General features: G+C 39.9%; 1 protein-coding gene and 1 long non-coding RNA gene across 3 annotated transcripts; both read left to right on the top strand.

The window, feature by feature from the left end:
• The first annotated feature begins 3,296 nt into the window (after positions 1 to 3,296).
• LOC140209928 (troponin T, cardiac muscle-like) lies at positions 3,297 to 38,877 on the top strand. 2 transcript variants are annotated; one of them, XM_072278600.1, is made up of 14 exons: positions 3,297 to 3,319; positions 5,788 to 5,808; positions 9,388 to 9,408; positions 10,187 to 10,213; positions 12,867 to 12,893; positions 18,678 to 18,696; positions 21,290 to 21,350; positions 21,868 to 21,984; positions 23,359 to 23,436; positions 23,522 to 23,635; positions 29,458 to 29,570; positions 30,702 to 30,792; positions 37,171 to 37,211; positions 38,600 to 38,877. In XM_072278600.1, the coding sequence occupies exons 8-14, from the start codon at positions 21,886 to 21,888 to the stop codon at positions 38,646 to 38,648; spliced, it is 585 nt and encodes a 194-aa protein (XP_072134701.1). In that variant the 5' UTR covers positions 3,297 to 3,319; positions 5,788 to 5,808; positions 9,388 to 9,408; positions 10,187 to 10,213; positions 12,867 to 12,893; positions 18,678 to 18,696; positions 21,290 to 21,350; positions 21,868 to 21,885; the 3' UTR covers positions 38,649 to 38,877. The 2 variants fall into 2 exon arrangements, with proteins under 2 accessions (XP_072134701.1, XP_072134702.1); XM_072278601.1 differs by lacking the exons at positions 3,297 to 3,319; positions 12,867 to 12,893 and having other exon boundaries at positions 5,789 to 5,808.
• A 2,635-nt stretch (positions 38,878 to 41,512) lies between these two features.
• LOC140209503 (uncharacterized) lies at positions 41,513 to 48,424 on the top strand. The gene is made up of 2 exons (XR_011889005.1): positions 41,513 to 41,798; positions 48,035 to 48,424. It is a non-coding gene; the product is annotated as an uncharacterized lncRNA (long non-coding RNA).
• Positions 48,425 to 62,478: the final 14,054 nt, after the last annotated feature.

The following is a 62,478-nucleotide window of genomic DNA, read 5'->3' on the forward strand; positions in this document are numbered from 1 at the left end:
AATCTGCTTTTCACTGAAGAGACTTCATAAATCCTAAGCGCATTCTAATTTCTTATGCATTTAAGGCCATGAAAGAGATTAGAACCTATTATTAGGTAGTTCTTATCTAAAATGATTATATTCTTTAATAAATACTTCTTTAAAAGGACAGAGAATTGGAATAATTTCAGCTATGCAGGAGGGTAAGTGGGCCACTTGACACAGTTGTAAGCGAGGCTCACGGTAGTCATTTGGAAACATCTGAAGACTCCATCTAAATATGCTTCTGTAATTCTCTATCCCAATGGGATCAATCTCTGAATAAATTCTGAATGGTTTTGAAAAGCAATCTTTACATTATCTATAATACTTCCTTTTCAAGTGGTAAAAGTAGTATCCATGTTGACAAGTAAAAGCAATTAATATTTGGAAATGTTAGGATGCCCTAAAATGTTAGCAATAAATGTGAAGCATTTTTAAAATTAGAAAATAAAATAATCCTGGAATCAATTGAAGAATTTAGCTTTTCATGCTTCTTAAATAAGTAGCTTACCTGAATAACTACTGAAAATAGTGATAGGCTGATTGAATTTTTGTTTTATAAATTGAACTAAAATGGAACATTACCGCCAGATCTTTGGAGAAAAATAAATCATGATTTTGTAAATTCATCTGGTAACTGTCCAACAGTGGCAATGGAAACTGGCTGATGCCTAAATTAATCTGAAATGTTTTCTACTTTTACATTGATTTTGTGCAAGATCACACATTATGATTAGCACAGATTAAAATATGTTGTAAAAACCCAAATAATTATTTTATAATTTTATAAGTAGTTGAATAGATTTTTGATGTTTTGATTAATAAACAACATATTGCTAACATAGCCCCTTAGAAAATAGGCCATTCTGCCTGTGCTGTTATGGGTGCCCATATACAAATATACATATTAAAGTTAGACCGTAATACCATACTTAGATATTAATGTCACTCCTGAGTATCAACAACAGCATTGCATATGGTCATCTACGCATCTGCATACAATGAGTGACTAAGGTAATTAAATACATTTTAAAACCGGAAAAGTTCTTAAATAGCCTAACATTTTTTTTCAAACTGCAATTTGAATCCATGTTTTAACCAACTTCTCACTTCTTCTATCTATACATTAAGATGGTCAGATGATTAGTGCGACTTGGTCTTCCAACAAATTTTCAAACAGTAAGTTTGTCAGTAGGAATTCTCCTTGGATTAAGAAAAGGGCATCCATGAAGGATGAGTTAAGTGTAACATGCCATTAGATGCAATTCTTATCTGCCAGTATTCATTCACTCTTGCCTACTGGCTGAGTTACATTAGCAATACCAGGACAATCATGGCCATATATGTGCTTATGCTTTTCTCTCCACTCACTGCGAGCAAGGTATACTCTGTCTTTAGGAGTAAACAGGACTCACTACTTTCAATTAATTCATTCTGCGCATCTCTTTTCCAGAGATATATCTGCAGGCTTGTTTTACAATTCCATTGCTTAGACAAGGATTTACATCCTGCCATTCATTTATAGTGAGAGACAGTAGACTATACTAACCAATATTCTTATTCAAATATTATTTACTAAGGATGATGCTGGAAGTATGAAGCATCAAGACTAGTACTACCAGACAGGGTAACAGTTTCTTCCCCTAGGCTATAAGACTAATGAATATCCTGCCACTGCTGAGGTCTTGTCACTAGGACAGCAAGCTTTTACTGGTTACTGTACTGTTCACTTGTGCTGTGAACTTCACATACATTTTAAATTATATCTTATTGATATATTTGTAGTAATATTTTATTTCATGTGCTGTATGTGGTATACTGTATGTATTGTGAGTGCAGCCTGGTGCAAAGGAGTGTTGTTTCATTTAGTTGTATATGCACACAGTTAGATGACAATAAACTTGAACTTTTCATGTTGTCCTCCTTTACACTCATGTACTGAAGAATGACGATAAACAATCTTGAATCTTTCTGAATGATTTTGATAAGCTTATTTCCAGGTCTGTCACTGACTTGCTTCAATGTGTTACATCTCTTTAAGTTAACCTGGAGCTGCCAATAAAATAATTTGTAACACTAAGCACAATGTACCTAACACACTATGGTGCCTTTAGGATTCTTTTTCAAAATAACAATTTCAGATAAACCCCCTTTTCTTCTTTGTATCCAAATTGTGTTAGTTGAGATACCTAGGTATCCAATTGCAACATTAATTCAGATGTTCTCTAACAAAGTGCACTGTCCAATCTATTGGGCAATTTTGGCATTACCCATCAGCTTCCAGTGTCAGCCATAGCTATGACCTACATTTCACAGCTTTAACTTGTCCCTTTATTTATTCTCTCTCTCTCTCAAATTACCTTTACAAATTTATTGAACAAATAGCTCCATAAATATTAGCATCACCCCATCATTAGTATTCCCCTCCCCTAATCTCAATTTGCTTTCACATTTTCAAATTCCTAATGAGGGATTTTTGATCTGAAACTTTGCCTTCCCACAGACTCTGTCTAACCTGCTGACTATTTTCAGTATTCTCCTGTTTTATTTCAAAACTCCAGCATCTATTTTTGTTTTAAATGCAAGTAATTCAAGGAGTTCTGTAGAATCATTTTCAAAAATTACTGGACTACAGATAATTTTGAGTTTTATCTTTTTAACTCCAAGAACTTATTTTGAACATGTCAGACACTGAAGAGGTTGTAGAAGAATTTGAGGAAGTTGAGTAAGTATAGTACTTATTACAATATATATTTTAAATTATTTTTTTCAGTTCTGACTTCAGATGTGGTCTGTGTGAGTCTTGGAATATTCTCCTTGTGAATGTGTAATTTTTCTCCAGTAGTTTTGTTTTCATCCCACGTAACTAAGACAATGTGGTAGGTTAACTGGTCACTAGCCTACGGTGAACGTGACTGGTGGAATCTGGGAACCAATTTCCTTTTTGCTTTGAATCCATGCATTGAATCCATTTCATTAGAATATTCATCAAAAATAGGAAAATTGGTCTAACCTTTCCTCCTTAATTTCAAGATTTGTGTCATCACCTAACTCGACATAACCCATATTGTGAATGTTAGACTCAACTATTTTGTAGAGATCAGCTATTTTGAAGATGTGCTGAGCTTTTGCCAAACTTGATGATTATTATGCTTTTCCCTCCAGGGAACAGGAAGGTAAGACAATGGAAAACATCATCTTGCAGTTCCATTTTTTGTCGAAGGAGCATTCACTGACCTCTATAAAATATTTTTTCTTGTGTTTTATTTGCCTGCTATAACAGAAGAAGTTGTTGAAGGTGTGCAATATTCTTTCTGATTATTCTTATAAATTAAGATTAGTTATGTCTGTTTTGGCAATTTTTTGATAAATAGAAGGGGAAGATGCTGTTTTATGCTTTCAGATAAACTTTGCATGGATAATTATGGCTAGCAACTTGACAAGCAATTTAACTCTTGATTGAAGAATATTGCTAGTCCACCTTAAAGATGTGCCGAATATTCTTTATAAATAAACATCAGTGGTTATCACAAACAGGCTCAGAAATTATGCCTTGTTGTGTACTGCTGTCTTGATGATTTATCATTTATGTGTTGACTGGATTATGATGTGTTTGTCGACTACTTGCATGAATAGATGTCCTGAGTTTGCAATTCTCAAATGCTATGAAACTAAATTTTTTATGACAATTTGTTAATTTCATACTTATCATTATCGATATTAAGCTTTTAAAATAAATTTAGATGATTAAATACTCAAAGTTACTGCCAAGACAGATTTGAACTCATGTCTCTGATATTTATTGAGATGACCTGCTCAGTAACACAACTATTGTGCTGATAGTTTGAGTCATTTTATTATACAGCTGAAACTAAAAGAATAAACCTGGTCAAAATTAGATTAAGTTTGTCTGCATACTTAATCCAATACATTTGGTATCACTCTCTGATGCCCATGTTCAATTTGTCTTCTCAACAAGCTTCCAAAATGTTTGAATTCCCTTCCAGAGAGAATATTATTGGAGTTATTTCTACCATCCCTCAGTGTATTCACTTCCTTAGATTTTGACCTGCCGTGAATTTTAGAGCTCACACAATTTATATCTTAAATTATATTCAGTTATTGTAGTAAACATATTGTGGCTAGATATTCGATCAAATGCCAAAATACCTGACTAGCGAATTACATGACCTGGCACAGGGACTTGCGGCCTGCTCCAGCACATTTTGAGGTGTGTTGCAGTTAATGTAAATGATGCATTTCACTTTATGTTTCAATGTACACATGATAAATAAATTGGAATCTGATCTGAATCAGAAATGAGATAGCATAATAAGAAGTACTTTATTGATCCTGAAGGGAAATTCTTTCATTACAGCAGCAACACTTAAAACCACATTTAGCAGTGTGCAGACTTCACTAGTAATAAAGTACAGAATAATAACATACACAATAATAATGTGCAATAAATGTGTGAAATAATAAAGCAGAGACTATTGTGTTATGATGTGCGTTCTCCTGTCTCATAGAGATGAACTGTTGTATATGCCTATTGCACTTGGTTGGAAAGATTTTCTGTAATGATCCTTGTGATTGAGTCTGTTCGAAAGGGTGTTCCACTGTTTATTCAGTAGATCATGGAGAAGATGTGTCAGATTGTCCATAATGGAGAATGTTTGTTTAATGAGTTCCTCTCCACCAGTAACTCAAGAGAGTCTGGGTTGCAGTCCCAGACGAATCTGACCTGTTTTAGAGATACAGAATAATGCAATTTCCACAAAGCTTAAAATATCAAATTAAAAAGATCGAATTCCTTCAATCAGCCACTTATCCTGTTCTTTATACCTATCTATGCATTTAGTAATGCATTCCACAGCTTGTCAAACTTCTTATGTGAAATCTATAACTTCATGCACTAGCTTCTTCAGTAATTACAGAAGTAAATTTGGCATGGTGCAATACCTGGCAGTGCTCTTATTCTTGTTATTTTTAGTGTCTACTTGCTCTGCCTCTATATTACATAATTTTAGACAGCTCCCTGACAGCATCTGATAATCTTGTTTGTTCAAATACACGACACCATTGTGAGAAACTACTCCTACTATGTCTATAATTAACCATAAGAATGTTGATCAATTAATTATACAAGACAGCAAATAGTATTACTTAAAAGTTTATAAAAATAAAAAAAGCAAGATAAACTGCCCCAATGCCCATGTAACCACATCAGTTTCAGTCCGAACCAGAATTAATTTTCTATTAAAACTGCTCAGACAGATATTCTTCCATCCTTTGTTTATAGATTACGCAACTGCAAGGGGTACTCTTAAACATAATTTTCCAGAAAGGTATTCCAATCCATAGCAGAAAGGTGCTGCAAAGTACTGGGACCACATTTGACAGCCTTACAGAATTCTCTTCATTGGAAATTAATTTTGGAAATAACCAATATCTCAAATGTTATTGTTCAGTTGGAAATTGTATACTGATGTTTCTTATAAGAGAAAACAAATAGTGTTTCATGCTGGTGTGCATTATTAAATATTTGTTTTAGCATAAAGAAAGCAGGCACTAATTACCCTATGGAGGTGAACAGTTTCCAAATTTTTGTGAAGTATTGGCAAATTTTATAATTACAATATAGTAATTTGTTCTTAAACTTTTACTGTTTCTTTTACTTTTGTGTGGGTATGCAACTAATTTATGAAAGTTTTGTTGTTTAACTATATTGATTTTTTAAAAATTACAACATTGCTTCTATTACAGAAGATGTACCCGAAGAAAATGGTAAATAGAATTTTAATTCTTATTCACTCAAATTTCTTAATACTTAAAATTGAGTAGAGTTCATGCAAGAATTATTGTTGTTTAGATGCACACCCACTGTATTACTCTGAGGCTCTCCACTGGCCGGGATCGACCATGGATGTTGCATGCCAGCTGACTATGTGACATGCAAGCCAGTAGGCAAACCAACCAGGGAGAGCAAGCTGTTGCCCGTGCAGCACAGCTGATGAATCCAAAGGCAGGAGCAGCCAGTCATTGTTGAACTCAACGTAGGACTGCCTTAGGGTCTCCAGCACCAGATTTTTCCTCAAGGTTTACTCCCAAAGACTTCCCCTGAGCTTTCCTTCTCCTAGATAAGCTTCTAACCACGGCTGATGAGCCCCTTCTGCCCAAAGCAACGGGTCTTAAGGCACCTTTGCCCCTTCTCCTGTCAGTAGAAACAGTCCTGCCAGGGTTAGTAGCTAAACCAGACGTGAAGGCCAGGAGTTGGATATGGTGATCAGAGGCTATTTGAGGCACACACCATTGGGAGCATTTAATGGATACTGGAAGCTTATGCCACCACCTCCCCCAGGTATGACAATCTTAAAGAACTAACAACTGTATTAACTCAACTGGTTAAACCAAGAATTAATTGATATGTGTTGACTTGGAATATTTTGGTTCTCTAATCCTGGTTTGCAATAGCTCATTTTAGGGTTATAAAAGGTGTAATTATAATTAACCATCTGAGGCCAGAAATAAGGAAAAAATAACATTGTTGCTTAATCTCTGGTGAAGATAACCTGCAAAAATAAACATTAGAGCTTTTAAATTAAATGAATATTCTTACTGTAGTGTACTGATAAATTCACTTAATTGTGAAGAGAAAATTTTCCCTTTCATTGAAGAGTGCAAAGGTCAATTCATGCTCTTGAATGGTCACTTGCTTTGTATAGACCAGCTTTTCTCAACCTTTTTGTCCTGGTGGAACCCTTGAGATATTTCTCGCATAAAATTATTATATCTGCAGCTCATGTACGTTAGCATGATCAGTAATTTGTAGATGTAATAATCCAAAAATAATTGTCAATGCTCTGTTGAGTAGAGGTTGAATTTTTAGCTTACCTTTTTTGAAATTATTTTCTTTCTTTCCCTTCCAAAAATTTTAAAAACTCATAAGGCAAACATAATAAATTTCTCAATTCTGGGTCAAACTTGAGATAAGCACACATGGATTTCACCTTCAGCTGAAATGAGTCAATTTCTATCCTTGCTCCTGATGCTTGATAAACAAGAAAAAGCTTTCTCACACATGTAAGAAGTTGAAAACTGCAGAAAAATGTTCATTGCTTTCCTATGAATGTCAAAGTACTCTTCTTTCACAGGGGCAGGTCAGTAAATTTCATCTTGAGTACATGATCAGAGTTCAGCTCACGAAGTTCCTCCTCTTCTCTCAAAGTCAGGTTCTCAGGCTGAGCAGAAGATTCAGAGAAAAGGTCCCTCACCCCCATTCATAAACTTGTGTTGAAAGGGAGGAAAAATACTCTCCAGGTGGTTTGTATTGCATAAGACTCGAGACTTCCTAATATTCTTCCTTGCTGTCAAGCCCAAGTAGCAAAGGAAACATTTTAAGATTTCCTTTTGCAAAATGAATTTTCCAAAGATTCAATTTCCTTTTAAAACCAGGAATCTTGTCACTTGAAGTCAAAACATTTTCTCCAGGGCCTTGCAGAGAATTGTTCGACTGGTTCATGTGATGAAAACTGTCTGTTAAGCAGGCTAGTTTCTGCAGCCATTCACAAAATCTGGCCTACTATTTTCTGGAAAGTAATCCTGCAATTTACCTTCAGCTCAAACACCCTGTTGAGAACTGTTCTTTTGCTAAGCCACTGGATTTCTATATGGAGCAGGAGTTTGGTGTGCTCTTTGTTCAGGTTTTCTCATAGTTTTTGAAACATTCTGTGATGAACTGGTCTTAAAGCTATTAAATAATATGCTTCCTATGCTTTTTTACAACTGTGACTTTATTTTCAAGAGCTTTAATCTGTTTGCTTTGAGATTCCAATAGTCGTTTAAAGTAATCAATACTTGTATGTGTCATATGGCTGTGACTTGTAGTTAAGTGTCTTTTCAATTTTGTGGCACCATTGCTACTTTTGTAAGTTCGCACAATGGAATAGGATACCTTGGATCACCAGTCCATATATAACCTGTACATCTATAAGCAGCTTTTATTGTGAAGACAGACTTTTTGTGTCCATTGTTGCACTAGCGCAGTGAAGTGACTAAGAAAATAGTATTTCTTCATCATTAACCTTATTAGAATTGTCCGTAGGCCTAGGCCTAGAAACCTCCTCTTCCGTCTCACACCTCCTCTTCAAAAATCACCACATTGGACTGTCTTTAGAATGAAACTTTCCCTCCAGTTTTCTACTACACTGGTAGGTTGCTGTTAAAATTGAACAGAACCTTGCAGTAGAATTTAGGATCCCCATAGTGCTGATTACCCAATACCTAGAGTAGGATTCATTCCAACATCTGCAATTAATACCTGCAAGCAAAGCTGAAGCATTAATCATCCTGACAAATTCTTCAGACAGCATAACGAGAAGTTAAAGTCTCAATAAAAACAAACACACAATGTCGAAAATAAAATGTTGAAGTGCTCGATTAAAAATACCTACTTAAAACATTTCAGTAAAATGGAATTTTGAAATAATAGTCTTGAAAGGCCAAGATCATAACTGATTTTTTTTAGTTTCAGAGAGATTTCACCAGGAATTATACTTTATTGTACTGTTTAAGAGCTTAGGTAAATGCAAATTCATAGATTTTGAGTTACAGAAACAAACCTTTCAGGCCAATGCATCCAGACCAACTAAGGTGTCCATCAATCAGCACTACTCCCATTAAATCTTTCCTTTACACCTACTAATCCAAATGTTTTTTACTGCATGCAGCACAACATTTTATATTCAATGGTGCTGAGTTTTATAGTGAAAATAGTGCAGTGCATGATAAGATCTTACTATTTTAGTGAATTCAAGAGGTATTTCAGTTTGAGAGAATTCCAACAGCTGTGAAGTAGATATCACTCTGAGAAGCTTCTAAAATTTGCTTTCAATTTAACTTACATTTTAGAACTCAGTGTAATATTTACTGACGGTTTTGACAGCATTACAATTGTAAATTACATGCCATTAAATACAGAGTACATTTCCGTCACTATTGCTTGGAAGTTATTGAGAAAGGATAATAAACTATTTCCATGCCAGCCTGTCTTTCCCTCCAAATCTAACAGCTGGCTATTTTCAGATCTTTAGTTGTTTTGAAACACAGCGGGATCTTATTGTCAATTGCTACCATTGTAAATGCCAAACGCAGTCAACAATCCACATAATCATTGAGACCCAGGTTTGTATTCCAGAATTTAGATTTAGCTCTTTTTTGTGATGAGGCAGTTTTGTTAGTCAAAAGAAAAGAGAGATAAATTAAGTAATAATACATTTCTTTCTCAATGACGACTGAACTAAATCAAATGCCACTGGATTAGTTTTAGATCATTAATCATTGTGTTTTCTACTCTCAATGTTGTAGACGAAGTGGAAAAGGAACAAGGTAAATTATTTCAAATTTGCCATTATATATTATCTGTAAACAAAAGCCATAAAAGAATGAATCGTTTAAGCTTTGCACTAATTTGGCTGGAAATTTGGGAGTACTTGACTGTTAAATGATGATTAATAACTTTGTTTTGGCATTCTGAAGTTCAACAATTTACCATTTTCTTTCAGTGGAGGAATTTGCTGTTGAAGCATTTGATAATATATTTAAGATATTACCTTGGACTACCAACACTGAAAATTCAAATTCTTAGTGAGTGGGAGGGAAGCATTGAAACTGTGACTTTCACAACACACTGGAGAACTCGGCAGGTTGGGCTGCAGCCGTGGAAACAATCAGTCAATGTTTCGGGCCGGAACCCGAAATGTTGACTGATCGTTTCCGTGGATGCTGCCCGACCTGCTGAGTTCCTCCAGCATGTTGCGAGTGTTGCTTTGACCCCAGAATCTGCAGAGTATTTTGTGTTTACGAAACTGTGACTTTGCCTGTCAGAGATGAGATTTTACAAGTTCATTGAGACATCTAAAATGGAGGGGAATATATGACATTGTAAGTAGTTTCATTCCGTTCAATAATATATTTTAGCTTACTTGTTATGTGACATCTCACTACTTTTTTATGACCTAATGCAGTTCCTTTGTTGACTCATTTAATTTAACACCTCCACTGTCAGTAGAATAGAAATAGTGCTTTGTTACTGTATTAAGTATATTGTCGCACTGACTTTCCAAAATTTGTTTCAACGACCTGTGATCTTGAATGCTTATTTCAGCTGAGGAAAATGAAGATGATGAAGAAGGTAAGATTTGTAAACTACACCTAGCGCTGCCTTTATTAAAAATGTTTCTCTGCATGCGCCAAATTTTGCATTCCAAATGTTTAAATAAAAGTAATTAAGGTGACAAAAACATTATTCCATTCCTCTCTCCCTCTTTCTGCCATACTGTAGCACATTACGACTCTCAAAGTTCAAAATAAACTTATCAAAGTACTTAAATTTCACCAAATACAACCCTGAGGTTCATTTTCTTGCAGGCATTCACAGTAAATACAAGAAATACAAAAAAAAAGTCAATGATAGACCACACCTAACAGGACGGAAGAACAACCATGTGCAAAAGACAATGAACTGTGCAAATAAAATAGAATTAATCACTTAATTAATTAATTAATTAATAAGCAACACATATCAAGTACATGAGATGAAGTGTCCTTGAAAGTGAGGTCATAGGTTATGGGAACAGTCTAGTGATGGGGCGAGTGAAGTTGAGTGAATTTATCCCCTCTGGTTCAAGAGCCTGAGGTTTGAGGGGTTTTGTTTTGGATGAAGTTTTAGGTGACGTGCTAAATCTTTACAAACTTCTTAGGAAGTAGAAGCACCACTGTGCTTTCTTCTAAATTGCACTTATGTGCTGGACCCAGAGCAGATCCTTTGAAATGATGACACCAAGGAATTTAAAGTTGCTGACCCTCTTCACCTCTGATTCCCCGATGTGGACTGTCATGGACCTCTGGCTTCCTCCTCCTGAAGTCAATAATCAGTGCTTTTGTCTTGCTGAGTGAGAGGTTGTTGTTATTGCACCAATCGGCCAGATTTTCAATCTCTCTTCTATATGCTGATTTGTTATCAGCATTGATTTGGCCAACAACATCAGTGTGTTAGCAAACTTAAATATGGCACTGGAGCTGTGCTCAGCCTCATAGTCATAAATATAAAGCAAGTATAGCAGGGTGTTAAGCATACAGCCTTGTGGTGTACCCGTGCTGACGGTGATTGTGGAGGAGATGTTGCCAAATGCCAATCCAAACCGACTGGCATCTGCGAGATAGGAAATCAAGGATCCAGTTGCACGAGGAGGTATTGAAGCCAAGGTCTTGAAGCTTATTGATTAGTTTCGAGGAGAGCAAGTCTTAATAAATATTTAGCTGTAAAATTACTCGCTGGAGAATAAATATTTAGCTGTAAAATTACTTGCTGGAGATTCCTGCCAAAGAATTGATCTAGATAAAGGATCAACTGTATTCGCTGTATAGATTTACATGTATTAGGAAATTGCCGTGGTGTGTTGGTGCTACATGCAACAAAAATTACAATATTCAATAACTAAATTACAATACTCAAGAATTACATGAAAATAAAGTTAGAAGTACTGCTATATTTGGAATAAAATATGCATAAATAGGAGCATGCAACTATCTACCTCAAGTGATTGTCTTATCAATATCAAATGGTCAAAGTTAAATAGAAATGGTATCAATTAGCTTATGAAATGTTGATGAGTCAGTCTTCAAATAACTTGTCAAAGTATGCAGGGAAAGCAATTAGGATTCGGCGAAGCACGAGGGTGTAATAAACATCCTGTGTCATCTTTGGTTAAGAAATTATGAAGAGAAAAATGTAGCCAAATATTTACATTCAAAAATTTATACCACCAGTGCCAAATATTCCCTTTCACTTTCATCCTTCTTATCAGTTAGGGACCCAGAAACTCCAGGTAATAACTTACCTGTACTACTTTCAATTTAGTGAGCTGCATTCAGAGTTCGTTATGTTGGCTACTATACACAGGGGAAACCAAACACAGATTGCTTGATCACACCTCCATATGGTAATAAGGGTGAACCGGAACTTCCAGTTACTTATCACTTTAATTCTCCATCCTACCCTCACTCAGAACTCTGTCTTCCACCTCCTTTAAAATTCCAATGAAGCTTAGTCTAATCTTGAGGAGCAGCTCCTCACCTCCCATTTTAGCACAGAGCAGCCTTTTGAACTCAACATTGAATTGACCAATTTTAGAAGTTTGCCTCTTCCAGTCACATTTCCAAAATTTATTTTATTTCTTTCTCCTTTCTGATATTTTCCAATGTCCTTAATTACCTCCTATTTATTACCAACTGCAGAGATACGTTGACCATCCTTTTTCAGTTGACGAGTACTTGTCTGCTGGTTTCTTTATCTTATCACGAACCCTCGCTTCATTCTACCGACTTCTTCCCCCTCTCTTTGAAACCCAAAACAGATTCCATTTCTACTTTTCCAAATCTAGATGAAACATCAGCTGTTTCTCTCTCTGCAGATATTACCTGACCTGCTGAGTGTTTCCTGCTTTTCCTATTTTTACTTCTCTACAGTTTCAATTTTGTAGCAGTAATTGAAAATGTTTTTCATTTTATATCATTTGGGTTGTTTCCTTTTCATTATCAATGTGAAGCAATCTCTTTCCAGCTGTTGATGTTGAGAGATGAAGAGAATCAAAAAAGTACCATCAGATTTAATAAAGTGAGAAAGTTCAATTAACAAAAAATTTAGAAACTTGAAACAATTCTGTTATGCATATCATAAAGGTGATACACATTTTATTTTTAAAACCACAGCACATTTAATTATGAAAATTACTGAATATAATTTCAAATAATCATAAAACTTCATTTATCATTTTAAATCCTAGAAGATAAAACTACTGAAGATGCCCAAGGTAGGAAATATATAAACATTCATATTTTTCTCAGTAATTAGCTATTTTTCTAACCTCTTCTGATTTTGTTTGTAAACTGGAAATGTCCATTGGCTCTCAAGCTACACATGGATGATAATATTCAGTAATCATCCCAAATATAATGCATTCCCTGAGCTATTCTCTCATTAATGCCTGCTTTTAGTAGCCTTGCTGTAAGGCATTCTCCCAAAGGCCTTCAAGCAGCAAATTGGCCTCAGGACATACAGAAGATCTCAAAGTTTGGCATGCAATATACTGATGATTGAAACATTTGTACGAAAAAAGGAATAAAAGTTTAAAGATAGAAAATTAATTAAGAAATTGTTTAAAGACACAATTTCACAATTATATTGTAAGGACAGATTGGATAGGCTAAGTCTGTATTTTCAATGACAATGGAGATTGAGAGGTGACATGACAGAGGCATGGAAAATTATTAGGATAGATAGATTAGAGAGACAGAGTCTGTCTCCCATGGTAGGGAAAAGTTGAAGGCATAGGTTTAAGGTGAGAGGCAGGAGGTTTAATTTTAGCTCATGGGATAGGTTTCTCCAGAAAAAGAACATAGAAACATAGAAAATAGGTGCAGGAGTAGGCCATTCGGCCATTCGAGCCTGCACCGCCATTCAGTATGATCATGGCTGATCATCCAACTCAGAATCCTGTACCAGCCTTCCCCCTATACCCCCTGATCCCTTTAGCCACAAGGGCCATATCTAACTCCCTCTTAAATATAGCCAATGAACTGGCCTCAACTGCTTCCTGTGGCAGAGAATTCCACAGATTTACCACTCTCTGTGTGAAGAAGTTTTTCCTAATCTCGGTCCTAAAAGGCTTCCCCTTTATCCTCAAACTATGACCCCTCATTCTGGACTTCCCCAACATCGGGAACAATCTTCCTGCATCTAGCCTGTCCAATCCCTTTAGGATTTTATATGTTTCAATAAGATACTCCCTCAATCTTCTAAATTCCAATGAGTATAAGCCTATTCGATCCAGTCTTTCATCATATGAAAGTCCTGCCATCTCAGGAATCAATCTGGTGAACCTTCTTTGTACTCCTTCTATGGCAAGGATGTCTTTTCTCAGATTAGGGGAACAAAACTGCACACAATACTCCAGGTGTGGTCTCACCAAGACCTTGTACAACTGCAGTAGTACCTCCCTGCTCCTGTACTCAAATCCTCTTGCTATGAATGGCAGCATACCATTCGCCTTTTTCACCACCTCCTGTACCTGAATGCCCACTTTCAATGACTGGTGTATAATGACACCCAGGTCTCATTGCACCTCCCCTTTTCCTAATTGGCCACCATTCAGATAATAATCTGTTTTCCTGTTTTTGCCACCAAAGTGGATAATCTCACATTTATCCACATTAAATTGCATCTGCCATGAATTTGCCCACTCACCTAACCTATCCAAGTCACCCTGCATCCTCTTAGCATCCTCCTCACAGCTAACACTGCCGCCCAGCTTCGTGTCATCCGCAAACTTGGAGATGCCGCATTTAATTCCCTCATCTAAGTCATTAATATATATTGTAAACAACTGGGGTCCCAGCACTGAGCCTTGCGGTACCCCACTAGTCACTGTCTGCCATTCTGAACATGTCCCGTTTATTCCCACTCTTTGCTTCCTGTCTGCCAACCAATTCTCTATCCACATCAATACCTTACACCCAATACCGTGTACTTTAAGTTTGCACACTAATCTCCTGTGTGGGACCTTGTCAAAAGCCTTTTGAAAATCCAAATATACCACATCCATTGGTTCTCCCCTATCCACTCTACTAGTTACATCCTCAAAAAATTCTATGAGATTCGTTAGACATGATTTTCCTCTCACAAATCCATGCTGACTTTGTCCGATGATTTCACCGCTTTCCAAATGTGCTGTTATCACATCTTTGATAACTGACTCTAGCATTTTCCCCACCACTGATGTTAGGCTAACCGGTCTATAATTCCCTGGTTTCTCCCTCCCTCCTTTTTAAAAAGGTGGGGTTATATTAGCCACCCTCCAATCCTCAGGAACTAGTCCAGAATCTAAAGAGTTTTGAAAAATTATCACTAATGCATCTACTATTTCTTGGGCTACTTCCTTAAGCACTCTGGGATGCAGACCATCTGCCTTTAATCCCTTCAATTTACCTAACACCACTTCCCTACTAACATGTATTTCCCTCAGTTCCTCCATGTCGCTGGACCCTCTGTCCCCTACTATTTCCGGAAGATTATTTATGTCCTCCTTAGTGAAGACAGAACCAAAGTAATTATTCAATTGGTCTGCCATGTCCTTGCTCCCCATAATCAATTCACCTGTTTCTGTCTGTAGGGGACCTACATTTGTCTTAACCAATCTTTTTCTTTTCGCATATTTATAAAAGCTTTTACAGTCAGTTTTTATGTTCCCTGCAAGTTGGCTCTCATAATCTTTTTTCCCTTTCCTAATTAAGCCCTTTGTCCTCCTCTGCTGGACTCAGAATTTCTCTCAGTCCTCAGATGAGCCACTTTTTCTGGCTAATTTGTATGCTTCTTCTTTGGAATTGATACTATCCCTAATTTCCCTTGTCAGTCACGGGTGCACTACCTTCCTTGGTTTATTCTTTTGCCAAACTGGGATGAACAATTGTTGTAGTTCATCCATGCGATCTTTAAATGCTTGCCATTGCATATCCACAGTCAACCCTTTAAGTGTCATTTGCCAGTCTATCTTAGCTAATTCACATCTCATACCTTCAAAGTTACCCTTCTTTAAGTTCAGAACCTTTGTTTCTGAATTAACTATGTCACTCTCCATCTTAATGAAGAATTCCACCATATTATGGTCACTCTTACTCAAGGGGCCTCTCACGACAAGTTTGCTAATTAACCCTTCCTCATTGCTCAATACCCAGTCTAGAATAGCCTGCTCTCTAGTTGGTTCCTCGACATGTTGGTTCAAAAAACCATCCCGCATATATTCCAAGAAATCCCCTTCCTCAGCACCCTTACCAATTTGGTTCACCCAATCTATATGTTAATGGTGGGAGCAATTGGGATCTGGAATAAACTGCCACAAGAGGTGGTGGAGCAGGAAAAGTAACATCTAGGAAGCATCTGAATGGCTAATTGAATGATCATGACCAAGTGGGATGTAAAAGGAACCCAGGTAAGTGTGATTAGTCTAGACAGGCACAATGATCAGAAAAAAGTTCTGATGTATGCTGCATAGCTCTATGGTAAAAGTTCATTTAAAAGATTTGAATGAATACTTAATTTATGTAAAATAATGTAAACAGCCACTCTTCAGGGCTACATTACACATCCACACCTCCCTGGAGTAAAGCTGAAGGGCCAGATGTAAAATGCATTACCCTCTCAGTTCAGGGTATTTGTGCTTTGTCCCTGGATAACAAGTGTTATATTTCTGCAGTTTTATCCAGCCAATCACATATACAAGTGAAAATAAAACCATGTTTGATCAATTTAATCCTGAGGAGTAAAACACTCTCAAACAAAGAGCTATACTTTACAAAGTTTCTCTTTCAGTCTAACAGAAGATGAACATTTAGTGAAAAGGTTAATCAAACACTGACTGCCTGATAGCTTCTGAATTAAGTAGAATTAATGCAGTTAATACATTACAGCTAAAATATTTTTAATAATTAACAATGAGAGATGTTTCAAAAAGGAAAACTCAAGAGAAGGAGGTGTAATGTGGAATTGTGTTTTTTTCCCCTTGTTCCTGCGAAGACTAACTTGGGCCAAATACTTCATCATTACATTTGATCATGAAACAGTGTCTAATGGCCTTAAAATTTAGATTCATATCAATGATTACTTTTCAGTGATCCATGTTTGAAAATTACTTCTTGGAAGGGAACACCATTAACGTCAGTTCTGTGTCAAACTTTACCACTCTGGCTTGATAGTTCCAGGGACAATTTTCTATTTTCACATTGAGGAAGAGCATGTAAGAAATCAGAAAATTTTATTGCAATGAATGACATTGTTCAACATTCCTGAGTGTCTATTCATAGCAGTTTAAAAGAAAGAAGAAGAATCTTGGAGTGGCAACACAGAGAACCCAACCCAGGAAGACCTTTTCATAAACAAGAGAAAATCTTCAGAGGCTGGAAATCCAAGCAACACACACAAAACGCTGGAGGAACTCAGCAGGCCAGGCAGCATCTATGGAAAAGAGTAAGCTGTTGACATCTCGGGCCGAGACTCTTCATGATTCCTGCTTGCTCTTTTCCATAGTTGCTGCCTGGCCTGCTGAGATCTTTCATGTTTCATTCACCTTTCATTCCTCCACAATTGCTAGGCTAACTGTGCAAAGTTCTAATTTGTTCTGGCCACCTGTACTCCAACTCCAGTATGGTAACTCCCACCTGCCACTAAGACCTAGTCATTAGGTGACACTTCCTAACAAGCAGCACTATTTGGCCAATATTACCACCTACCCTGGTTTTTGTTTCCAGCGGTCACCTTTATCCCTGGGCTCCATTTAGACTATCAATTCCCTTCACTGCTCCCTCAGTCCAGATCTGAGCCTGTGTGAGGTTTCTACACAGAACTTTCACTGCTTAACTATACTACTAATCTGCATAAAGAAACATCATCATTGGTACTGCAACAATAGGAAAGCAAGGTAGGTCAACACATTATTTTGGTTGCTGACTGACTTTATTATCCCATAACCCAATTCAAAATGTGCAACGGCAGAAAATGTGATTGAAATTGGCAAATCTTTGATTGTCACAGCAAAGATACAAGTTGTTGTTTGTATATAAGTTGACAATTTTATTTTAATAAAATAATAACTTTTATTAAATAGTGTATTTTTATATTTTACAAACACTAATGCAAAGGATGGAGGTTAAGAAAATAGTCACTTACACTTCTAAAATTTCCCAAGAGTTATTGTGTCTAATCATACAATTAAGTAAAAAACAGCTTTTGAATTACTGCCAAAGTACCATTTGGCCTAGTCTAATTTGAAAAATGGGACAAATGGCTAATGTCACAATCTATACTTCCACTTTCACCCGACCACTTCAGTAACACAGATTCAAACTGACACTTCAATAATCACTTACATAATTTATTGAATTGATTGTCAAAAAGCCAATGGAATAAAAACTACCTTACTGTCCAAATGGCTACAGATTTATCATGGATAGCCAACACTAACTTTGTCATTTTCTTCATACCTCTATATATAAATATATCACAATCATTCTTTTAAATGCCTATGTCATTTTTAAATAATTCTAACCTGAGGAACATTGCACTTGGAATTGTTGGCACCTTACCTGCAATGGAACAGATTTTCTTTAGAGATGGTTATCAACAGAAAGTGATTCAACAGTCGGTTAGGCCAACAAGCCTACACTTTAATGTAATACGGATAATTTATAAACAATGTAGCTGTTGAGTTGTTTTTCACAATGAAACCTAAGCGCATTTCCATGTTGGATGGGCATAGCATTTAAGGCCCAGTACCTGAAGAGATGAAGTAAGAATCTAAAAAGCTGTGCTAGCTTGCCAGTAGTTTTCACAGCAAGGTGTGTTATTGATGAAAAAAGATATTAACAAGTTAGTTAACAAAAATAGCTTCATGGACAGGCACAGGTGAATAAATCTAGAGTTTTGTAATTTGATTATTTAATTCATTGAACAGATTTTCCTCACTACTTGGCAATGAAAATTAATTATTTACTTTAAAATCGTTGAATAACAAACATTTCACTTCTTTTTATATTCCATATCAAAGAAGAAAAACCCAAACCAAGGTAAGTACAACTTGAAAGATTAATCTCTTTCATTATTTTGAATCATTTCTTTCGTTATTCAAATATTTATGAAGCTCAGTAAATAACATACCAGTATGAGTTGTGATCTTTATTGTGACATGTACTTCAGTTCAGCAACAGAGGAATGTTTTGGAATAAAACAGAGACCCTATAAAAGATCTCACAATCCTATTCCAAGAAGAAAGTTCTTCCTGACTGCCACTCCAATGCTTACCCACACCCAGCAATCCTTTTCTTAAACAAAACCTAATCATAAAACTTTGCCATTTATGGGCTCCTGTTATGCACAATTATGCTGCTGAATATAGAAGTTTTTAAAAAACCTGCTGGAGAAATTCAGCAGGCCAGACAGCATCTGTGGCGGGAAATAGAAAGTGAATATCTTGTGTTGAGGCCCCTCATATGACCTGAAGAGTACAGGGGAGATAGCAAGTATAACGTGGGGTAAGGGGAAGGGGTGGAGAAACATCTGACAAGTGATAGGTGAATCCAGGTGAGGTGAGTGACGTGCTGTTTAATGCATAGGTGCTGCCAACTAAGGTTAACAGATGAATTTCTCTATATTACAAATGAAATGACACTTCGTGACACATGGGCTCAGATGTCAGATTGGAGTCTCTTACTATGGTCCAGGGATGCAATTTGGATCAGAAATGGTGAGTCCCAGCAAACAGGAATGAGTGAAATCAGGGACAAGAGAAAATCTACAGATGCTGGAAATCCAAGTCACACACAGAAAATGCTGGAGGAACTCAGCAGACCAGGCAGCATCTGTGGAAAGGAATACATTTGATGTTTCTGGCTGAGACCCTTCAGCAGGACTGGAGAAAAAGAGATGGGGCATCAGAGTTAAAGTGTGGTGGGAGAGGATTGAGAAACACAGCATGAGTGAAGAGTGAAATAAAAGAGTTGGGAAGTTGATCAGTGAAAGAGACACTGGGCTGGAGGGGGAATATGATAAGAGAGGACAGAAGGCCATGGAAGAAAGAGCAACGGGGAGGAGCACCAGAGGGAGGCAATGAACAGGCAAGGAGACAAGGTGACAGAGGGACAAGGGGATGGGGAATAGAGAAGGGGGGCATTACCGGAACCTCAAGAAATCGATGTTCATGCCGATGTTCATGCCATCAGGATCATCATCATCATCAGGTGTCATGCCCAGTTTGAGCTTTGACTGCCATGGCCCACACACTCCTGTTTTGAGTCAAGTGGATCAATTCATTGGTATTCATTTCCAGTTCTCTGGCTGCTGTCTCCATCATCATTTGTCTTTGTCTTCCTCTTGCTTTCTTCCCTTCAATCTTTCCCATAATTACCATGCATTCTAACTCCTCTTTCCTAATCACATGTCCAGTGACGTTACCCGATGGAATATAAGGTGTTGCTCCTCTAACCTGAGTGTGGCCTCATTGAAGTAGGAAGTTGGAGGAGCAACACCTCGTATTCCGTCTGGGTAGCCAGATGGCATGAACATCAATTTGTCAAACTTCTGGTAATAGCCCCCCTCTTCTCTATTCCCCATCCCCTTTTCCCTCTCTCTTCTTGTTTCCTTGCCTGCCCATTGCCTCCCTCTGCTGCTCCTCCTTATTTCTCTTTCTTCCATGGCCTTCTGTCCTCTCCTATTAGATTCCCCCTTCTGCAGCCCAGTACCTCTTTTAACAATCAACTTCCTGCTCTTTACCTCACTCTTCCCACCCTCCCGGTTTCACCTATCACCTTCTGTTTCTCCCTTCCTTCATTCCTCCCGCCCCCCCCAACTTTGACTCCTCATAGTTTTTCCTCCAGTCCTGCTGAAGGGTCTTAGCCTGATACATCAACTGTACTCTTTTCATTAGATGCTGCTTGGTCTGCTGAGTTCTTCCAGCATTTTGTGTGTGTTTCTTGTGTGAAATCAGGGATCAAATATCATTGTCCTTTTTCTGCCACAATTACAGAAGGAAATGAGAAGCAAAGCCTGCTACCTCAACCTACTGTCTGATGAACTGAAGGAAGATGATCTGCTTTTTCTAGTTGCTGAAACACAATTTTTAACCTTATTGTTGCTACATATTATTATGTATTTGTTTGATGCCGGCATCACTGGAAAGCCAACATTTATTGTTCAAGCGTTTTACCCTGAGAGTTGTTTGGAAATTACTTCAAGGGCCAGTTGTGATTCAAGCACACTGCTGCAACTGCGGGCTCAATGTAACATATAGTTCAGACTGGGAAAGTGTAATAGATTCCTTCCCTAAGCAGTTCCTTTTTCACAAAAGTCCACTAATTTCACAGTCATTAATTAGTTTTAGTGCCATGGTGAGACTGGAATGTGTGGATTAATGGTCCAGGCATCCAATTGTTTGCCCAGTTATAAATCCATAATGCTGCCATAACCAGCAAAATTACTTCTGGGCAGGTGAAATCAATTAAATTGAAGACCCCTGGAAGTAATCTGTGATACAAAGAAAATACCTTGATTAGTATCTTAGAAGCATAGTAGATAATTTATTCCTTTTAAAGTGCGACGTGCCAAGTGAGCTTGGGAGCAACAAACATGATGTAACACAGTTTAATTATTTTTTTGATTCTGTAGACTCTTTTTGCCCAACCTTGTGCCACCTAAGATTCCAGATGGAGAAAGGGTCGACTTCGATGTAAGCATGTTTTCCTTCTTTGTTTTGTTTATTGCTCATTGAGCAGTTTTTTTTTCTTGTCACTTATTTCATATTCTGTCATTCACTCCCATACCTCTAGATGGCTTTCACTGATCTTTATGTGGGAACAATCTTCCTGATTACACCTCCTTCTCATTTTAAGATTATGATCTTTACTCCAGTTCCCATACTAAAGGAAATGGTCCCTTGTGTCTACCATATCATCTACAATGTTTTGATATGGTTGAAGCACATACGAAGCCAAAATTTTGCATTTCCTGTAGATCAATGAAAAACCTTCTGCAGTGTGTTGGTCCTGCACTCATGATGCTCTAAAGCCCACTATGTTATGCTCAATATAGTCATAGATGAGATTAGATGCATCAACAATTTATCCTAGATCTACCCGTTTTTTTCCCTAAGGATAAATCATGATACTATACTAACCTCTTGTTTTTAAGGATTTGCGAGACTGTTAAATGAGATGGAGCTCATGTACATGGTTTCTATTTTGCAGGACATCCACCGTAAACGTATGGAGAAGGATCTCTTAGAGCTGCAGACTTTAATTGAAGTTCATTTTGAGAACAGGAAGAAAGATGAAGAGGAAATAATTGCTTTGAAGGAAAGAATTGTGAGTTTAAAAATGCGGACACGAGGAAATCTGCAGATGCTGAAAATGCAGGTTGACTCTGTACGACATCTTGAGGAAGCTCTGTGATCTGCCATCTGGTCACTTGCAGTGTCTGGAGAGAAGAGTGGGCATTGCAGTTCGATGTGCTTATGGCAGAAACTGCTATCACCAAGGACATCCTGTACTTAGAGTTCAAAATCATTAAAAGCAATCTGAGTTGATCTACGAATGGCTTTTATGGAATTTACATGTTATTGTGCCATGAACTGTAATCAGGTGTGCGAGAGCTTTGGACTGAAATACGAGCTTTACTTTGTACTCCTGACGGTGTTATTTTACAGAACCAGGATTTGGTCCCCCATTCTTTAAAGACGTAAACAATTGACCAGATTTTAAGGCCATTTGGCCCATTATTGTCTTGCTTAGACCAGTGCAAGAGGAATTTAAAATTAAGATAACTGAATGCAATCAACTAAGTTTGCATTTTGCCCAATTTAACTAAATAAATATCCTTGTTAATATTAATGACTAAATCAATTGGGGGATAAACAATAACTTATAAGATAACAAGTAAATGAGAAGGCTTCAAAGGGAAGGATAGTAGCAATAGTTCCCAACCTGAGGTCAACAGACCCCTTGCTTAATGGTGTAAAGTGGGTTGGAACTCCTGTGTTAGAGGATGCAGGCTAGCTGGGAGGAACGTCACCTACATGTAGCAGGTGGATGCACAACTCAAACTGTTGTCGGTTCTACCATGTTGCAAGTTCAGGTGCCCACCTGGCACTTGCTAAGGGCACTGCTGCAATATCATCATCGAGAGCTTACCAATACAACCAATGATAAATCAATGCACAAGACAAGAATGGCTCTGAGCTGCCTCCACGTCTTCTGTGGTAGTGCTGGAGCAGCTCAGCGGAGAGCCACCATCAGTGGAAAGGAATAAACTGTCAAACTCAGTGTCCTGCTGAGGTTTCTTGGCCTGAAAGGTTGACTGTTCGTTCTTTTCCATGAATGATGCCCGACCTATGGTGTTCCTCCAGCATTTTGTACGTATTACTCTGGATTTCCAGCATCTGTAGAATCACTTGTGCCCATGTCTTCTCTCCTTCCCAAAAGGGTCAACTTGCATTTCTCTTGAACCCCATTTGACTGAATCATCACATAATAGTCAGAATTAGTTTTAAATTCATTCGCAAGACCAAGCAAGCTTAGTGATGGCTAAAGTCTCTAAAGTGTTCTAAAATCAATGACTGCCTTTAGATGAAATATTTACTAAGTTTGTATTTTACTTGAACCATAGTTCAAATGGTGGATTCTCTCCAAAAAGACACAGATTAACTTATCTGATGAAATACACATGAATTTCCAATGCAGGAAAAACGTCGAGCAGAAAGAGCAGAGCAGCATAGGATTCAAGCGGAGAGAGAGAAGGAACGCCAGTCAAGGATCGCGGTAAGCAATGATGCTTGAGCTACCTTTCATTGCAGAATTAGAGAAAAGCAAGCAGTCGGGTAATTGTCTATTTATTTTATAATAGGAGGAAAGAGCCAGGAAGGAAGAGGAAGAGTTGAGAAAGAGAGCAGAGGAAGAAGAAAAGAAGAAAAAAACCATGTCGCATATGTCCTTGCACTTCGGAGGCTACATGCAAAAGGTAACCATTAATACAACATCATTATTTGGAACACTGATTCAAAATGCCTTACTTCCTTTATTACTGGCTGTAGTTAGACAAATTCAGATGAGAATTTTTTAAAAAATTATCTACATTTCCCATTCCTTATATTAGCAGTTATTGCTGGATAATTATTTGCACTAGTAAATGGAAAAATTGTGTAAAATATTTGCCCAATAATAAAAATCCTGTAAAAGTAAGTTTGTAGAATTGAACTGGACCATTTTAAACTGATACAGATTAATTCTCTGATTTCTTTGATTAACCTATTATATTTTCAATCCACAGAAGGAAGAGTATTAAAGTTTGCTTTTGCTTCATAGATAAATCTGTAACTCTGACTTTTACCACCTTAGGCCAATAACCTTCATGGTAATTATACAAGAGGTTTATCACAGCCAATTCCTTTTAACCATTTAAACCTTTTATGTTAGCACTCCTGCAGGACAATTTGATGAATGCATATACAGATTGACCACAGATTTTCCAGAAAGTGATGGTTAAGCAACTCTTTTAATTCGGATGAAATTACAAGACCAAGTAGTGCTCACTTGTCATGAAATGCCTGTTAGATGAGGTGGATCCTGGCAATTCTGTGCAGACATTTATAAAGATTTTATCATGAAGGACGTTCTTTTTTGTTTTGCTGTGTGCCTGTGTGCGTGTGTGCATGCATCAGTGATGATGTTTTCTTCATGGCTTCTTACAAGGCGTGGAGCGAGAGAGAGACTGTGTGGCGCGCCACTCCTCACACAGACATTTTCGCAGTATTTTTCCTTTCATTTTATGAGGTCGCGTTGCGATCTCGACACTTAACCCAGCACGGATGGATAGCATACTCGGGAGCAGACCCGACTGGTTTTGAACCCCAGAACCTCCGCTCCTGGGTCCAGCGCCGATGTCATTGCGCCACCAGCAGGCGCATGAAGGATGTTCTTTGGTTCATTGCTTGAGAATGGGAGAAGGTAGAACCTTCAACACTAAAGAATAACTGGCATAATTTGTAGCTTGTCTTGATGTTTGATAATGTGCCTGCAGAAAAGCTTGGCAATGATTTTACAGGATTTCGTGTACCCAAAGGAGAAAGTTGTTGTTCCTGATTTGCTTGCATATGCATGAAGTGTTACCGGACCTCCTTCACCTATATATAGCAAACATATAGCAAGTAGTCTTAATGAAGAAAATCTACCTGAGTGGATGATTGTCAACGACGAAACACCTTATGGACTTGGAAATTATAGACAGTGTTCTGAATGCTGATAAAAACACACTGAATTTTGAAGATGGCAGCAACGATAATGAAACTGAAAGATTCACTACTGACAAGTTAAGTGAGTTGTTGGATGATTTAATCAAAGCATGAGAGAAATGTACCTTCGTGACAGGCACGAACTAATGAACTTTTATTTGATGCAAGAAAAATTGCACTGAGAGAGATCAAAACACGTGAAACAACTTCACTTGGATGAAATGTTTAAAAAGATAACTGGGAAACAATATTCTTTGTAAGCACAGTAATTAATAAAATTACATTTTATTTTTTGTTTAATTAATAATCCTTTTTAAGCTTCTGCAGTCCATTTTTGCTGTTATTATTGTGAGACCTCTTTTTATCCAACAAAAACATTAATCTGGCAAGGCTCAGGAACCAAGGGTGATGGAAAATCGGTGGTCAACCTGTACTTGCTCTAATTCAGCGGCTGGAGCAGAGGCCTCCGCAACCGTGTCTCGGTTTACAGACTTGTTTCAGCCAGGAGCCCGGCCATCCGGGATTAAGTGTTAGCTTTGGGACCCCATCTAATTGACAGCCTGGGCCCCCAGCAGCTGGAAGTGGCAGCGGAGCCTCCCCCGTTACTCGGCCCGATCCGGAGCATCCGATGACGCAACCCGCTAATCGATCCCCGCGGGACACATCTCCCTACCTCAAAGAGCTGACAACAACACACTGCATTGATGGAAACCTGGGAAGATGCACTATTTACCGAGGAAGCGTGGGTCCCTTAACATCTGTATGACGATGCTGAGGATGTTCTACGAGTCTGTGCTGGCCAGTGCTATCATGTTTGCTGTTGTGAGCTGGGGCAGCAGGCTGAGGGTGTCAGACACCAACAGAATCAACAAACTCATTCATAAGGCCAGTGATGTTGTGGGGATGGAACTGGACTCTCTGATGGTGGTGTCTGAAAAGAGAATGCTGTCCAAGTTGCACGCCATCTTGGACAATGTCTCCCATCCACTACATAATGTACTGGTTGGGCACAGGAGTACATTCAGCCAGAGACTCATTCCACCGAGATGCAACACTGAGCGTCATAGGAAGTCAATCCTGCCTGTGGCCATCAAACTTTAACAACTTCTCCCTTGGAGGGTCAGACACCCTGAGCCAATAGGATGGTCCTGGACTTATTTCCTGGCATTTACATATTACTATTTAATTATTTATGGTTTTATATTGCTTTATTTATACTCTATTCTTGGTTGGTGCAACTGTAATGAACACCAATTTCCCTCGGGATCAATAAAGTATGACTATGACTATGAATATGACTATGACTATGATTATGAAAGGAGCTGGGCTGCTGGTCAGATTGAAGCTGAGGGGCTTCAGGGTCCCTATGCCCACCATCCTACTAGCTAATGTACAAGCCATCGAGAACAAGATAGATGATCTTAAAGGGAGGCTCACCTACTGCAGGGAGATGCAGAACTGCTGTGTATTCAGTTTCACCGAGACCTGGCTCTCCCCTGCCACCCCGACTGTGCCATCCGACCAGAGGGATTTTCGATCCATTGGATGGACCACACAGCGTCTTCGGGCAAGACGAGGGGAGGTGGTGTCTGCCTACTGATCAACACTGGGTGATGCTCGGACACAGTGGCACTGAGAAGCTCCTGCAGCCCGGACCTGGAACACCTGTTGGTGAAGAGTCGTCCCTACTATCTGCCACGGGATTTCACCTCAGTCATACTGACAGCGGCCTACATCTCCCCCCAGGCGGACGTGGAGTGCTCTCTGAACATACTGTATGCCAACATCAGTGAATTTGAGACCAGGTATCCAGAGGCTTTGCTCATTACAACCGGGGACTTTAACCAGCCCAACCTCAGAAAGACACTGCCAAAGTTATACCAACAAGTCTCCTGCCCCACTAGAGGCCCGAATATACTTGACCACTGTTACAAAGCAGTCAAGGATGCCTACCGTACCGTCCCACGACCTCACTTGGGAAAATTGGATCATCAGGCCGTACTCGTCCTCCCGGCTTACAAACAGAAACTGAAGCAGGAGGTCACGGTGTCAAAAGTAGTGTCGCTTTGTACGGAGGAAACAGATGAGGTCCTCTGTAACTGCTTTGAATCAGTGGACTGGTTAGTATTCAAGGACTCGGCAGCTAATCTCAATGAGTATGCCTCAGCTGTCACGGACTTTATTTGGAAATGCACGGAGGACTGTGTGTCTCGCAAGATGATCTGGGTATTCCCCAACCGGAAACCTTGGATGAATTATGAGGTCAAGTCCCTTTTAAAGGCTAGAACTATGGCCTTTAGGTCCAGGGATACCAGTCACTACACGGAATCCAGGCGTGAACTCCGGAAAGCCATTAAGGGCGCCAAGAGGCAATATTGAGCCAAGTTGGAAGCCCAGGCTAACCAGAGGGATGCGAGTAGACTATGGCAGGGTCTAAATGAGATCACTGGGTGCAAAGAAAAGGCTGGGAATATCAATAACTGTGGCGCTTCTCTTCCTGACGAACTTCACGTATTCTACGCAAGATTCGACAGAAGAGGAGTTTCTCGCTCCCTCCAGATGAACCAGACCTGGTGGCATCGAGGTTCATCATCATCGAGGAGGACGTTAGAAGGACCTTCCTGAAAATAGATCCAAGGAAGGCGATGGGCCCAGATGGCATCCCAGGATGGGTTCTCCGGGTCTGTACAAGCGAGCTAGCTGGAGTGTTTGCTGACATCTTCAAATGCTCCTTGCTTCAGTCTAAGATCCCCTCGTGTTTTAAGAAGGCAACGATAATCCCAGTGCCGAAGAAGAGCAAGGTGGCATGCCTGAATGACTACCGACCTGTGGCTCTAACATCAATTGCTAAGAAGTGCTTCGAGAGATTGGTTATGGCACGCATCAACCACAGCCTACCGGTCAACCTCGATGCTTTGCAATTCGCCTACCGGAGCACAGGTCAATGGCAGATGCCATCTCTCTGGCCCTACATTCCTCCTTAGAACACCTGTAGAATAAAGACGCATACGTAGGGCTCCTTTTCATTGACTACAGTTCTGCCTTTAATACCATCATTCCAAATAAACTGATTCCTAAGCTCTGGAACCTGGGCCTTAGCACTCAGATCTGCAGCTGGATCTTCAACTTCCTCACAGACAGGACCCAGGCTGTAAAGATAGGGGACAAGCTCTCCTCTACAATCACTCTGAGCACCGGTGCTCCACAAGGCTGTGTACTCAGCCCCCTGCTGTACTCACTGTACACCCATGGTTGTGTAGCCAAGTTTCCATCAAACTCAATATATAAGTTTGCTGATGACACAACAATTGTAGGCCCTATCTTGGGTAATGATGAGTTTGAGGACAGAGAGGAAATTAAGAACCGGGTGGCATGGTGTGAAGACAATAACCTATCCCTCAACATCAGCAAGATGAAAGAATTGGTTGTTGACTTCAGAAGGAGTAACAGGCCAGACGACCCAATTTACATCGGTGGTGCGCAAGTGAAACAGGTCAAAAGCTTTAAGTTCCTAGGGGTCAATATCACAAATGACCTGACTTGGTCCAACCCAAGCAGAGTTCACTGCCAAGAAGGCCCACCAGCGCCTTTACTTCCTGAGAAAACTAAAGAAATTTGTCCTGTCCCCTAAAACACTCACTAATTTTTATAGATGCACCGTAGAAAGCATTCTTCTAGGGTGTATCACAACCTGGTATGGAAGTTGTCCTGTCCAAGACTGAAAGAAGATGCAGAAGATCATGAACACAGCGCAGCACATCACACAAACCAATCTTCCGTCCGTAGACTCACTTTACACCGCACGCTGTCGGAGCAGTGCTGCCAGGATAATCAAGGACACGACCCACCCAGCCAACACACATTTTGTCCCTCTTCCCTCCAGGAGAAGGCTCAGGAGCTTGAAGACTCATACGGTCAGATTTGGGAAAAGTTTCTTTCCCACTGGGATAAGACTGCTGAACAGATCCTGACCGGATCTGGGCCGTACCCTCCAAATATCCGGACCTGCCTCTCAGTTTTTTTGCAGTACCTTACTTTCCATTTTTCTATTTTCTATTTATGATTTATAATTTAAAATTTTATATTTACTAATTTTTACTATTTGTAATATTTTTAGTATTTAATATTTGTAATCCATGGAGCGGGAAGTGCAGAATCAAATATCGCTGTGATGATTGTACATTCAAGTATCAATTGTTTGGCGTCAATAAAGTATATAGTTAAGTTAAGTTAAGTTAAAGTTAAGTTGTAGTTTCCTCTCTTAGATCATTTAAGTCAGCAGACCCCAATATCAAATGGTGACTTTCTTAAAAGTATGTTTCACTTCCACCTTGTGAATGTTATTTCCAACACCACCGAGAGAAGACTTACCTTTATTTCTTTCCGGAACGAGATAGCAAATGATTTGGTTCCCCTGTAACTTATGCCTCCCCTACCATCATAACCACCAAAAAAGCACATTAAGTTCCATTTCTCCACTGATATCTCCAGTTTAATTGAATTACACAATGAATTGTGGAGTGTTGTCATGTTATAAACTTATTTCCATTAGACTGACAGCCGTAGAGGTGGAAAGAAGCAAACTGAGAGGGAAAAGAAAAAGAAGATCCTGTCGGAAAGACGCAAATCTCTGGACATTGATAATCTGAATGAGAATGAACTGAAGTAAGGATAAACATTCTTCTTGTCTGCCTAGGTTCTGGTCACCGAATTATAGGAAAAATGTCAACAAAATTGAGACAGTACAGAGAAGATTTACCAGAATATTACCTGGGTTTCATCTCCTAAGTTACAGAGAAAGGTTGAACAAGTTGGGGCTTTATTCTTTGGAGCGCAGAAGGTTGAGGGGGGACTTGATAGAGGTGCTTAAAATTATGAGGGGGTTAGATAGAGTTGACATGGATAGGCTTCTTCCATTGAGAGTGGGGGAGATTCAAACAAGAGGACGTGAGTTGGGAGTTAAAGGGCAAAAGTTTAGGGGTAACACGAGGGGGAGCTTCTTTACTCAGAGAGTGGTAGCTGTGTGGAACGAGTTTCCAGCAGAAGTGGTTGAGGCAGGATTGATGTTGTCATTTACAGTTAAATTGGATAGCTATAGGGACAGGAAAGGAATGGAAGGTTATGGGCTGAGTGCAGGTAGATGGGACTAGGTGAAAGTAAGAGTTCGGCATGGACTAGAAGAGCCGAGATGGCCTGTTTCCGTGCTGTAATTTTTATATGGTTATATGGTTATATATGGCCTATTAGTAGTTTATGTTCAATCTCCTGAGAGTGCATCCATCTCATCGAGCAGGGGATAAGGCACTGGATCCTATGGACACTTCGCAAATGTTTTTGTTAAGTTATGCCACCAAGAGAAATGCTTCGAATATGCAGGGACATATAGTTTTTCCTTAATTACTTTGGTGAACAGGTGAATGCAGCTTCTGAAAAGTCCAGGTATGAAGCACTAATTGACTGGATGCAGAATCAGTTTGCTAAAGGACATGACCCTGAAATTTCATGAGAATTCAATTGATCTCCTTGCTATAACTCCAAAAGGAGACTGGCAAAATTCTTGAGTGCTAATAGCACTTTCAGTTTTGCTGACTATTTATACAAAGGCCCAGTAGAATTGGAATGGAAGAACACAGGAGTACTTAAGCTCAAAGCCCAAGCCAGTCATAGCTACAACTATATAATGTTACAATCGTGGATACTCCACACGACTTAATTTAGAACTGTTTTCAAACCATCGTTGCCAGTCATTGGATCCATATTTCAACCAATTCAGCAAACATTTTCTTGTATGAACAGGGAGAAGAGCAAAGAGCTGTGGCAATGGATGTACCAACTAGAAGCAGAAAAATTTGACCTACAGGAAAAAATGAAACAGCAGAAATATGAAGTAAGCAGATATGTGAATATTAGTGTGTCTTTTTATAATTCCCTTGCTACGTATATCATATTTCATCTTTTTGGCAAATTTGCCATACACCATGATGCTGGATTCATTGGTGAGAAATCAGAACACTAATTCATTTGGTTGTGCATTAAGCATCCCACATAGTACTTTTGCTATTTTGCTTCAAGAATTTTAAAATTGCAGCACACTCCACCACCTCACAAATATTTGAATTCAATGAGAAGCAAACCTAAAGTAGACTTTTAAACTTATTCCACTTCGTCCCCTTGTATTCCTGGACAAACCAGATGATTCATAATTTCTCTCTCAGCATTAACTTACAATTGGCTTGTATATTATTGACTATGGTTCCATTCAGGACCACTGGACAAGCACAGCCAAGTCTTACTGGAGAATTGTTGCTCAATTCTGCCAAGGTGTGTATTTTTTTTCAGCATCTTTGATTTTAGTTTTAGATTTGAGTCTTTCTTTTTGCATCAAGAACTTTCAGAAGGTATAAGGCAAAATGGGTACACGGCCATGCCAGATGTCAAGAACTTTCTACCTGTCAGGACCATCAACATCATTGCATCACATCCTGTAAGATCCTGTCAGGTTGCAGAGCACCTCTGTTGAGGACCTGGAATTAAAAAGTGTAAGACTGAAGGTTTATGTAAGTCAGTTATATTCGCAGACATCTCCCTGTTGTCAACTAATTTTCATCATGCTGTAAATTGTCCTTGGTAGCCTATGGGGAACAGACTAACAACCTGGAAAAGAGCTGTTCATTTATTTTCTCTGCTTGCTTTCATTCAATAAATCTGCTCTCCATACTATTGTGCTCACCCCCAGATAAGAGAGCCATTATGTTAAGTAAGCTCTTTTGTCTGGTAGATTATCACACGCCATGCATGTAAGATTTCCTCTTTTAGCCTTTTAATCAAGTCTGCTAAAAACAAAACAACACTCACAAAACGCTGGTGAACACAGCAGGCCAGGCAGCATCTATAGGAAGAGGTAAGTCGACGTTTCGGGCCAAGACACTTCGTCAGGACTAACTGAAAGAAGAGATAGTAAGGGATTTGAAAGTGGGAGGGGGAGTGGAGATCCAAAATGATAGGAGAAGACAGGAGGGGAAGGGATGAAGCTAAGAGCTGAAAAGTTGATTGGCAAAAGGGATACAGAGCTGGAGAAGGGAGAAGATCATGGGACAGGAGGCCTGGGGAGAAAGAAAGGGGGAGGGGAGCACCAGGGGAAGATGGAGAGCAGGCAAAGAGTTATTGTGAGAGGGACAGAGAGAGAAAAAAGAAAGAGAAAATAAATAAGTAAATAAATAAATAAATAAATAAGGGATGGGATAAGAAGGGGAGGAGGGGCATTAATGGAAGTTAGAGAAATCAATGTTCAAATCATCAGGTTGAAGTGTGGTTCCTCCAACCTGAGTGTGGCTTCATCTTGACAGTAGAGGAGGCCATGGATGGACATATCAGAATGGGAATGGGACGTGGAAATAAAATATGTGGCCATTAGGAGATCCTGCTTCCTCTGGCAGACAGAGTGCAGGGAGTGTTCCCCCGCACCCCCCCCCCCCCCCGGCACTTATCCTTCAGAACAAGTGCTGCACATGCCCTTACACTTCCTCCCTCACCACCATTCAGGGCCACAGACAGTCCTTCCAACTGAGATGACACTTCACCTGTGAGTCAGCTGGGCTGATATACTGTGTCCGGTGCTCCCGGTGCAGCCTTCTATATATTGGTGAGACCCAACGCAGACTGGGAACTGAACACCTGCGCTCTGTCCGCCAGAGAAAGCAGGACACCTTATGTTCTGTCTGGGTAGCCTCCAACCTGATGGCATGAAGACTGATTTCTCTAACTTCTGTTAATGCCCCTTCTCCCCTTCTTACCCCATCCCTTATTTATTTATTTATTTATTTAGTTGTTTGTTTGTTTGTTTATTTACCTCTTTCTCTCTCTCTCTCTCTTTGGGATACTAAGACCCTTGCCAAGGCTATGTTTAAAAAGTAATTTCAGTTGTTTTCTTTGAATTACCAATAATGTTCGTGCATTTTATTGAGCACACGATTCAACAGTGATTTCCACGATAAAAAAAAAGCCTGCAATTCAAGGAGTGTAAGTAGATTTATTATCAAAGTATGTATGCAGTACACAACTCTGAAATTCGTCTTCTCCACAGACAGCCACCAAACAAAAGAGAACCATGGAGCCCATTCAAAGAAAATAAAACATCAAACCACTCCTCCCCCCAACATGCAAAAAAAAAACAAATTGCATAAACAGCAACAAAAAAAAAAGCAAAAGCACAGGATATAAAACTCAAAGCTAAAAGGTATATTTCAGTTCAGCCCAGTGCTTATTATGGACCAATGTAGTAAATTTTCCCAAGATAGTTGACAAGAATATTTTTGAATATAGCTGGACATCGGCCAACAATAAGGACAAACATTTTAAGGCATTGTCCCTCATTTTCCATAAATTTCCTTTATTTTCCTAAATGTGAGGGTGGGTTATAGCTTTCCTTTGGTTTCAGTGACTTAAACGAAGAAACCAAAAGTTGCTGCTGGTGTATACCCGGAGCACGTGAGGAGGATGCAAAGGGCCTTTAATGGTTATTGAAAGTTGGGTAATAGATAAGGGCATGGCAGAGTGGAAAATAGAAAAGGTCTCAGCATTTTAATCCTTGACTGTAAATATTTAAATGTTCCTGCAGCAATGCTGATCTTTATTCTACATTTAAGTAGCTAATGAAGAGGGAGCTTCAACTAAATAAGGTAAATAAGTATTGAAACTAAAGGGGATCTAATCCCAGTGCCACAGATGAGATGTTCTTGCTAAACATACTGAATAGACCTGCTACCAGAGAAACAATCTGCTGGAGGATCTGGGAAATCAGTGGGTCCAGCAGCATCTGTGGAGTGGGGGTGTGGGGAGATGTTGGGGAGGAGGAATTCTTAATGTTTCAGCTCCAGTCTGATTGTATCACAGCTTGGTATGGAAACACCAATGACCAGGAATGGAAAAGTCTACAAAAAGAGGGGGATGTAACCCAGTCCATCATGTGCAAAGCCTCCCTCATCACGGAGCACATCTATGAGTAGACCTGCCACAAAAAAGTAGCATCCCTTATCAAGGACAACCACCATCCAGACCATGCTCTCTTCTTACTTCTACCATTGTGGAGGAGGTACTGAAATCCCACACCACCAGGTTCTGGAACAGTTATTACCCTAGAGCCATCAGGCTTCTGAACCAGTGTGGAAAACTACAGTACACTCACCTCAACACTGAACTGACTCCACAACCCACAGACTCACTTTCAAGGACTCTACAATTTAGATTCTTAGTGTTATTTATTTACTTTTTTATTTATTATTTGCACAATTTGTCCTCTTTTGCAGATCGAATGTTTGTCAGTCTTTTTTATGTTTAGATTTTTAATAGATTCTTTGTATTTCATTATTTTCCTGTAAATTTCTGCAAGAAAATGAACCTCAAGGTGGTATATGGTGATATATTCTGTACTTATTTTGATAATAAATTTAATTTTAACTTCATAGAAGTGGCAGATGGAGCTCAACCCAGATAAGTGTGATTTGTGGTAGGTCAAATATGATGACAGAATATAGTATTAATGGTAAGACTCTTGGCAGTGTGGAGGATCAGAGGGATCTTGGGATCCGAGTCCATAGGACACTCAAAGCTGCTACGCAGGTTGACTCTGTGGTTAAGAAAACATATGGTGCATTGACCTTCATCAACCATGGGACTGAGCAGAAGAGCCAAGAGGTAATGTTGAAACTGGTCAGACCCCACCTGGAGTATTGTGCTCAGTTCTGGTTGCCTCACTATAGGAAGGATGTGGAAACCATAGAAATAGTGCAGAGGAGATTTACAAGGATGTTGCCTGGATTGGGGAGCATGCGTTATAAGAATAGATTGAGTGAACTCGGACTTTTATCCTTGGAGCAACGGAGGATGAGAGGTGACCTGATAGAGGTGTATAAGATGATGAGAGGCATTGATCATGTGGATAGTCAGAAGCTTTTTCCTGGGGGTGAAATGGCTAGTATGAGAGAGCACAGTTTTAAGTGCTTAGAAGTACGGGTGTCCCAAGTTTTTCGAACGTTCGCTTTACGAAACCTCACTGTTACGAAAGACCTACATTAGTTCCCTGTTTTTGCTAACAGAAAGTGTTTTCACTGTTACAAAAAAAACGTGCGAAAAAAAAGGCAGCGTACACCCCGAGCAGCCGCTCTCCCCCGGATTCCAAACGGCATTCTAGCTGGCATTGCTTAAACAGGTGCCTGTGAGCAGCCATTTGCAAGATGAGTTCTAAGATATCAGAAAAAGCTAAAAGAGCTCGTAAGGGTGTTACACTTAGCATAAAACTAGACATAATTAAACATTTCGATCGTGGTGAACGAAGTAAGAACAAAGTGAATTTGGCTTGTGGAAGTTGACGAAGATGATGTTGAAGAGGTTTTGGCATCCCATGACCAAGAACTGATAGATGAAGAGCTGATGCAATTGGAAGAGGAAAGGATAACAATCGAAACCTCAGTGTCCCACCACCCCAAATCCCGGGCTGCGGACAGATACCGATTCACGGAGAGTGCAGCGGTAGCCGGGAGGCACACAGCACATCTTTAAGAAAAAAGTCGAAATAAACAAGCTAATTAATTAGGTGCCGCCCAGCATGTAAATGTTGGCCCAGATCAGAGACAATTGCTGATTGCGGTCGCCTCTGATCTGGGCTGACATTTACGTGCCGGGCGGCACCTAATTAATTAGCTTGTTTATTTCAGCTTTTTTCTTAAAGATGTGCTGGATGCGTCTTGGCTACTGCTGTACCCCTGCATGCTTCGCGGATCGGTATCGGTTCTCTGCCCAGAGGGTGGGGGCCACTGCACCACCCAAACTCCGACGACTCAGCCTAACACACTATCATCAGTGTGCTCAGTGCTGTCCCAATTCCGGTAAGTGATACTACACTGTACATACATTATTTCTACTTTATATAGGCTGTGTATTTTTATGTGTTACTTGGTAAGATTTGGCAGCTTCATAGCTTAAAGGTTACTGGAAAGCGCTTGCGCCGTGTTTCTGCCAAGAGCGCTTGCGTGAGATTTTCGCTATGGAGAACATTTCAGGCAATGATTGTGGAAAAGTATTTCTAATTTATATAGGCTGTGTATTTATCATATCGTTCCTGCATTTACTATATGTTACTGTTATTTTAGGTTTTATGTGTTATTTGGCATGATTTGGTAAGTTATTTTTGGGTCTGCAAATGCTCACAATTTTTTCCCATATAAATAAATGGTAATTGCTTCTTCGCTTTATGACATTCCGGCTTATGAACCGTTTCATAGGAACGCTCTACCTTCAGATGGCGGGGGAAACCTGTAGGTATAGAAGAGATATCAGGGGTGAGTTTTTTACATAGAGTGTGGCGAGTGCATGGAATGGGCTACCGACGACAGTGGTGGAAGCTGATACGATAGGGTCTTTTAAGAGATTCTTGGATAGGTACATGGAGCTCAGGAAAACAGAGTGCTATGGGTAACCCTAGGTAATTTCCAAGGTAAGGACATGTTCGGCACAGCTTTGTGGGCCGAAGGGCCTGTATTGTGCTGCAGGTTTTCTGTGTTTCTATGTCTCATTCCAAGCCCTGCATCAGGATGGAGAGGAAAGGGGAAGTGGCCACTATAAAGAGGAGATGGGGAGTGGTGAAGCAGGAGTCTGAGGTAACTGGTGGACTGAGGAGGGATGAAAGATGATAAACACATTTTGATAATTCCTTTACCGTCACAGATGTTGTCTGACCTGTTAAGCTTCTCCAACCGACTGATTGTTGCTGCAGATTCCAACGTCTGTAGCCTTTTGTCTCTGCCAGCACAGAAGGAATGTATTTATTTTCAAAAATATTTTCCAGGCTCTAGACTTAATTTCTGATGATCAACCTTGATACAGGGAGCTCCGGGGTACAGCCTTGTGTGAGATAGCGTTTTGAAGGAGAGTTAAGGGGTTGGAATATATTTACAGAGTGAAAAGAGGTTATCTGGAACTCGCTGTCAGAGGAGGAAGTTGAATCAGAAACAGTTACTATGCTTTCAGAGCTGTTTGGGCAGGTACTTAAATAAGTGAGCCTATGGACAGAAACTGGCCCAATGGGATTATTGAGGAGGATCAAAATGCAGTGTTGATCTGGTGGCCCAAAGGATCCATTTATGTGCTACAAAACTTTGATTCTATGATTTATTTTTATTTCATTTATCCTGACCAGTATACTACAGCCAGTCAAGGGAACTTCCTTATTGCAGTCTTGGGGTCTAAGTGCTCTTTTACTGTTTTTCAGATAAACGTACTGCGAAATCGAGTTAGCGATCATCAGAGCATGTACGTATCTAAACCTAACATAACCATTGAAATCATACACCAATCCATTGCAGTTATGACATTCTATTATTTTGCTTTTGTATGCTACTTTAAATTATGCTAATTAGTTTCATAGCTTATCTGCCTGTCAAAGCGTTTTGGTTCCTTAAGGTCGTCATAGCTGGGGGATGAGGTGTAGTGGGGATAAGCTCCTACTAACTATTAAATGCTTCCAGTGATGTGTGTCTCAAATAACCTCTGAAAACAAAAGTCCAGCTCCAAGCCTCCCACTACTATACCTAGCAGAACCATTCCCACTGAAGGGGTAAAGGCGGGTTACTGGTGCCTTAAAGCCTCATCAGCCATGGTTGGCAGCTCATCTAGGAGAAGGAAAACTTTGATCTCAAACCTCCTCTGTCTTGCAGCTATACCCATTGATGGGGAAGAGGTAGGGTATAAACCTTGAGGAAAACTCCAGAGCAGGTGTCCCTGAGGCAGTCCTACATTCGAGTTCAATGCTGACTGACAACTCTTGGTGCCAAACTATGTCAATCGCTGCCATTCCTTTGGATTCATCAGCTGTGCAGAGATGGGGTGCCTGCTGCAGGGGCAACAGCTTGCTCTCTGTATCGTACTGCCCTGGCTTGCAGATCAAAACAACATGACCAGTGGAGGGCCTCACAGAGCATACTTCAAAATAGTAGTAGTCAATTCATATTTTTTGAATGAAGTCCAGGATGACATGATAGTATAGTATCATGTGCAGTTAGAGATTTTGTTTTTAAATAACATTTAAAATTGAAGCCCTGACTGCTCTTCAGGTGACATTACATATCTCAACAGAACATTTCAAAGCTTTGCAGAGTGTTTTCCGAATTGTCTTGGCTAATATCGATTCCTCATTCCACATCACAGAGATGAAATACTTGTTCATTACCTTGTGTTGCTTGTGGGCCCTTGCTATGTGTAATTTGACTGCAAAGTTTTCTACAACCGTGCTCAAAATGCTTTTACATAACTAGAAATCTGTTACATAAGTATAGGGCTTCTTTTCTTTCCATGTGATTTCATGTTTTTTTAAAGCACTAGATTGCTTCATAAATTGTGTTAAATCATTAACACATGGACTATATTTCCAAATTTATTACTGATTATCTCACCTTCTTCATCCTCTTCACTTCCTTTCTAGGAAGATATAATTGAATGATTGAAATCTGAACACTGACAGGAAAATAGGATAAATGCATTTAAGGGGAAGAAGGATAGCGTGATGGAAAAGAGGAAGTAGACTGAAAGCAAGTTATTGCAGAGAATAATTACAGACATAGATTAGTTGGCCAAATTGTCTGTTTGTTATTTTAAGTGAGAAAAAAATTGAACAATAACCTGTTATGATTTCCCCACTTTAGTTCTAAGGGTCTCCGCGGCAAGGGGAAGGTCTCGGGCAGATGGAAGTAGGCGAAGCATTAAAACACCATGGACTGTTGAAGTGAGGAGAACCTGTGTCATATGTCTGATAAATCATCTTATAATTTCATAATCTACTGTAATATCATCAGTTAACCTGTTAATCTCCCATTTTTAGCTTGTCTAAACTCTCACCAAAGAATATTCCGCTGCTTTTTGTATTTATCATAACTTTTGATGCTTTAGTGTAATTGTAACAATAAAAGCTTTTATTCAGGAAGTTTATCTTGGTTATCAGAAAAGAACACTTTACAAATATGCTGCTTCTTTGTCGTGAATATAATCAGGTGGGAAATGCAAAGTTTTTCAGAGAAAGAAGATGTATTACATCAGTGCTACACTTAGGGAAGCTCTTTCACAACTACACTATGATGATTTGTGTTGTGATGAAGGGGGAGTTAATAACTAAAGATTAATATCACTTCCTAATTTTCAAAGAGCTCATATATACGAGGGGTGATTGATAAGTTTGTGGCCTAAGCTGGAAGGAGTCAATTTTAGAAAACTTAGCATATTTATTTTTCAACATAGTCCCCTCCTATATTTACACACTTAATTCAGTGGTCATGGAGCATACGGATCTTGGACCTCCAGAAAGTGTCCACAGCAGGGGTGATTGATAAGTTCATGGCCTAAGGTAGAAGGAGATGTGTTATACAGATCTCGTTGCATGCACATGCAGTTCAACTCTTTGAGTGATTATGCAGAAAGTTTGAAGTTAATAACTCATCTCCTTCTCCCTTAGGCGATGAACCTATCAATCACCCCGATGCGTTATCAACTGATGAGTTATTAATAGGGCTTCTTATAATGTCAAGAACTAAACCAAGATGAAAGAAATATATGAATTCCAGAGCTCCACATAAATATAGTGATAGTTAAGACATTAACAAGAGTATAGCCTATCACTACATTTCAGTGCATAACTGGTACAATAAAACATATAATACTTAATTTAATAATATGACAAAGTATTGCATGGTTGCACTCACTAATGATCATAAAATATAATTATCAAGCAAGTAAAGAAAAAGATGGTAATCATGTAATTTACCAATTTAAAAGTAATTGCCTACTTACCAAATGCCACCAATGAGAAGTTTCACAATAATTTCCACAAAGGATCAGGCGTAATATGTGTTCGGGGTCTGAAGCAATGCTTGTCCTGGTGTCATCTGCTGATCTGTGGTACCGCAGCCATGATGTGACATACGGCTCAGGATTCCACTGAACTAAAGGAGGTCTGTGTAGTTTAACAAACATAAGTGTTGATACATGATTTATGAGAATTCTTGAGCATGTTGTTGTTATTATCAAGTTCATGTGACTGAACCCTCTCTCACACTCAGCAGTACTAATAGGTATAATTTGTGAACAGCTCAGTAATGGGCGTAAATCTTGGGGGATGCGGCGTCCACGATCCTCCACATAATCTCTGAAGGCATTTGTTACAGCGGAAGAAGAAAGCTTAAGTCTCTTACAGAGAGATGATTTTGCAGCTATTCCATAATTAGGCAGTATTTCAGCAGGCCAGTTATCTTTAACAAGGACACATATTTCATTTGGCAGGGATTTATACATACTTTGAGCAAATAAGTCTTTTACACTTTTAGCCCCCTAAATTGGAACCAAGTAATCAAGTATGAAAAAAGAATGTCTAATGAACTATTGCTAAAGCCACGAATATTGCTGAATATTAGTATCAAAAGCGGTAGGTTGGCAACTCTGCCTCGCACCGTTTCTTTCGCAGTAATGGTTGGACAGGAAGTGTACCTGTGATAGTCGATACTCACAAAATCCTCACATGTCGGGTATTACATGGTTGGATGAATACAGATCCTATTTAGTCTTTAAATATATAAAAAGTTAAAGAAGCTTGAATCTTTACATAAATTATTATCATATCTAAACAAATTAAAGGTTTGGAAATGCATTTCATCTTGTTCATTGCCTCACTAAATTACTCTTCTTCCTATCAACACAAAGAGAAAAAGAGCCTCTTTCCAATCAACTATAATTGGTGGAGCTCGGCCAAGGGGTTGATCCACTATTAATGAGAGGTGAAATAACATAAAACTAGCTTATCACCTAGAAATGCTTTTTCCATTTGGCTTGTAAAAATAACTAAATTTATGCAGGTATAGAAGAGGATTTTGGATGATTACCCTGAATATTTCATCAAAATCAAGCCGAAGATAAGCAAGCAGTGAATTTTTCTTTCATTATTTTTGACTTTTAACCTTAGGTTTCGAAATTCATTCCTTGTTTAATGTAACTCCCTCTCGGAATCCAATGGTACCCATTGGAAAGAGCAGAAAAATGCTCACACTTGTGTACAATCATCCCTTGGTATCCGCGGGGGATTGGTTCCAGGACCCCCCGTGGATACCAAAATCCGCTGATGCTCAGGTCCCTTATATAAAATGGTGTAGTATTTGCATATAAACTACGCACATCCTCCGGTACACTTTAAGTCATCTCTAGATTACTTACAATACCTAATACAATGTAAATGCTATGTACATAGTTGTTATACTGTATTGTTTAGGGAATAATGACAGCAGTTTCTTGAACTCTTCTGGGAACGCTAATGCTGCTTCAGCATCAGCCGATGCCCATTCTCCCGTGCACTTAAGTTCTTGAGCCTGTAGCGCTTTACATAGCTAGCCAGCCATCCCTTACTAGCCTTAAACTGCTTCCTATCGCTCTACTCAACCCCCTCACAGTAGTGCTCATAGAGGCTAAGTGTTTATTCATGCATAATTTTGCCATCAACAGCGATATGCTTCTGTGATATGTCCTCCAGACACACACTTAATGCTTTCTCAGTCTTTGCAAGCACTCTATCACGAACCAGAGAGACCATTTTTGCCATTATAGGGGTAGCACTAACACTTCCACGAATTTCAGCTTCTTTCTGCTTTATTGTGCGAATGCTTGGATCGTTCTTACCGACTTTATGGCCCACTTCGGCAAGCGACATGCCACTTTTCAAAAGATCTAAGATTTTTATTTTTTCAGTGAACAATGCTCAAATAGCGAGTGCTGGAGAGAGACTGAAGATCTGTGAAATGGCAGGAGGCTACAGCAGGGTACGCTGGGACAACAGGGTCGAGCGAGAAGGAATTTCACAAATACCTGGTGAGCTCCGGCAGCACTGCACTCCTGACATGTATACCTTCAAATGAGACAACGCCTCTCTGGATCAGCGTGTAAAGCATGTGTAAACCTACACGTGTAGGTTTTCTCAAATAAAACAGCGGAGGCATTTTATGTTTCAGAAAAGCTCATTTATTGAATACTAAAAAAAAACTGAACCCAAAGCATGCTAAAAATTCTTTACGTCATTACATCATCACGTCAGACCAGCCTCTTAAACTGAAACCCCAACTCAATGTTGGTGGTTATGAATTATGTACATCTCCTCCAATTATGTTACCTCACACAGGTCCCCCCAGAATTCACTAAAACCGGCACTGTGAGCTTGTCCAGAGCTCAGAGGAGCTGCCCAGCTTGGGTCCTATGTTCCATGGGTGGAGGGACCACAGGTGGCTCTGGCTCGTCCAGAGGTGAGTTGACATGTTCATGGTCATGTCATGATGGCAGGGGCATGGTTGTAGAATCCTCCAACCCTTGGTGGGTTAGTTTAAGGCAATCTACCAAAATATGTTCAGGTTTACTCCTCTTATCTAGGATAATAGTCTTTTCTCCCAGTTCCAAGATGCAGAACGGGCCTTCATAAGGGGACCTAAGGGGATGTTCGTGTGCGTCAGGATAGACAAAAACAATTAGACAGAGTGTAGGTCAACAGGAACCCAAGAGTGCAGGACACTATGATGGGAGGTAGGAATTGTGCACGGTGTGACTAATGTCCTAAGCTGCCTAAATTTCATTGTGAGAAGCATCGTAGGAAAGGCGGATAACAGTCCTGAGGGTTAGGTTGCTGGTTTAGAAACAGAGGCAAGGTGTAGGAAGGAGAGGCTGTTGATAGGGGAAAACTGAAGCCAACAGGATGGACTGTTACATAAAAGGCAGACAAAATCATGAAAGGTGATTAGGGGACTGAAGGTGTTGTATCTGAATGGACGCAGCATATGGAATAAGGTCGATTAATTTGTAGCGCAATTGCAGATTGGCAGTTATGATGCTGTAGGCATCACTGAATCATGCCTGCAAGACTATAGCTGGGAGCTTATGTCCAAGGAGAAACATTGTATCAAAAGAATAGGTAGAAGACAGAGGGGTCAGCGTTGCGCTGTCATTAAGAAATGAAATCAAATTGTTAGAAAGAGGTGACATAGGGTCAGAAGGTGTTGAATCATTGTGGATAGAGCTAAGGAACTGCAAGGGTAAAAAGATCCCGATGGGAGTTGTGTGCAGACTCCCAAACAGTAGTAGGGATGTGGCCTACAAATTACAATGGAATATAGAAAATGGGTGCTAAAAGGGCAATGTTATGATAGACATGGAGGACTTCAATATGCAGGTAGATTTAGAAAATCAGATTGGTGCTGGATTACAGGAAGGGGAACTTCTAGATTGCCTTCAAGATGGCTTTTTAGAGCAGCTTGTGGTTGAATCCATTAGAGTTTCAGCTATTCTGGGTTGGATGTTGTGTAATGAGCCAGAATTGATTGGAGACCTTAAGGTAAAGGAACCCTAGGGGAAAGTGATCATAATATAATCAAATTCACCCAGAAATTTGAGAAGGAGAAGCTAAAGTCAGATGTCTCAGTAATACAGTGGAGTAAATGGGATTACAGAGGCATGAGAGAGGTGTTTGCCAGAATTGATTGGAAAAGGTCACCAGCAAGGATGATGGCAGAACAGAAATGGCTGGAATTTCTGGAAGCAATTCAGAAGGAACAGAATATATACCTCCCAAAGAGGAAGAAGTATTCTAAAGGAAAGATGACACAACCGTGGCTAACAAGAAAGGTCAAAGCCAACATAAAAGCCAAAGCAAGGGCATATAATAGAGCAAAAATTTTGGGGGCAGTTAGAGGATTGGGAAGCTTTCAAGTACCAGCACAAGGCAACTAAAAAGTCATCAATAATGTGAAAAGGGATCACGAAAATAAGCCAGCCAGTAATATTAAACAGGATACCAAAAGTTTCTTCAGATACATAAACAGTAAAAGAGAGTTGAGAGTGGATATCAAACAGCTGGAAAATGATGCTGAAGAGGTAGTAATGGGGGATAAGGAAACGGCAGATGAACTGAATAAGTATTTTGCATCAGTCTTCACTATGAAGACACTAGCAGCATGGTCGAAGTTCCAGCTGTCAGGGGGCATGAAGTGTATGAAGTTACCATAACTAGAGAGAAGGTTCTTTGGAAACTGAAAGCTCTGAAGGTAGATAAGTCACCTGGACCAGTTGGTGTACACCCCAGAGTTCTGAAAGAGTGTCTGAAGAGATTGTGGAGGCATTAGTAATGATCTTTCAAGAATCACTTGATTCTGGAATGGTTTCGGAAGACTGGAACATTTCAAATGCCATTCCATTCTTCAAGAAGGAAAAGAGGCAGAAGAAGGGAAATTATAAGCCAGTAAGTCTGAACTCAGTGCTTGGGAAGATGCTGGAGTCAATTATTAAAGATGAAGTCTCAGGGCATTTGGAGGCACATGATAAAACAGACCATAGTCAGCATGGTTTCCTCAAGGAAAAATCCTGCCTGATAAATCTATTGGAATTCTTTGAACAAATAACAAGCAGGATAGACAAAGGAGAATCGGTTGTTGTTGTGTACTTGGATTTTCAGAAGGCCTTTGACAAGGTGTCACATACGAGGCTGCTTAACCAGCTATGAGTATTACAGGAAAGATCCTAGCATAGGTAAAGTAGTGGCTGATTGGCAGGAGGCAAAGAGTGGAAATAAAGGGAGCCTCTTCGGGCTGGCTGCTAGTGACTAGTGGTGTCCCACAGAGATCTGTGTTGGGACCAATCCTCATTATGTTATTTGTCAATGATTTAGATGATGGAATTGATGGCTTTGTTGAAAAGTCTGCAGAAGACTTGAAGATAGGTAGAGAAGCAGGTAGTTTTGAGGAAGTAGAGAGGCTACAGAAGGACTGATATAGATTGGAGTGATGGGCAAAGAAATGGCAGATGGAATACTGTGTTGGGAAGTGTATGGTCATGCACTTTAGTAGAAGAAATGAAAGGGTTGTCTATTTTTTAAATGGAGAGAAAATACAGAAAACTGAGATGAAAAGCGACATGAGAGTATTAGTGAAGGATTCTCTAAAGATTAACTTGCAGGTTGAATCTGTCATGAGGAAGGCAAATGCAATGTTAGCACTCATTTAAAGAGGCCTAGAGCAAGGATGTAATGTTGAGGCTTTACGTCTAAAGTACTTGTGAGGCCTCACTTGGAGTATAGTGAGCAGGTTTGGGCCCCTTATCTTAGGAACGATGTGTTGAAACTGGAGAGGGTTCAAAGAAGGTTCACGAAAATGATTCCAGGATTGAATGGCTTGTCATATGAAGACCGTTTGTCGCTGGGCCTGGCCTGTGTTCACTAGAATTCAGAAGAATGAGGGGTGACCTCATTGAAACCTATTGCATGATGAAAGGCCTTGTTAGGGTGGATATGAAGAGGATTTACTATGGTGGGAGAGTCTAAGACTAGAGGACACAGCCTCTGAATAGAGGGGCATCCTTTTAGGACAGAGATGAGGAGGAATTTCCTTAGGCAGAGATTTGTGAATCTGCTGGAATCTTTGCCGCAGGCAACTGTAGAGACCAAGTCTTTATGTATATTTAAGGTAGAGATTGATAGAATCTTGATTCATCAGGGGGGGAAGGGATATGGGGAGAAGGCAGGAGATTGCTGCTGAGTAGAAAATTGGACTAGTCATGATGAAATGTCAGAGCAGACTCGATGAACCAAAATGGCCTAATTCTGCCCCTTTAATCTTATGGTCTTATGGTCATCCCTGAAGTGAACTCCAAGGAACTTGGTGCACTTAACTCTTTCTGTGGAGATGCCGCTGCTTGTGAAGTTCTATACAACATCTCTGCATAAGGAAGCTTATTGAATAATGTCAAAGGCAAATAAATCATCTCAAGAAATTACTTCAGAGGGCATTTATTAAGCAGATATTAAATTTATCCCAAAATTGCTTCTCAATGCATTTCTTTTGAAGTCCCAAAGAGGCAGAGTTCTATAATTTCATTGCTTTTAATATAAAGTTTTGACAGTGGAGCATAATAGATTGCTAAGGTATATAATTACAGTTTCTTTTATATTTTGTATCATTTAAATTAATCAATTTTGCTTTCTTAAATCGCTTGAATTTAATTACCATCTGTGAGAATGAATTAATGTGATCTTTACTTCATTGCTCATAACAGTAAGATTTTTCAAGCAGGTATTCATGCTGTGAAATAAACAAATTTAATATATGTAATTAACTGTAAGAAATAAGGCACAGAAAGACCAACAGGAATCTATAATGACTGCACTGAAAGTGAGAAATAAAACCTTAGTTCTCATTTCATTGAACACAGTAATGCTCTGTCCCATTAAGCTGCTGGGAGAGGAAGGTCTTCAAAGTTTGAAGTAAATTTTACTAACCAAGTACATATATATCACCATACACAACCTTTGAATTCATTTTCTTTTGGGCATATTCAGCAAATATATAGGATAGTAACTTAACAGAATCAAAGTAGGATCAACCATCGTGCAGAAAACAACAAACTCTGCAAATACAAATATAATAAATAGTGAAAACATGAGATAATGAGATATCAAACCCTTAAAGTGAGATCATTGGGCTGTAGGAATGATGGGGCATGTGAGAATAGTTACCCCCTTTTATCCAAGACTCTGTTGGTTGAGGGGGTCATAACTGTCTTAACCTGGTGGTGCGAGTCCTGAGGTTCTTCTCCTTTCTACCTGATGGCAGCAGCGAGAGGAGAGTATGGCCTGGGTGGTGGGGATCTTCCTATGACAGTGTTTCATGTAGATGTGCTCAGTGGTTGGGAGGGCTTTACCTGTGATGTACTGGGCCGAATGCATTACCTTTTGTAAGATTTTCCATTCAGAGGTTTTGGTATTTCCATACAGGTTGTGATGCTGCCGGTCAATACACTCCCCACTGCACATATATAGAAGTATGTCAAAGTTTTAGATGTCATGCCAAATCTCTGCAGACTCCTAAGGAAGTACAGGTGTGGCCATGCTTTCTTTATAATTGCACTTACATGCCGAATCCAGGGTAGATCTTCTGAACTAGTAACACACAGGAATTTAAAGTTGCCAACCCTCTCTACCACTGATCCTCCAGTGATAACTGGCTCTTTGATCGGTTTCCCTCTCCTGAAGTCCACAATCAGTTCCCCTGGTCTTGCTAACATCGAGTGAGGGGTTGTTGTTCTGACACTAATCAGCCAAATTTTCAAATTCCTTTCTGTGTGCTTACTCATCGCCACCTTTGATTCAGCCCACGACAGGTTTGATTATTGCCTTGCTGACAGTGACCTTTGGCCAGTGGAGGGAGCAGAACTGGGGACTGAGGTTGATTATAAGCAGTGGTAAAAGCAGCAGTGCAGTAAGGTGCTGGAAGCAGTCCACAGTTATGCTCTGGCTCAGGAGATCACCCACACCTGCTGAACATTTTGTTCTGCTGCCCCATTCACAGCAGAGTTGGGAGTTCAATTCTGGTGCCGTTCTCACCAAGGAATATCTGTGGAATACTTGGACATTTTCTGGGCTCTCTGCTTTCCTGCCACAGTCCAAAGACGTAAAAAATTAATTGGCTATTCTAAATCATCCTGTTATTAGGTTTAGGGTTAATGGGTTTGTTGAGGTTTGCTATGGCAGCGTAGCTCAAAGGCCGGAAGGGCCTATTCTGTGATGTATCTCTAAATAAATTAATAAATACTTCTGAAATAGCTGCTATTGTGTTATACTGTTATATTGTTATGTTATATTGTGCTATACTGTACCAGACCATAATATTCTGTATACAGTATTCATTTTAATGAGCTGAAAGTATTGAGCCAAATATGGGATATCTACCCTGCAGTATATTTCTTTTGATAGTTTAGGTAGTCTGAAATTCTTCTGCTTCAGAATCAAGTTTAATACCACTCATATATGTTGTGAAATTTGTTGATTTGTGGCAGCAGTGCTGTGCAATACATAAAAAATGCTATAAATTACAATAAGAAATATAATTTAATTTATTTAAGTAAATGATGCAAAAAGAGTACAAAAATCGTAAGGTAGTAGTTCATGGGTTGGTTCATCTTCCATTAAAAAGTATGATGGCAGAGGAGAATACGCTGTACCTAAAATACTGAGTGTTATCATAAAGCACCATACCTGTTCAGATTTCTCTGCTTTTGCTTGTTCCTCCTCCCAGCTGATCACCCAATATGGTGAGGGACCTGTCATGAGAAGGCATGAAAAGAAATGCTAAAATGCAGTATGGATGAACAGGTGTTCTGAGAGGGCCATGCCCAGCAAATGGTGAAGAAGACTGCACACTGAAGTCAGTGCCATGTGAATATTGATGGCTAACTCAAGCTCGATGGTAGAAAGAACATACAAAGAAGGAAGAATATTATCCCACCATTAACGCAATAATCTGGTTTACTAAACAATTTAGTAAGCAAACACCTGGCTTTGTGAACTTAACTTTTTAACAAAGAAAATAACTATTGTTAACTAAAACCTTCTGGGTACCATGTCAAAACTGCTTTGTTTATTTAACAGATTGGCTGGAATAAATATGAATTGTTTTTCCAATAAATGCAATATGATGAGGAATATTTTACATCAGTTGTAACAAAAATGTATTTCTATGAAATCTGGAATCATTGTATAATTTACTAATCTAGAGTTCCCAAAACAAATCCTTTTTTTTTGCTGTACAAAACTACCAGATTGGAATCAGCTCCTTGAAGTTCACAGATCATGGTCCCAAACTAATATTTCTGAGAATCTATTTGTTGATGAATCAGGTTTACATGTTGGCTTGTGGCCATTTTATGGACTACCGCTCTTTAAACATGACATCCCTGCTGGGAGTGTGAGATCACTGTATTTCACCATTTATTAGTCTCACCCTTTGGCTACTGTCACTCAGAACTTCAATACTGAGGATTGTATTGTATTAGTCATTATGACCTGAAGGGAAATGAAGGAAAAGGGATAAACCAAACCCAAATGAACAAAGACCTGTTGAATCTCAATCAAATTATATTTTAATACAGAGGAAAACCAATCAATAAAGACTCAAAAGCACCAGAGATTCTGCAGATGTTGGACATCTAAAGTAACAAGCACAAACGTTTAGTAAGGCTGAAAATGGCCAAGCAAGGGCAACAAGGGTTTCATCTCATGTATGTAATTCTGGGACCTGAAATACCCATGAGGCAGGCTCATAGTAGTTTAACACAGTGCTTTAAAGTACCAGTGACCTGATTGGCAAGGCTATTGTAGGTTACTGGTCATTATAAGTTGTCCCACGATGAATCTAGGGTCTAGGAGGCGGGAGGAGAAGATGGCAGCACAACGCAACGTGCACAGCTCTCCGGTGAAATGATATCGTATCTGTTAAATAGAGGCTGTGGATAATTCTGATTTGATGAAGACAGACGTGAGAAGCAGAGGAACATCTGGAGACATTTCTGAAATGCCTGGTTCGCTGCTGCTGTTACTGTGCGATCGAGAATCTCTGGAGGGTAGGCCTCAAAATCCCCGGCTTTGCCTGCTGCTGGTGACCGAGGCTGAGGTTGAAGGGCTCGGATAGAGATGGTGCTCGGTACTTGGTGTCGGAGGACTGATCAGAGCTTGAAGTTTTCGGACGACTCAGAGTCGGACTGTGGTTGGGCATGGCAGGGAGTGTTTTCTTCCTTCTCCCGTCTGCGTGAGATGTGGGACTTTCGAGAAACTTTGAGCTTTTTTACTGTGCCATGGACTGATCTTCATCAAGTTATGGTATTGCTGCACTGTTGTAACTATATGTTATAATTATGTGGTTTTGTTAGTTTTTCAGTCTTGGTCTGTCCTGTGTTTTTGTGATATCACACCAGAGGAATATTGTATCATTTCTTAATGCATGCATTACTAAATGACAATAAGAGAGGACTGTGTGTCCTCTTAATCTAATCTAAAAAAAATTGGGGGTTGCTGGGCGGAGCAGCTTGAAGGGATGGAAGAGTCTATTCTGCACTGTATCTCATTAATTAACTAATTAATGCTGGGGGAACTCAGTAGCCTAGTTACATCTGATGAGTTCTTCCAGCATTTTGTGTGTATTACAGTAAGCATTCATCCATGTTTGATAGCTCTTCTGAGCTGTTGACACCAAGGAACTTGAAGCTTCTCACTCCTTCCACTGCTCGTCTCTTAAATAGGAATAGTGAGTGTACAGGAGAAGATGGCGGTGCGATGCAGCTCGCAGCAGCCACCATGGTGGTGGTGTCTGTCATTTGTCAGGTAGGGTGCCGTGCACAATCCTGATTTGATGGAGACGGACATGAGAGCACGGAGGAACATCTGGTGAAACTTCTGAAATGCCTGCTTCGCTGCTGCTGCTACTGCGTGGTCCGAAATCTCCGGAGGGAAGGCCCCAAGTCCTCGGCTTTGCTTGTTGCTCGGCGGCCGGGGCGAGGTCAAAGCGCTCGGCAGAAGATGGTGCTCGGAGAGGCTGTGTCGAAGGGGCTGGTGGGAAGCTTGAAGTTTTTGGACGGACTCAGAGTCCACTGCGGCTGGTGCTTCCAATGGTGCTGCATCGGCAAGTTTGCAGCACTTGAAGGTTCATGGTGGGGAGAGTTTCTCCCTTCTACCGTCTGCGTGAGATGATAAAGCTATCGGGACCTTGAGACTTCTTTTACCATGCCCATGGTCTGCTCTTTATCAAATTACGGTATTGCTTTGCACTGCTGTAACAATATGTTATAATTATGTGGTTTTGTCAGTTTTAGTCTTGGTTTGTCCTATGTTTCTTGTGATATCATTCTGGAGGAACATTGTATCATTTTTTAATGCATGCATTTCTAAATGACAATAAACGAGGACTGAGTGTCCTCGTAATTTAATCTAATCTAATTTCCAAATTCTCCTTCCTGAAGTCCGCAAACAGAACCTTGGTCTTGCTGACATTGAGTATAGTTGTTCTCATCACCACCTGTGATGACTATCACTATTATCATCAGTGGCATGTTTCCATTTTCCGTTAAAGTAAAATTCCCTGTCTTGGTAATTAGGAAATGCTTTCGGATTCATGCCAATTAGCAGCCAGCCCAACGTAACTGAATGGGAATGACTGGGACTTCAATGCTGGGTGAGTTGTTGTGGGGCGTGGGGCAGGATGCTGACACTAGTTTGTTTATTCTTCCAGTGGACTTGGAGGGTTTTGTAGATACTATTTTGTAGAGGCAACATTTGTTGAGTGAATTAATGTACCTGCTACATGGGTAGTTCAGATCCCAGAAATATATTCACAAGAAGAGATCCATGTTGCCCTTGATTGGTCATCTTCAGCCTTACTAATGCTGAGAAACTCCCTCCTCAATTTCGACTGTCCACAGAAATCCATCTCTGTCATATATTTACTTCACAGTAGCATACATGTCATGTCACTAACCATTCCCAGTGAAAGCTGGTGTCAAACAAAACTGCATCATTGTTACACCATTTCTCACAGCAATGTTGATCTCACCTGAAACAAACCTTACATTGTAGTGAAGCTAATCTTCAGAACTACTGGGAAACTGCTCAACCTTTAGTGAATCAGAATCAGAATCAGAATCTGGTTTATTATCACCAGCATGTGACGTAAAACCTGTTAACTTAGCAGCAGCAGTTCAATGCAATACGCAATCTAGCAGAGAGAAAAATATAATAAATAAGTAAACCAATTACTGTATACATACATTGAATGGATTAAAAAACATGCAAAAACAGAAATACTGTATATTAAAAAAAAGTGAGGTAGTGTCCAAAGATTCAATGTCCATTTAGGAATCGGATGGCAGAGGGGAAGAAGCTGTTCCTGAATCGCTCAGTGTGTACTTTCAGGTTCCTGTACCTCCTGTCTGATGGTATCAGTGAGAAAAGGGCATGCCCTGGGTGCTGGAGGTCCTTAATAATGGAAGCTGCCTTCCTGAAGCACTGCTCCCTGAAGATGTTCGGGGTACTTTGTAGGCTTGTACCCAAGGTGGAGCTGACTAGTTTTTCAATCTTCTGTGGCTTCTTTCGGTCCTGGGCAGTAGCAGACAGTGAGGCAGCCTGTCAGAATGCTCTCCACTGTACAACTATAGAAGTTTTTGAGTGTATTTGTTGAGATGGCAAATCTCTTCAAACTCCTAAAAAAGTATAGCCGCTGTCTTGCCTTCTTTATAACTACATCGATATGTTCGGAACAAGTTAGATCCTCAGAGATCTTGACACCCAGGAACTTGAAACTGCTCACTCTCTCCACTTCTGATCCTTCCATGAGGATTGGTATGTACCCCTTTGTTTTACCCTTCCTGAAGTCCACAATCAGCTCTTTTGTCTTACTGATGTTGAGTGCCAGGTTGTTGTTGCAGCACCACTCCATTAGTTGGCATATCTCACTCCTGTATGCCCTCTCTTCACCACCTGAGATTCTACCAACAATGGTTGCATCATCAGCAAATTTATAGATGGTATTTAAGCTGTGCTTAGCCACACAGTCATGTGAATATAGAGAGTAGAGCAGTGGGCTAAGCACACACCCGAGGTGCGCCAGTGTTGATCATCAGCGAGGAGCAGATGTTACCGCCAATCCTCACAGATTGTGGTCTTCTGGTTAGGAAGTGGAGGATCCAATTGCAGAGGGAGATACAGAGGCCCAGGCTCTATAACTTCTCAATCAGGATTGTGGGAATGATGGTATTAAATGCTGAGCTATAGTTAATGAACAGCATCCTGACATAGGTGCTTGTGTTGTCCAGGTGGTCTAAAGCCGTGTGGAGAGCCATTGAGATTATGTCTGCCGTCGACCTATTATGGCGATAGGCAAATTGCAATGGGTCCAGGTCATTGCTGAGGCAGGAGTTCAGTCTAATCATGACCAACCTCTCAAAGCATTTCATCACTGCTGATGTGAGCGCTACCAGGCATTAGTCATTAAGGCAGCCCACATTATTCTTCTTAGGCACTGGTATAATTGTTGCCTTTTTGAAGCAAGTGAGAACTTCTGCCCATAGCAGTGAGAGGTTGAAAATGTCCTTGAATACTCCCACTAGTTGGTTGGAACATGTTTTCAGAGCCTTACCAGGTACTCCATCAGGACCTTCGGCCTTGCCAGGGTTCACATTCTTTAAAGACAGCTTAACATCAGCCTCTGAGACAGAGATCACAGGGTCATCAGGTGCAGCAGGGATCTTCACAGCTGTAGTTCGATTCTCCCTTTCAAAGCATGCATAGAAGATGTTGAGCTCGTCTGGTAGTGGAGCATCGCTGTCATTCATGCTGTTGGATTTCGCTTTGTAGGAAGTAATACACTTTAGAATCAAGATCACACATATCTCAGTGGGCACCTGTCCTATACTGACTGCAGGCAGCTTGTAGATAGTAAATGGTCTTACACACATCCCATGAGATACACAGGAGACAGGTACAATGTCAATTACTGAGCTGGTGACTACAAGTGGGCTGCATTACCAGGTTGGAGCCAGAAGGCAACTGAATTAAGACTGGAATTCATCTCAGATCATGTTCCAGGGAGAAGGGAAAGCGATATATGCTTACTTCATCTACAAATTATAAAGAGTGTTGGTTATAGGGAAGATTAAAATTAGGCATAAGAACACTGTCATCACAATCAGATTTAGTATCACTGACTTACATGATGTGAAATTTGCTCCTTGATGGCAGTAGTACAGTACGAAGACATAAAATAACTAAAATGCAAAAATAAGTAATGTAAAAAAAAGAGATATTGAGATCATGTTCATGGGTTCAATGACTGTTCAGAAACTTGTTGGTGGAGGGGAAGAAGCTGATTCTGAATTTTCAGGTTCTTATACTTCTTCCTCAATGGTAGTAGAAAGAACAGGTCACATCCTGGATGGCGAGATCTTTAATGCTGGATGGCTCTTTCTTGAGGGACTGCCTCTTGAAGATGTCCTCGATGGTAGTGAGGGCTGTGCTCGTTATAGATCCGGCTTATTCTACAACCCTCTGTGTATTGGAGGATCCGTACTAGCTGCAATGAACCAGTCACAATGGTCTCTACTACACTGGGTCACCGATGTTGTCTCCAAATAGCTGGTATTGTCATGGAGACTGGAAAATAAGTGCACATTCTGTCAACTGATCGTCCCACTGCCTTCAATCAGAGAGTAAGAGGAGAAGCTGATCGTGAAATTCAATGAATTAAACCTTGAGGACTTGAACACTGTTCTACATGTTCCAGTATTCCGTATAAGTGTTTAAAGTAAGGGAATGTAGTATCGAATATATCATTAAATATGTGTTCAAGATCAGGGAACGCCGCATTTAATATAACTCATGCCGGCTACAAAACTAGCCCCAGGAGCTTCTTTTATTCACCACACCCCTGTCAATAATTTATGACTCATTTGCCATGCAACACACTCATGCACCTAATTATACTACAAGCCTGGTATGCATATCTCACATTCTGCATGATATCTCAGGATAGTTCAAACATTGTCAATAAATTTGCTGCTGTTGACAGAATCTCTGACAGCAACAATGAGATGTACAGGAGTGAGACAGAGCAGATATCATAACATATGCTAGTGATAGCAAACCTGATACTTATTCTGATTTTGATTCAGACATATTACTCATGCTCATTGCATGGTGCTGACATTCTCAAAGTTCATCTGGAGCACTGCAGGCGAAGTCATCGATTAAATGAACAGTGAGAATCTTTGCTCAACACAGAGAATTTTTTCACAATCCCAGCATAATTAGTGGGCTCACCAAGAAGCATAACAATGCATCTGTTCATCAGTGTCCCCTGTATCTCGTCCTTAACAAGAACAATAGTGCCATAATTGCTTGTCTGTAGATTTTGCTGTGATACAGATCTGCATCATAATGTAAAACAAGGGAAGCTCTGCAGATGCTGGAAATCCAAGCAACACACACAAAATGTTTGAGGAACTCAGCAGGCCAGGCAGCGTCTATGGAAAAAAGTATAGTTGTTATTTTGGGACTAAACCCCTTCACAGGACTGGAGAAGATGTTGTCTGGTCTGCTGAGTTCCTCCAGTACTTTGTGTGTGTTGTAACAAAATGTGCCGTGTTTGCAACAACACCCACAGTAACAACGTCTGTATGATTAACCATGGGAGTTGATTCAAACACAGTGCTTTTCACTTCAGATCTGATTTCAAGAATTTCCCTACTTTTTTAAAAATTAAAAGTTTTGCATTTTAAATTCTATTTAAAATAATGCATATACTTATAATAATACATGTACCTGTATATGATGCTGTCAACAGTAGCATAGAGATGCATTAATTCTCCAAACACTGTTCAGAATCAGAATCAGTTTCAATATCACTGACATATGTCATGAAATTTGTTGTTTTGCAGCAGCAGTACCTTGCAATACATGATAATAATAAAAACTATAAACTACAATAAGAAGTATACGTAAAAAATTAAATTAAATTAAATTAAATTAAATAAGTAGTGCAATCAGAGAGGAAAAATTACTGAGGTAGCATTCCTGGGTTCATTGTCCATTCAGAAATCTGATAGCAGAGGGGAAGAAACTGTTGCTGAAACCTGGTGTGTGCCTTCAGGCTCTCGTACCTCCTGTTTGATGGCAGCAGTGAGAAGAGGCAGGTCCTGGGTGATGGGGGTCCTTTACGATGGATGCCGCCTTTCTGAGGCAACAAAATTTCAAATTGGCTGAAAGGCTGTTTTTCATAATGACACTAGCAATTACTGATCAACCTTGTTAAACTAAAGGGGCACTTTTGGATAAAATATTCAGCTGTACTGGCAGTACTTTTGCTCAAACGTCTCAAATAACATCCCTAACACTAGATCCCAATAATAAAATTTTAAAATTCTTAAAGATTCTGTATTTTTATTTATAATATCTATCTATAATTTCTCCACTCACTCTTGCAGTATGCGTGTCTGCTTAGACTAAATGATGGCAACAAATCAAACAAGAATCTGTATCCACTCATGAGCAGATGGGTGCAATGAATACAAAAACTTACTTTCCCTAATTCCTTGTGCTGCTCCCAAAACAACCAAAGATCAGCTATGTCTGAGCCATGGCCTCGATAGACTTGACCTCAAAGAGGTACTTGTAAATTTTTCAAAGTTTATTTCTCTGTTCTCACCTTTGGCCAGTGGAAACATAGAACATAGAATATTACAGCACAGCACGGTAGTGTAGTGTAGTGGTTAGCACAACACTTTACAGTGCACGCGACCCCAGGGTAATTCCCTCAGCAGCCTGTCAGGAATTTGCATGTTCTCCCCAACACCGTGTGGGTTTCCTCCAGGTGCTTTGGTTTCCTCCTACAGTCAAAAGATGTACTGGTCGGCAGGGTTATTAGTCATTGTAAATTGACCTGTGATTAGGCTAGGGTTAAATTGTGGGATTGCTGGGCATTGTGGCTCGAAAGGCTAGAGGGGCCTATTCCATGCTGTATCTCAATAAATAAGTAAATGTAGTCCAATCTCTAGGATAAGTCTAACCCTTCCCTCTAAACAACCATCCATTTTTCTATCATCCACATGCCTAACAAAGAGTTTTTTAAATGCCCGTAATGTGTCTGTCCCCACCATCATCCCTGGCATTTTTCCCACACACCCACCATACTCTGTGTAAAGAACTTACCTGTGACACCCCCCTATAATTTCCCCCAATCACCTTAAAATTATGCCCTGGGTAGAAGTCTCCTACTGTCCACTGTATCTATGCCTCTTATCATCTGATGCATCTCTTTCAAGTCACCAAACAAAAGAGAAATCTAAAAGAGATCATTAAGGCTGCATTGGTAAGCCTTCTGAGCCCTTTCTGTTTGTCTAGCTTGGAATGGTTTCTAGCACTGAATTCTACAGCTCAGAACCTGTTCAGACAAGATTTCTTTGAATTATAATATAACAGTCATTGGGTGTGTTCAGAAGTTTTGTTTCTACATGAATTGGCCTTATTATCAATAGACACAGAAATCATGAAAATAACTTGCAGGTTGCGAGTGTGTTGCCATTCAATACCACCTTGCATGTTTGTCATTTTCTAGGTTTACTGACTCAGAAACACAGCCAGACCCTAAAGAAAAGTCTTGGACTTTCCGTAATTTGTGATGTAGCTCAAATTGTGTCATATGACATTCAAATGTTGCAGCAAACAACAGAATTTCTCTGTCTATTCTATTTTGATTTTCTTCCTCTCTCTTCTGCTTTTTAAGTTCACACTACAATTGTTTTTCTCTCCTTTTGATAAATACTCTTTCATTTTTGTTAATACGCTTCACACCTGATTTTTTTTCCCACCCTCATCAAAAGACATACTGGTTGGCAGGTTTATTAGTCATTGTAAATTAGCCTGCCAACCAGTACTTCTTTTGACTGTGGGAGGAAAGAAATACTCAACTATCCATCTATGAACCTAATAACATAACATTAATGCTTAAGAACAGTAAATAATAATGAAGTTTCCCAAAATATAACTGAATAACAATGAGGAAGGTCTGAAAATCTTCCAGTATAATATACTGACAGTTAGGATTTGGAATGGATTCATGGTAATGGTAATATTATCTAAACATCTAAAATAATTGCATTTGATGATTTATCTTGGGTTATGCTTTTGAGACAGGCATGTGGCAGCTGCCGCCATCTAATTTTGAATGATTTGTCAGTTAAATAAAGTGCTCAAAGATCCTCTGCTAGTATCCATTGCCAGTAACCATATGAAAAATATTATTAAACCTAACCCTGATTTGTGAGAGTTTAAAGAATGGTCCAATGGAGACTTGACAGATGAAAACTGTTAAAACAGTCAAGTCCTGATGAAGGGTCTGGCCTGAAACATCAACTGTTTTCTCTTTTCCATAGATGCTGCCTGGCCTGCTGAGATCCTCGAGCATTTTGTGTGTGTTCCAAACATTTACCCTATCATATCCATGCCTTGTCTTTGGAAGTGACTTTACGCTGGTCTTCTTGCCAAACTCTTGCTCCATAGTCCAGTAATTTTTAGCATTTCCCTGCTGAACATCACTATTGAATCTATTTCCTCCCCTCTCTCAGGCAGTGTGAATCACATCATTGCATTCAGTGAAACTCATTCTGATCTTCTTATTAAACCAATCTCTCTCTCATTAACACACATCAAAGTTGCTGGTGAACGCAGCAGGCCAGGCAGCATCTATTGGAAGAGGTACAGTCGACGTTTCAGTCCGAGACCCTTTGCAGTCCTGACGAAGGGTCTTGGCCCGAAACGTCGACTGTACCTCTTCCAATAGATGCTGCCTGGCCTGCTGCGTTCACCAGCAACTTTTATATGTGTTGCTTGACATTCCAGCATCTGCAGATTTCCTCGTGTTTGCATCTCTCTCATTAGATTGCTTTCCTATATGACTTGATGAGCCAAATTTTCTTTCTCACTTTAATGTCACCATGAGTTTGTTACTGGTTGGTTCCCATTCCTCAGCTGCTGGCCCCTCTCATTCCCGCCCTTTATTATCATGGAGTTCTTCAAAATCCAGAATCAGAATCAGAGTTAGAATCACTGCTCTTTATTACTAAATGTATTGCTTTGAGGCAGAAAAACAGTGCAGTGAATAAAGTATGCTATAAATTACTATAATAAAAAATATAAATTAAATAAGTAGTCCACAAAGAGAGCAAAAGTGGTGGAGTAGTCTTCATTGACCATTCAGAAATCTGATGGCAGAGGGGAAGAAGCTGTTCCTAAAACCCACTCTTGAACCCAGCCCTTTTCTGAAGTGCTATTGCATCTTTAGTCACCCATTGCTCCACTGGGGGCCTGAAGAGGTTGTCTCCTCCCAAAGCCAAGCCTCTATTTCCTGCAAATGCATGACTGATATACACCTATCATAGGCTTTCATCCTACCTCTCAGCCCATGCCTCTCAGCTATAGTACTAAGACAGTCCTTATCAAATTCACAAATAATATTCTGTGTGACAATAATCATAAAGTATTCCCTTCTGTGTTTTGACAGGTCTGATATCCTAGTTATTTGTAAATAGCCTTTATCGCAGGCATAATACATTGTAGGGAGATTTATAATAATTCTTGCCTGACATTTTTATTACATTTTTGAGGTATATTTTGCCCAATTTCTCTGCTTTACTTAATTCGAAATATATTGTGTTAGCATAATCTCAGATTATATAACATTGCTTTATAGAGCAAGCCACAATATCAGATGTGTTACCTATGCCCGTATCAAAATATATTAGCTGGATCTTAAAGAAGGGCAACACGTGATTATATGAACTGAGTAATCATTTCAAATTATATTATCCTATGATACTCTTAGCTCATCCAATATTTAATTTATTACTGAATTGATTCCATTATGTGGCTATGGACAGTCCCAAGCCCAGCTGCAAAAGGAACAAGGTAGAACACGGGGCTAACAACCCCATCCTGTAAAAACCCAGTGCAATAGAAACACCAGCAGAGGCTGAAGGGACCTCATCCTTGTAAAACAAAGGATACGCTAGGAAGATGGTCTACACCTGGGGACAGTCTGAAGAACTGGACCTGGACGGAGGCTCTCGTTAGCTACTGTTCGTGACCTATGCCTCAGCAGGGGTGATGGGCTAAACAAGTAAGTACGTTGCTGTAACACAAAGTAAGAGAGCAGTAGGTTTTTGACAGTGAAAGCAACTAGACTGTGAAATTATGTTCTACATAGAACAAGGGCTGGCCCAGTAGTGATTCAGAAACCTGTTTAACATTGCATCCATTATAGTTAATAGGTTTAGATTAACATGCATGTGGCTCAATTTCACTACAATAACATTTACCAGTTTAAGCTCATTGACATAAAATCTATGTGTTTCCAGCTTGAATCACTCTTGCAGCCACTATTATTTTTACACTTATCTTGTTAAAATACCAGGGCAGTTTCAGATAACCTCAGTTGTTATTTTACCTTATAGTGTCATTTTTAAATTATAAAATGTATTCAAATAATATTTTGCAAATTAAAATACACAGTTTTGACACTGCACATAATTGTTAATAATAATAATAGTCCTGCTGAATGGTCTTGGCCCAAAACGTTAACTGTACTCTTTTCTATGGAAGTTGCCTGGCCTGCTGAGTTCCTCCCGCATTTTGTGTGTGATGAAGAAAGAAGATGGAGAGTGATTGCATCTGGATCTGTGCCTCAGAGAAATCATGCAAAGCCATCAGGGCTCCACCCGCTTCACCTACTTTGATCTTGACAAAAATATTAACTATTTGTAAATGTCCTGTGGCTAAGCTGTGCTAATCGTGATACATCCCTTTTCCAGTGCCAGTTTCAGTGAAGCAGTCTCAGCTGATGCTGAGCCTTTAATAACCTGCTCAATCAAGATGCTAAGGTCTTTTATAGATCATCAGCTACAAATTTTACACATGAACACAAGGAAAATGGAGCAGTAGGAGGCTACTTGGCACTCCTGCCTTGCCATTCAGTATCACAAGATCACAAGAAAAAGGAGCAGAAGTGGGTTGTTCGGCCCATCGAGTCTGCTGTGCCACTCCACCATGAGCTAAACTATTCTCCCATCTAATTCCAATTTCCAGCTTTTTCCCCATATCCCCTGATACCCTGACTAATTAGATAACTATCAATCTCCTCCTTAAACACCCTCAAAGATCGGGCCTCCACAGCTGTATATGGCAACGAATTCCATAAATCCACGACTTCTGGCTAAAAAAATTCTCCTCATATCTGCTTTAAATGGGTACCCTCTAAGTCTAAGACTGTGGCTTCTTGTCCTGGACTCACCCACCAAGGAAAACAGCCTTTCCACATCTACTCCGTCCAACCCTTTAAACATTCGAAATGTTTCTATGAGATCCCCTCTCATTCTTCTATACGCTAATGAATACGGTCCAAGAGCCGACAAATGCTCCTCATATGTTAGCCCCTGCATTCCAGGAATCATCCTCGTAAATCTTCTCTGAAATCTTTCCAACATCAGAACATCCCTTCTAAGATAGGGGGCCCAAAACTGCACACAGTATTCCAAATGCGGTCTCACCAGTGCCCCAGAGAGCCTCATCAACATCTCCTTACTCTTATACACTATTCCTCTTGAAATGAATGCCAACATAGCATTCACTTTCCTTACCGCCGATCCAACTTGGTGGTTAACCTTTAGGGTATCCTGCACGAGGACCTCCAAGTCCCTTTGCACTTCTGATTTTTGAATTTTCTCCCCATCTAAATAATAATCTGCCCGATTATTTCTTCCAAAATGTACAACCGTACATTTCTCAACATTGTCCCTCGTCTGTCATTGCTTTGCCCACTCTCCTAAACTGACCAATTCTCTCTGCAACCTTTCCGATTCTTCAACACTTCCTGCTCCTCCACCTATCCTGGTGTCATCCGCAAACTTAGCCACAAGACCGCTTAATCCATAATCTAAATCATCGACATACATTGTAAAAAGAAGCAGCCCCAACACCGACCCCTGCTGAACACCACTAGTAACCAGCAACCAATCAGAATAGAATCCTTTTATTCCCACCCTTTGCTTTCTGCCTATCAGCCAATGCTCCACCCATTCCAATATCTTTCCTATAATTCCATGGGCTCTCATCTTATTAAGCAGCCTCTTATGCAGCACCTTATCAAAGGCCTTTTGAAAATCCAAATACACAACATCCACAGCCTCTCCCTTATCAATCTTATTTGAGATTACCTCAAAAATTTCCAATAGGTTGGTGAGGCAGGATCTTCCCTTCATGAAACCATACTGGCTTCGGCCTATCTTGTCATGCACCTCAAGGTATTTCATAACCTCGTCCTTGAGGATCGACTCCAATAACTTTCCAACTACCCATGTCAGACTAATAGGTCTGTAATTTTCTTTTTGCTGCCTCCCTCCTTTCTTAAACAGTGGAACTACACTTGTGACCTTCCAGTCCTCTGGAACCGTGCCAGAGTCTATTGATTCCTGGAAGATCATTTCCAATGCCTCCACAATCTCCAAAGCCACCTCCTTCAGAACCCATGGGTGCACCTCATCCAGTCCAGGAGACTTATCTATTCTTAGTCCATTTAGCTTCCCAAGCACTTTCTCTCTAGTAATCTTGACTGTACCTAATTCTACTCCCTCAGACCTCTGGCTATCAGGTAACATAGAAACATAGAAACATCGAAAATAGGTGCAGGATTAGGTCATTCGGCCCTTCGAGCCTGCACCGCCATTCAGTATGATCATGGCTGATCATCCAACTCAGAACCCTGTACCAGCCTTCCCTCCATACCCCCGATCCCTTTAGCCACAAGGGCCATATCTAACTCCCTCTTAAAGATAGCCAATGAACTGGCCTCAACTGTTTCCTGTGGCAGAGAATTCCACAGATTCACCACTCTCTGTGTGAAGAAATTTTTCCTAATCTCGGTCCTAAAAGGCTTCCCCTTTATCCTCAAACTGTGACCCCTCGTTCTGGACTTCCCCAACATCGGGAACAATCTTCCTGCATCTAGCCTGTCCAATCCCATTAGGATTTTATACATTTCAATAAGATCCCCCCTCAATCTTCTAAATTCCAACGAGTATAAGCCTAGTCGATCCAGTCTTTCATTATATGAAAGTCCTACCATCCCAGGAATCAATCTGGTGAACCTTC

The sequence above is a fragment of the Mobula birostris genome, chromosome 14 (genome assembly GCF_030028105.1).
Source record: "Mobula birostris isolate sMobBir1 chromosome 14, sMobBir1.hap1, whole genome shotgun sequence".
Taxonomy (NCBI): Eukaryota; Metazoa; Chordata; class Chondrichthyes; order Myliobatiformes; family Myliobatidae; genus Mobula; species Mobula birostris.

Excerpts from the sequence above, each read along its gene's own strand:
- LOC140209928 (XM_072278600.1), top strand. The coding sequence starts at position 21,886 with ATGGAGAAGGATCTCTTAGAGCTGCAGACTTTAATTGAAGTTCATTTT. Across the intron at positions 21,985-23,358 it reads TTGCTTTGAAGGAAAGAATT|GAAAAACGTCGAGCAGAAAG; the intron begins GTGAGTTTAAAA and ends TTTCCAATGCAG. Across the intron at positions 30,793-37,170 it reads TGAAACAGCAGAAATATGAA|ATAAACGTACTGCGAAATCG; the intron begins GTAAGCAGATAT and ends ACTGTTTTTCAG.